The sequence below is a fragment of the Hyla sarda genome, chromosome 3, assembly GCF_029499605.1.
Source record: "Hyla sarda isolate aHylSar1 chromosome 3, aHylSar1.hap1, whole genome shotgun sequence".
In the NCBI taxonomy this organism is placed as follows: Eukaryota; Metazoa; Chordata; class Amphibia; order Anura; family Hylidae; genus Hyla; species Hyla sarda.
Window position 1 is genome coordinate 79,733,027 of NC_079191.1, and position 72,089 is coordinate 79,805,115.

A 72,089-nucleotide genomic window follows, 5' to 3' on the forward strand; every position below is an offset into this window, starting at 1 on the left:
TAAAATTTACTCTTTTTTATGGAAGCTGGAAATTTGCTTTTTTCTCCTCTCTGCTCATCTGGGATCCGGCTCAGTAATCAACCGTGCTTCCACTGAACTTTCTCCTGTATCTGTATCTACTACTGGAAGGGTGAGCTGACTCCATTTCTCTTTATTCATATATATGACCTCTTCCTGTGCCTGATGAATTTAGGCCTCTGCCAATCCTCTGTGCATGTCTTGGCACTTCTCTGCCTGATATACTTATACACTAGTTGAGTGCGTATATGTTACACTTATGAGAGGAGGACAATGTGCTCCACTACGCTTAAAACTGTATTAGACTACAGAAACAAGTGTGTAGCTTTGTCTGGCCATTCACAGTAACTAGGCCCTAATTAGTTTAACAGGAAAATATATAAAGGACACCATGTAGGTACACGTACAGTTTAAACTTATGAGAGGACTATGCGCTCCACTAAGGCTAAGGCTACAGAAACAAGTGGGTAGCTTTGTCTGGCCTTTCACAGTAACTAGGCCCAAATTAGTTTTTTAGGAGAAAAAAAAAATGTACACCACGTAGGTGTACGTACTGTTTACACTTATGAAAGCTAGACAATACGCTCCGCTTAAAACTGTATAAGGCTACAGAATCTCTCTCTCTCTCTCAGTGAAACGCTCTCTCTGAAATAAAACACTGATGTGACTGGCCGCAAGATAGCTGCCAATTACATAGGGCCAGTGATGCTGGCTGCTGATGGGCTGCATGTGATTTAGGGTCATCCCGCTTACAGGCATTCCCAGCGTTCCTTGTCCCATGTCCTCACATGTAGATCTGCCATTTTAGATGACCGGCCCCTGGAGCCTGGACCACACTAAATGGAGTTTAATGAAGCGATTCTTGGGATTGAATCGCACTGATATTTGCATTTGTTTCAAAGCAAATTTTTCTTGAAATGTGTAAAGAATTCGGATTCATCAGATTCGATTCTCTCATCCCTAGGATTTGCCACAAACCAAACTTTTCTGAAAAGTTCTGCAAGCCCGAAAACTTGACATGTGAAAAACTTGCTCAACTCTACCTACTGTATAGAGGCATTAGTATCCTATCTCATGATAATGAGATGACTTTCGATCCTGACTGTATACCCAATGCAAAAAAAGGGCTCAGGGTCACTGTGAAAACAAGAAAATTTGGGAATTAAAAAAAAAAATTGTTTCTAATACAGTGGGGGACATATTCAAAACGTGTGATTTTATGTCACTTTTTAACACGTTTTGCAGCAAATCACACTACATTTTGGAAGAAGTTTACAGCAAAAAAGCTAAAAATTACTCAATGCACTTGTTTTGCAAAAGGGGCCATGGTGTCGGATTCAGTCTACATCACACAACATTTTCAAAGGCTCGTACACGTGTTTACAAAAAAAAATCTGGCACACAGTTTACACTACCTTTGTTTACACTACCACTATGTTTTTTTTATTTTTTATCAATTCCTTCAATATTATGGATTGAATGTTTAAACTATATATATATATATATATATATATATATATATATATATATATATATATATATATATATATATATATATTCTGGAATAGGGTCTGAACATACCAGCTGGTGTAGCTTACTTTGAACTGAAGGCATGTTTCCCATTGCTGTTTTGCGGTACTGTCGCAGTACCATATGTATCTTTGCAGCAACTTACCAAAATTATGGTAAAAACTTTTCAACTCAATGCCAGAAAATTGTCATATAAACATGGCAGTATTGCAAATGAAAGGAGAAAAATGAATATGTGAACACAATCTTTTTTTTTTTTTTTTTTTTTTTGAAAGACAAAAATTTTGGGCTGGATTTATATATTTAGATTTTTTGGGGGCTTTTTTTAGTAGGCGTGCTCTCGTTATTATTGGCTTTGTATTCTGATGTTTTAAATGAATCTCCTTTGGTTGATTTTTTTGCATTCTTCTAGTTTGGTTTTTAGTTTAGATTTGTATTTGCAGTTTTTGTAGATGGTACACTGGTAGAAGTTGTTGCAGAGTTCCTTTTTTTCAATTGGTTAAAGCTTGAAACTGGTTTCAGATAAATTTTTAAGCATTTCTTGTCATAGAAGCAGGTACTGCTAATGCACTCTCTTCTATTACCACTTTAAGGCGGTGTTCACATGTGACATTTTATTAGCGGTACTGACGTGGTACGTCAAGTTTTAACAGCTTTTTTTTTCCAAAACTCTATGTAAAATTGTGCAGTTTTACAGCAATTATGCAAAGTGCATTAAAACATGCCATTTTTTGCCATGATTTCAGTAATTTTCTGTAAAAACATGGCAAAAATGCACACAGTACTGCCAGGGCCGGCTCCAATTATAGGCAAAATAGACAGTGCCCTCTTGCTGAGGATGACGTTCTGACTCTGCATGAGAGTTATTTCTCCAGGTCTTGACAGCCGCTAAACTGCCACTCTAGTAGAAAGGAGATTACATGAGAAGGGGGTTTGTTACAGTGTGTGACTCCAGAAATAGGGAGATTATATGAGGAGGAGGTTTATTACAGTGTGTTACCACAGTAGTAGAGTGGGACTCGTCAATGGAAGGAGTCAAGGGGGCGGTAAAAGTAGCTTTTGCCTAGGGTGGCAAAAATCCTTGCACCAGTCCTGAGTACTGCTAATAAAGTGCCACAAACACACCCAATAAACCTGAACAATAAACCTGCATGCTGTCTCTGTAAATTCAATAATAATGTTTCATAATCTCATAACATAAGATTTGCATTTTCTTGCCTAAAATTTTAAAGAAGTAATCCAGTATAAAATAAAACATATCCCCTATAGGATAGGGGAAAAGTGTCAGCTCATGTCACTTATTGACCACTGCACAAAGTGGTGGTCAACACACCCCCTCCATGCATCAATGGGAGAGCCGGACATACACAAATGCTGTATCTCCAGTCCTCCTATAGTGATGCATGGAGGGGGTTGTTGGCCACAGCTTCATGCAGTGGTCTGCACGGTGTCACTCATGCAGAGAGCTGGGGCGTCAGGCACGAGATCTGACTGCTGGGACCCCCTGAGATTTGACACTTACCCCCTATCCTGCAGATACGGACTATGGGATATTTATGAAAAGTGGAGGAGGTGCACAACTTTTTACTCCATTAATCCATGTGGTAAAAACTGTGTACCTGCACTAAATGTATTACCTGGTTCAGGGCATGTGATGAATCTGGTGCTGATCAAATTTCTCTGCCACTTTTTGTGCAAATTTTAACTCATGCGACAAATGTGCAACTTTTAATAATGCTGTCCACATCCAGTTTCTAAAGCATGTCAGGACTGGTGTAGATTTGCGCCTAAATTAGAGCAGTTGCTCCAAAATATGCAATATGAAAAGTCGCAAATCATAAATTCCTGACCATTGCATGATTTCAACTGAAATCACAACTTCCAATGTCGTGATAAAGACAAACTACAGCCAAAATTATGGAGTACAAGGTATTATAAATACCCCTCTATTTTTTTTATACTAAATAACTCCTTTAAATTGATGCAAAAATTTTAAATGTAGGTGTTAAATGGAAAAAAAATCAAAAGCAACACAAGGAAGCTCTGGAAATGTGTTGAAGGAAAAAAAAGTTTTTTTTAGTTTTTTTTTTAAAGTTTTTAAACATGTATCCCAGTGTGTTTGGCAATAAGTTGATGTAAACATTTACTGATGATAAGCTCCCATTATAAATACCGTCCTTACAAGTATAATGATCCCATTTATCCTATACTCTATTTACCAGGCACACAATACTATTCACAAATAAAGAAGTACACCCGCCAGATCAGATACGGAATGATCTCTGGACATCTGCGTCCTTTCTGCATCATTAAATATGTTTATCTCTCTCTCCACTGAGCTGTCATTTATAGAAAGGATTATTGCCTTTGGCTTTGTCACTTTTTCATCTCTCACTCCATTTCCTGCCCAGGACTCTCTTGGGATCTCTTCTCTTAGATGATGCTTCTGGGACTTTTTTCATTTTATAGATGGATTAATTTCTAAGTATCTAAGTTTTCCATGTTTTTTTCATCTCACTTTATATGAGTTACAAATATTTACTTGGCACATGTACAAGTTCACTCTTTTAGTCAATGTTTGGGGATCAGGAATAGTTGGTCTTGGAAGGTCCTAAAAGGCAATGCCAAATTAAAAAGCTCAACAAGGAAATGGTTAGGGGGTGATGTGTGATAGCCTGAGGGAGTATGGTATATGGGGTGTAGCTGTGTGGTGACTAAAGGGTGTCTGGTTAACCCTTTCTATTTGTGACGCCAGGGTGAGGGCTTCTCTGTAATGCTTGTCCTACCGCCACCCTTCCCAAGAGCGATAGGGAGTTTGCTGAAACAGTCAGAACTTTACTGAAGATTTTATGCAAGCTTCATAACCGGAAAAGTCTCTATACATGCAAAGTCTCTTAGAGATTGACAGGGGTTAAGATTAATAGTTGGTGCTGGTTGAGTCTGCGCCACCTCCTCGTCGGGAGTGGGCCGCAGCACTTTCGTATATACCTGGTGGGCAGGCCAAACCTCCGTGCTGGGAGTAGGCCTAGGTACAGTGGTTGGTGCCCACAGTTTAGGCCAAACCTCCTTGATAGGAGTAGGCCTGGGCACTTTGCAGGAAACAGACGGAAGTGGCTGCTGCTGTAGAAAATCCCCCTCAGACTGGTAGGTGGAGGCATCAGGAGCAGGCGTTTTCGGCCTCAGCTGGAAGGGGTCCGCCTCCCAATCAGTAGATGGAAAATACTTGAAAGAAAGCTGGGTTGGAGCTGCAGGTCTGGTGACTGTGGCAGCCCACTCTCCTCGCAGGCCCTGGACAGGTGTGTATTCCCCTATCTCACCCACCTCCAGGGAATGGAACTTTTTGTTGATGTATGGCCTCTGGACAGCTCGACGGTTTACGAGGATGGTATAGCCGGTGTGGCAATCAATGAGGGTAAGGTAACCTTTGACCTTGTCGAACTTGGCTACTGTTGCTCTGCGACGTTCCAAGGGCTTCTCCCCTTCTCGGGGATGATCCCACATGCGTATATAGAGTGCCTCCATTTCTTTGGTGTTTTCTTGGTAGCGGATCCTCTCCTCATGAGGTAGATGAACATGCTTGGGGGCATAAAGTTCTCTGTGTCGGGCCTTTAACTTTGCCATCACTTAAGCCAATTTGGCTTCCTGATGGGCCCTTTCTCTCTGTGCCTGAGGGACTGGTGGAAGGGACTTCCCATGCAGGGGTTGGAGAACACCATGCATATACTGGATTATTTCAGGTTCATCCCCAAAGGTCAATTTAGGCAATTTTGGCAAGCGCGGTCGTGCACTCGGCAAAGCAGACAGGGGTATTTCTGGCTCAGAGCTGGTGGAAGAAGAGAAGGCAGCTTCTGATGGTGTACTTACAGAAGACTCCTCCATCGGGATCTCAGCCCATGAATCCCATGTCCGGTGGTGAGGGGACAGTCTCACCGGTGAAGATGTTCCAGGTGTCCCAGCGATTTCCACTGGAGGGGTATCCGGCCAGTCATCATCATCGTAGGGCAGTGGGGGAAGATTGCAGGCCCCCTCTTCATCCAACGAAAACCGCTGCAGACGGTCGGCAAGCTCGTGGAACAGTTGGCCTGCGACCGCCACAACTTTCATTTCCTCCTGCGCCATCTTTGTGCTCACGCCACGTGGAACGCTGCTCTCCGCCATATCTGTACTCTCCATTTCTTCCTTGTGCAGACTGAAGAGGTCGCTGTGCAGGGCTCCTTTTATAATGGGCTTCTCCAAAATGGCTGCCGGCTGGAAGGACATCATTGGTGCAGCCCCGACTTCCGTTCCCCCTGGAAACAACATCGGTGAATTTAAGTTCCCTTTTGGCCGCGACACATTTACTTGGTAGCCATGCCCAGGGGCGGGTCGTGGTGTAGTGCGGGCTTTCTTCGCATGCTTTTCCGGCAGCAGGCTAACTCTTGCATCGCTGACCGGACCAGAGGATCGTAGCATACATTCACTTCTCACTTTACACATTTTTGCAAATACATTTTCTCCTCCCCCCCTTACTTTTCTCGTGTGCTCTCTGCATGCGGCACCATATACACGGTTCAGTACACTAAGATGGTGCTTTGTAACACATTAATAAAGTCTTTTACACAAGGGGAGTACACTTTGATTCGTGGCAACAGCTGAAGGCACACACCCGTATCCTATTCGTAGGACGCCAAAAAGCTATGTGATAGCCTGGGGGAGTAGGGTGTATGGAGTGTAGCTCTGCGGTGACTAAAGGGTGTTTGGTTAACCCTTTCTATTCGTGACGCCAGGGTGCGGGCTCCTCTGTAATGCTTGTCCTACCGCCACCCTTCCCAAGAGCGATATGGAGGTATAGAATAATGAAATGTCCACAACCGGAGAGTTTGCTGAAAACAGTTGGAACTTTACTGAAGATTTTATGCAAGCTTCATAACCGGAACAGTCTCTAAGTCCCTTAAGCGTTTTAGAGTCCGTAGACTGACATGCGCTGTTCCACTGGATTTAGGGGATTTAGTTTCGGTCCAGTAGTCATGCTAGCTTTAGCGGGGATTAGTTTAGAACTCACGGTTTAGTTTAGGCTGAGGCCGGTAGGTCTTCTGGCCTAGCATGTCTTTGAAAGTTGCGCAGATCCGTCCTGCTAGTCCGGCATCCATGAGAGCAGCAACCCAAGACAGCGATCATTGGCTACAGCTCCCTTATATGGGCAGGGGCTGGACTAGAGCTAATTGGTCCAATACTTCTTTCAATCACCTTTACATAGAGTTATGGGTAAACATGTGACCCAAGAACCTCCAAAAGGTCCTCCAACATACCATAGAGGAATTAACATAGTCACATGACCGAAGGTCCTGCGACGCTAACAAGGTAAGTATACTATACATTATGTTAAATATACACATTATTAACCCCTTAACGACGCAGGACGTAAATGTACGTCCTGGTGAGGTGGTACTTAAAGGGGTACTCCGCCCCTAGACATCTTATCCCCTATCCAAAGGATAAGGGATAAGATGTCAGATCGCCGCAGTCCCGCATCTGGGGAGCCCCGGGATCCCCGCTGCGGCACTGCGCTATCATTACAGCACAGAGCGAGTTTGCTCTGTGCGTAATGAAGGGCGATACAGGGGACGGAGCAGCGTGACGTCATGGCTCCGTCCCTCGTGATATCACGGCCCGTCCCCTTAATGAAGTCTATGGCAGGGGGCGTGACGACCGCCAGGCTCCCTCCCATAAACTTGTATTGAAAGGGGCAGGCCTTGATGTCATGAGGGGCAGAGCCGTGATGTAACGATGCTCCGGCCCCTGTATTGCCCGTCATTACGTGCAGAGCGATCTCGCTCTGTGCTGTAATGATAGCGCAGTGCTGCAGCGGGGATCCCGGGGCTCCCCAGCAGCGGGACCGCGGCGATCTGACATCTTATACCCTATCCTTTGGATAGGGGATAAGATGTCTAGGGGCGTAGTACCCCTTTAATGCACCAGGACGTACATTTACGTCCTAAGCATAACCGTGAGCATCGGAGCGATGCCCGGATCATGCGCAGCAGGTCTCGGCTGCTGATAGCAGCCAGGGACCCACCTGTAATGGCGGTAATCCGCGATCTCGCGGATGTCCGCAATTAACCCCTCAGATGTCATGATCAATACAGATCACTGCATCTGCAGCATCGCGGTCACTAAAATGGATGATCGGATCGCCGGCAGTGCTGCCGCGGCAATCTGATCATCCAGCACGGCAGACGGAGGTCCCCTCACCTGCCTTCGCTGCCTTCCCGGCTTCTTCTGCTCTGATCTGCCTTCCCGCAGACCAGAGCAGAAGATGACAGATAACACTGATCAGTGCTATGTCCTATACATAGCACTGAACAGTATTAGCAATCGAGTGATTAAAGTGTAAAAATAAATGTAAAAAAGTTTTTAAAAAATGTGAAAAACCCCCTCCCCCAATAAAAACGTAAATTGTCCCATTTTCCCTTTTTCACCCCCAAAAAGTGTTAAAAAAATATTTTACATACATATTTGGTATCGCCGCGTGCATAAATATCTGAACTATTAAAATAAAATGGTAATGATACCGAACGGTGAACGGCGTGAACGTAAAAATAAAAAAAAGTCTAAAATAGATGCTTTTTTATAACATTTTATTCCCCCAAAAATTTATAAAAAAAATGGAATAAAAGTTCTATATAAGCAAATATGGTTTCAATAAAAAGCACAGATCACGGCGCAAAAAATTAGCCCTCATACGGCCGCTTATACGGAAAATTGAAAAAGTTATAGGTCTTCTGAATAGGGGTATTTTAAATGTACTAATTTGGTTAAAAAGATTGAGATTTTTTTTTTAAGCGCAACAGTAATAGAAAAGTATGTTATCATGAGTATCATTTTAATCGTATTGACCCAAAGAATAAAGAACACATGTCATTTTTACCATTATTTTATTGTACGGCGTGAAAAACAAAACCTTGCTAAATTAAGGTTTTCTTTTTAATTTCCCAAACAGACCACTATATGGTGGGTTACTAAATTGATTCACCTATGGATCACCTTAGTGATCCAACCAAACCCTTTTTCCCATATACCCTTTAAAATGGTGCTTTATTATTGCTGGCACATCTACAGTGATTTAAAATCTCAGTGCATATCTGCTCCCAGTGGATTATTGTCACACAATAGAATGCCTCATGCACTGCAGTTGCTGGGCTAATGCTGGGTAGATATGTCACTGTATTAAAACACTAAACCTCGGCCCACCTCAACATGTTTTGCTGCTGCTGCAGCTTTGTCAAGAGGAAAACGGGGCACCGCTGTACAGTTCCCCACTTTAGATGCAGTACGGTTCCCCCACAGACATACAGCCTTTAGCCATATACAGTGTATGGCTGGAGGCTGTATGCCTGTTTATTGCCCCACTTCAGTGTTCCGACCACCACTCCACCGGTCCGGGTACCCTGAGGAATTAGGTCACGATCTACTGCTATGGCCTATGGGCCATAGCAGTAGGTCCCGGGGCCAAGGAGCGGATGTCGGGACACTGAAGATGACGTGATGCTGGTGACTTACCATGCGCGTACGTCCTCCTCACTGCTCCACTCCGCTTTTCTCCTATGGGCGCACGCATGGGACGTCAGTGATATCCCTGCATGCGCTACCTCCCGGCAGCCCCTGCGTTTTTAAAGAGAGGTAACCGCCGGGACATCCTTGTGTCCTGAAAAGATTTTTCGGGACACAGGGATGTCCCGAATGTGATGGGGGCCCCCTGCATGCACGGGCCCGGAGCAGGCGCTCCATAAGCATCAATGATGATCCGGCTATGCACAACTGTTTCTCTACACAGGTTTTGATCACTCTCCCCCATACTTTTCTTAAAGCAGAATTATTGGTGCTTAAACCTTTGGCACTTGGATAAAATGCTGGAACCGCAGGTGCCCTCTACCAAAGTCATGGTTGTTATGGGCAACTGCACCACTCTTCCTCTACACAGGTTTTGACAAATCTCCCACCATGTGAGAGCCCATGCAAGTGTCTGGCTTTAAGCAATGCAGAGCAGAGCTCTGTACACTGAGGACAAGCAGGGCTCTGTATACTAAGGATAAGCAGGACTCTCTACACTGAGGACAAGCAGGGCTCTGTACACTGAGGACAAGCAGGGCTCTGTACACTGAGGACAAGCAGGGCTCTGTACACTGAGGACAAGAAGGGCTTTGTACACTGAGGACAAGTGGGGCTCTGTACACTGAGGACAAGCAGGGCTCTGTACACTGAGGATAAGCAGCGCTCTGTGCACTGAGGACAAGCAGGGCTCTGTGCACTGAAGACAAGCAGGGTTCTGTACACTGAGGTCAAGCAGGGCTCTGTACACTGAGGATAAACAGGGCTCTGTACACTGAGGACAAGCAGGGCTTTGTACACTGAGGACAAGCAGGGCTCTGTACACTGAGGATAAAAAGGGCTCTGTACACTGAGGACAAGCAGGGCTTTGTACACTGAGGACAAGCAGGGCTTTTTACACTGAGAACAAGCAGGGCTCTGTACACCGAGGACAAGCAGGGCTCTGTATACTGAGGACAAACAGAGCTCTGTACACTGAGGACAAGTGGGGCTATGTGCACTGAGGACAAGCAGGGCTCTGTACACTGAGGATAAGCAGTGCTCTGTGCACTGAGGACAAGCACGGCTCTGTACACTGAGGACAAGCACGGCTCTGTACACTGAGGATAAACAGGGCTCTGTACACTGAGGACAAGAAGGGCTTTTTACACTGAGGACAAGCAGGGCTTTGTACACTGAGGACAAGCAGGGCTCTGTACACTGAGGACAAGCAGGGCTTTGTACACTGAGGACAAGCAGGGCTTTGTACACTGAGGACAAGCAGGGCTCTGTACACTGAGGACAAGCAGGGCTCTGTATACTGAGGATAGACAGGGCTCTGTACACTGAGGACAAGCAGGGCTTTGTACACTGAGGACAAGCAGGGCTTTGTACACTGAGGACAAGCAGGGCTCTGTACACTGAGGACAAGCAGGGCTCTGTATACTGAGGATAGACAGGGCTCTGTACACTGAGGACAAGCAGGGCTCTGTACACTGAGGACAAGCAGGGCTCTGTATACTGAGGACAGACAGAGCTCTGTACACTGAGGACAAGCGGGGCTCTGTACACTGAGGACAAGCGGGGCTCTGTACACTGAGGACAAGCAGGGCTCTGTACACTGAGGACAAGCAGGGCTCTGTACACTGAGGATAGACAGGGCTCTGTACACTGAGGACAAGCAGGGCTTTGTACACTGAGGACAAGCAGGGCTCTGTACACTGAGGACAAGCAGGGCTCTGTATACTGAGGATAGACAGGGCTCTGTGCACTGAGGACAAGCAGGGCTCTGTATACTGAGGACAGACAGAGCTCTGTACACTGAGGACAAGCAGGGCTCTGCACACTGAGGACAAGCAGGGCTCTGTATACTGAGGACAGACAGAGTTCTGTACACTGAAGACAAGCAGGGCTCTGTACACTGAGGATAGACAGGGCTCTGTACACTGAGGACAAGCAGTGCTCTGTACACTAAGGACAAGCAGGGCTCTGTATACTGAGGACAGACAGAGCTCTGTACACTGAGGACAAGCGGGGCTCTGTACACTGAGGACAAGCAGGGCTCTGCGCACTGAAGACAAGCAGGACTCTGTACACTGAGGACAAGCACGGCTCTGTACACTGAGGATAAACAGGGCTCTGTACACTGAGGACAAGCAGGGCTCTGTATACTGAGGACAAGCAGGGCTCTTTATACTGTAGACAAACAGAGCTCTGTACTCTGAAGACAAGCAGGGCTCTGTATGCTGAGGACAAGCAGGGCTCTGTGCAGTGAGGACAAGCAGGGCTCTGTGCACTGAGGACAAGCAGGGCTCTGTACACTGAGGACAAGCAGGGATCTGCACACTGAGGACAAGCAGGGCTCTGTGCACTGAGGTTCTGTGACATGCCACTGGGTCACACAGCAGGCTGATTGACAATCCAGCAGCCTGCAGAGATCCCTCCTTGTCCTAACCTTACTTCCTATAATTTATTTCTTCACAGAGATACATAGTCAGTAGCTGCAGGGACAGCATTTTCTTAGGCTGCATTCACATCTCGTTTTTTACATACGGGTGCCGGATCCGGCTGCGGGAGGGGAAAACCGGACCCTCCTGTACCCCAGCCGGATCAGCCCGTAAATCCATTTACTTTAATGAGCCGATCGGAGTCAAACGGTGACTCTGGTCAGTTCAGTTTTGACCCGTATCCAGTTTTGTGACCGGACCTAAAACCATAGCACACTGCGGTTTTAGGTCCGGTTGAGATGTGAATGCAGCCTTACCCAAAATACACACATTATTTATTTATTTTTTTTATGTACATTACAAATATACAGATAATAGTGTTAGCAGCATTATATACAAAGTTTTTGCAAACAACAGGTTCACTTTAAGTTATTTGAAGCTATAATAGGACACTATTCCTGTTAGAAAATAGAGATGAAAATGATTCAGATAAAAGATGGTATAGGTTGTTTTGGTAGACTGCCTGTTATGTTTCCTACCAGAGATGTGTATCCTCGAAGCCACAATAGGGATGTGAACCCTGATGACAATGACGTCTTTCTGCATAAGAGAATAGCCAGTCTCATTTCTCGAATACTTTACCTACTCAATCTAAGCAGAGATCAGCAGATTTCTTGTTTTCTTTGCCTTTAGCGTACACACCGCACTACTTCTCACTTTCCTATCATCCTGACAGCCTACTGTGAGAACTTCTCAGTTATTTTCTGAGTACACAGTTCTATTATGACATTTTAAAAATAAAGTATGCCTGCCCCTCTTTACAAGGTATCAAAACATCAACATTGTACAGAACGGTTTTCAAGAACTTTAAACCTACTTCTGACTATCACTGTAATGCATTATTATTAAGTGTATTTATAAACACGGTGGCGAGCTGTCCTTCTAAGCCTGCATTTCAATGTCTGTAAACCTTTCTGGTAAATATACCCTGCTGTGTTCTGGTCTATTAGAGAGGGCGCATTATAATTGTATTGAAATGTCTTTTTCTGGATATCTACTTGCAAAGGTATATACTTTATATAAATCCACACTACTCAGCCTATGATGTCGTGTAAGCAGTTTCCTCCAGGACCAATTTCACGCTAGGACATGAAAATGTTTGGGGCAGAGGACACAGAAGCAAGGACAGGAGCTAGGGTTGCCACCTGGCTGGTATTTTACTGGCACAGCTGGTATTTTGGCCACCCTGTTGGTATTTTTATATTTAAAATAAAATGCTGGCAATGCAATGGCCGGTATTTAGCCAACCAATTCTGCAACTCCCGGAAATCTGCACTATATACCATACCAGTGTTTCCCAACCAGAGCACCTCCAGCTGTTGCAAAACTACAACTCCCAGCATGCCCGGACAGCCGTTGGCTGTCCGGGCATGCTGGGAGTTGTAGTTTTGCAACAGCTGGAGGCACCCCTGGTTGGGAAACATTGACCTATACTATATACTCCTATATAGTCCAACATGCTGGGAGTTGTAGTTTTCGTTTGGGGCAGCTGCTGAGCCTCAGGCTGTATCAGGGCATGCTGGGAGTTGTAGTTAGTAACTAACTGCAACTCCCAAATTTAATAATAAAAAAAAAAAAGCGATCAAAAAGTCACATCAAAACAAAAATGGTACTGTTAAAAACTACCGATCGGGGAGCAAAAAATTAGCCCTGATACAGACTCATGGAAGGAGAAATAAAAGTTATAGGACAAAATTTCTGGCGCATATGTGTATCCTGTGATGATACGCATACATAATAAATTCTGCAAATTAGCATGGCCAATATGTTTTTTGCAAGAAAGGTGGCAACCCTAATAGGAGCCTAACTGCTTAACATCACCATACTCCTGACCATGGGGTACAAGATGTCCTTTTACATCCAGACCATTTTCTTAAATTTTGGGGATGAGCTGTTAAAGGGGTATTCCAGGTAAAAACTTTTTTATATATATCAACTGGCTCCAGAAAGTTAAACAGATTTGTAAATTACTTCTATTAAAAAAATCTTAATCCTTTCAGTACTTATGAGCTTCTGAAGTTAAGGTTGTTCTTTTCTGTCTAAGTGCTCTCTGATGACACGTGTCTCGGGAAACGCCCAGTTTAGAAGAGGTTAGCTATGGGGATTTGGTTCTAAACTGGGCATTTCCCGAGACACGTGTCATCAGAGACCACTTAGACAGAAAAGAACAACCTTAACTTCAGAAGCTCATAAGTACTGAAAGGATTTAGATTTTTTAATAGAAGTAATTTACAAATATGCTTAACTTTCTGGAGCCAGTTGATATATATAAAAAGTTTTTGCCTGGAATACCCCTTTAAGACCAGCAGCTATGACTCTGGGAGGGGGAACCTGAAGTTCCAGCATTTTGGACATCCAAGTGCCAAAGGTTAAAGCACAATAAATCAATAAATCAACTGGTGCCAGAAAGTTAAACAGATTTGTAAAGTAATTCTATTTAAAAATCTTAATCCTTCCAGTACTTATCAGCTGCTGTATACTACAGAGGGAGTTCTTTTATTTTTGAATTTCTTGTCTGTCTGACCACACTGCTCTCTGTTGACACCTCTGTCCATGTCAGGAACTGTCCAGAGCAGGAGCAAATCCCCATAGCAAACCTATCCTGCTCTGGACAGTTCCTGACATGGACAGAGGTGTCAGCAGAGAGCACATCCTCTGAACACAGCAGTTTCAGTGTGTGAAGTTGTCGGGTGTGTCTCCTTTGAGCTCCAGACTTCCACACAGAGAGAAGCAGCGTTTTTCACCTGCCTTTCCAGGGGTGTGGCAGGCCCCTGGGGAGAGCTTTCCTGCATGGAGCCAAGGGAGTCTCGGGCTTCTACCTCTCGTTCCCGGCTGGCGAGAGGGGGGAAGATAGCATCTACAGCCGGTTCCAAGGTCGGGGTGAGGCGTTCCAGCAGGGCCCGCAGAAATGCGGAGCCCGCTCCCCCGTCCAAACCCGAAGGACGCAAGGCTACAGCCAAGAACAGCGGACCTTCTGCTACCCCTGAACCCCAGCAATGGGGGGTACGGGGTCCAAGGGAGTCTCTGGAGATGTATGGGTCACGGATCCAATCCAAGATGGCGGAGTATGAAGAGTTGGGAAGAAAACTTAGGAGCCTGAGGGAAGACCTGAAGTTTTCACGCTACCAGGCTGACAATGCCTCTGCAGGTAAGAGGCAGAAGTTTACTGCTCAGGTGCGGGCTCTTAAGGCAAAGGTGGCTGAGGTGGAGGAGGCCAGAAGGAACATTGCTGAGGATGCAGGGTTCTTTAAGGAAAAACTTACTAACAATGAAAGATTTAAAAACCCGCATGCATGTGCAGACAGCCATGAGGACAGCAGTGAGGAGGAAGATGGAGAGGAGGAAGGTGATGGAGAGTCAGGTGAAGCTGTGGAGAGTGAGGGGGATGCTGCCCCTGGTGCATGTGACCCCCAGCCCCCCCAAGATAGCTACCCAGAGCCCTATCAAGTGGCGTTACCTTCCAGTGATGGGGAGATGGAGGATAGCTGTGAAGAGGACGCAGCTAGTGGGGGTTTGCTGAGAGCTATTGTGCAGCAGGAGTCACCTACCCGCTTTGAGGATTTTGCCTTTGGTGAAGATCTTGGCAAGAATGATGTAGTGAAAAAAAGGAAGAAGCAGAAAGTTCAGGAAACGGTATCTTTTGTTTTTCATTCATTCAAGCAGTCTGGGCCAGCTGTGAAGTTGGTTCAGGCTGCTGGGCCCCCCAAACTGCCAGACCCCGTTCCTGTCATGGACCGGGGCCAGCAAGGGGGGTACAGCATGGCGTCTGAAAAGGCTGTAGGCGCAATAGATGTGAAGCCCACCCATCCTGCCGGTAGGGAGGGGCAGGATGGGCTCATGGTGGGAAGTGGCGAGGCAAGCTATGCCGCCGCGTGCTCGGGGGGCGGTTCCCCGAGTGCTGTGGGCATTACCGGCGCTGCGGGGCACTCCCCTGTGAGGGGGGGGAGTGTCCAGGCGCCGTTGGCAGAGAATGGTGGGTCCAGGTGCTCAGGGGGCGGTCCTCCGAGTACTATATGTTCTGTGGGCGCTGCGGGGCACTCCTCTGTGAGGGAGGGGAGTGTCCGGGCGTCAGAGTCTGCTGCAGAGCCCGTGCGGACGGGCACAGCTGGCACGGTGGGGATTCCCTGCGTGTCAGAGAGTGTGGGCGGAGCTGGGGTGCGCCCAGGGGGGCAGCTCCAGACTCCAGAAGGGACATCGCCCATGGAGGAGGAGCCCTTGGCGTCAACCCCAGCAACAGCTAAGAAAGCAAAGAACATTATTAAACCAGCTATACTACAAGTCCCAGCCAGCCCAGAATCTGTTAGGCAGGTAATGAGTGGAGGATGTGAGAATGCTGAGTGTAGTAGTGTTGTGGATGAGAGGAGTGCATGTGGGAGTGTAAGTGGAGTGAATGATGGTGGGACTAGTAGTGGTAAGAGTGGAAAGTCGGGTATGAATGGGAATAAAGATGGGAGTAGTGGTGTGAGTGGCTGTACTGACGGTTCTGGGTCTGGTCTGGCTGCCCCCCCGGTAGTGGCTGCTTCTAGGAGCTATGCCAATGTCACTGCCGGGGGTTCAGGGGGGTCCCCATCTCTGTCCGGCTCTGGAGGCCACTTGCAACAGCGCCTCCTGGAGGCTTTACGCAGGGGCGACAGGTCGATCCAGGTAGAGGGAAGGGGTGAGGTCGACCTGTCTTTCTGGATAGAGAGGCACGGTTTGGGGGCTTTCCGAGAGCGGAATGGGGAGGTGGTCTGGTCCCTCCCGACAACCGGGCAGGACAGTAACCGTAGGAATGTGGTCCGTCTGATTTGGAGGGGCGAGGATGCGTGCCCACCTCGCTCTAAAGTGGTTGAGCTCCTCCTTCAGATGGAATTCAGGGCAAGTGACATCTTTGCCCTCATTCACCCCTACGGTTCATCCGAGTTTGATGTCAGTTTCGTACGGCCAGAGGGTCTCGAACTCTTCTGGTCAAACTACGAAGTGGCAAAGAACGAGCCCGGCTGGCGGGATTTTGCCGTCAAGGCGATTTCCCGTCAGAACTCTGTCAAGAAAGTTACCGTTTTGACCCGTAACGAGTCACTTTCTTGTTATGACATTATGACCTGGCTTGGTCGGTATGGGGATGTGACGGATATGCCCAAGAAAAACTTGGATGAGCACGGGATCTGGTCCGGGGCCTGGACGTTTTCCGTCAAACTCAAGCGTTCAGGGAGTACAGTTGCCCACATTCCGTCAGCCGCCTTCCTTGGACGCGATAGGATCCAGGTCTTCTACCAGGGGCAACCCAAGGTCTGTCACAGGTGTGGCAGCCCCACCCACTTTAGCGCAGCCTGTACTGTGCAGGTCTGCGCTTTGTGTGGTGGGGTGGGTCATCTGGCCGCATCCTGTAGGCAGATCCGGTGCCACCTGTGTGGTGTCCTCGGGCACCCTTTTAGCCGTTGTCCTAGCGCCTTCGCCCGTGCGGCGGCCGCTCCGGCTGAGGAGAGCTGCGAAGTTGCCTCGGCTGGGGAGGGTACGGGCAGGGATGGGGGCGCAACAGGGCTAGTGAGGAGGAAAAAGGGCCCCGCCAAACTAAGGCGGGAGGAAAATCGTAGAAGGAGTAGGGAGCTGGAGAGTGCCCAGGTGACGGGGGCAGCTTTAGCCCCTGCTCCTGAAGCTGGCCCTGTAACCGCTGAAGCCCTAGAAGAGAACGTGCTGGATGAGGAGATCAGGAGACTTCACAGAGAGAAAGGCAATATGGCCGACCCTTCCGATTCCTCCCACTATGAAAGTGTGGATGAGGAAAGTGGGGTGAGGCCCAAAAAGAAAGATAAGGGCAAAAGGAAAGGGAGAAAGAAGAGGTCAGAGCCCTCTGAAGTTCCTTGTACTACGGGCCAGGTCCAAAACGGAAGCCTGACTGCCCCCCCTCTGATTGACCTGTCAAACCGATACCTCGTCCTCGATACCATCTCCTCCCCCTCCTTGGAGGGGGAAGGTGAGGACGGGGTGCCTAGGGAGAAGGAGCCTCTGGGGGGAACTGGGCCCTGTCCTGTTGAGGCACCTTCCTCAGAGGGCAGGGCTAGACCGGAGCCGGACAGAGACGGGGACCATATGGATCAATCGGAGTGTAAAAAAAGATCCAAGAGTGGTCCTGCCCTATCGTCTTCTTCGGGGGATGAGGGGGCAAAAAAGAAGGGAAAGAGAAAGTAAAGGGTGTGGCCGTCTAATTTAATCACCCTGTATGGCGGCACTCACCCCATTGACGCTGGCATCTATTAACTGTGCCAGTATAAAGTCAGATACGGCTAGATTCGCAGCCTTTGATTTTCTCGGCCGTGTTGAAGCCGACATTTTCCTTTTACAGGAGACCAGGTTGTCAGATCTAGCCTCTCTGGTAAAAGCCAGAAGAGAGTGGAGGCGCGGTCCCTCCCACTGGTCTCTTGCGGCTGAGCCGTATAGTGGGGTGGCGGTCCTTTTTACCGCTCCTGTTGAATGCCGACGGGTTATTGAATTAGAAATGGGGAGGTGCCTGATCTTAGATGTCTTCATGAAGGGACAAGAGCTCCGGCTCATTAACATCTACGCCCCGCAAACTAAGCGGGGCCGTAAAGATCTCTTTATGAGGATTAAGCCCTTTCTTTTTACGAGTCGGCAAGTGATCTTTGGAGGGGACTTCAATAATGTCACGAGGTCCCAAGATAGGAGAGGCTCCAATGGTCCGCTGACTTGCGATAGTGTGGCACTGATTAGCATAGCTAGAGAAGCTCGCCTAGAGGACGCCCACATCCGGAGCCCCTCAGGCCACACGGGTTTCACCTATCATCAAGGTAGTCGCAGGTCTAGGATAGATAGGTTTTATTTAAAGGAGGAAGCTGTCTCTTCCGTAGTGTCCGTGGTTGAGGTGGAGTTCTCCGATCACTGTATGATTTTGTTTTCCCTGAATGTTTCAGAGACCCCCCGGATGGGAAAAGGTTATTGGAAGCTGAATTCGTCCCTCCTGGAGGAAGCGGAAGTAAGACAGTCCTTTGAGGATTTTCTTCAGAGCCAGGTACCTTTACTGGGCCTATGTAGTAGTAAGTCAGAGTGGTGGGAGATATTCAAGAAGCGGGTTGCGGGGTTCTTCCGCCAGCTCTCGAGCCTCAGGTCCCTGAACAGGTACCGCCTGTATCAGGGTCTGAGGAGGAAACTCGAGCTTCTCGTCTCGACTGGAGGTAGCCGAGAGGATATCTCCAGAGTGAAGTCCTTGCTGATGTGGTGTCAGTACGATAGGCACACATCTTTGGTTTTTGAGAGGGATTTCGGGAAGTACCGCTCGCCCGACCCTTACAGAAACTGTAAGATGTCAGTGAGTAGTAAAGTCATTTCAGGACTGATTGATAGTACAGGATCTCTGAATCGGTCCAGATCAGGGATCTTGGAGGTTGTCAGATCCTTCTACTCGCACCTCTTGGGAAGGAAGGATCTAGATCGAGACAGGATGTCGGTTTTCCTGACTGAAACCATTCCTGAGCCAGGGGTAGACCCCTCTCTTGATGTTTTGGCAGAAGAAATCAGGGAAGAGGAAGTGAGAATGGCGATCGAGGGGCTTGCCCCTAAGAAGTCGCCAGGTCCGGATGGCTTAACATCCGAGTGGTACAGGACCTTTAAGGAGTCTTTAGCTCCCCTCTTGACTGAGGTATTCAATGAGTGTCTCTCCTCGGGCACTCTGCCAAAGTCAATGAGGAGGTCAGCCCTGATTCTTCTGTCAAAGGGTAAAGATCCTAGCCGGATTGAGAATTGGAGACCCATAGCTCTTCTCAATACGGACAGGAAGCTTCTGGCTAAGATATTGTTTAATCGGCTGGTGAAGTTTGCACCCCGGCTCCTTTCGGGGGCTCAGCACTGCTCTTTTCCAGGCCGAAGCACCTTAAGTGCTGTCCTTAGTGTCAGGGAGGCAGTGGAGCGGAGTAGTGCAGGTCTCTGGAAGGGGTACTTGCTGTCCTTGGATCAGGCCAAAGCATTTGATCGGGTGAACCACGAGTACCTATGGTCCGTCCTCCTGAGATATGGCTTACCAACTACTTTTGTTAATTGGCTTAAGATCTTGTATGCAGGGGCAGAGAGTTTCCCGCTGGTGAACGGGTGGTCTGGCCGCTCTTTTGTGGTGGGTTCCGGAGTCCGTCAGGGTTGTCCTCTTAGCCCGCTTTTATACGTGTTCGCAATCGATCCCTTCGTCCGGAGGGTAGATTGTGGGCCGTTGGCGGGAGTCGGGATGAGTCTGGCGGAGCTGGATGTCGCCCAGAGAGTGGTGGCGTACGCTGACGATGTCACTATTTTCGTCTCCTCAAGAGAGGAGGTCGATGTGGTGATGTCGGAGGTGGACCGCTACTCGGAGGCATCCGGGTCTAAGATCAACCGGGATAAGTGTGAGAGTCTCTGGCTGGGAGGGGGAGACCCCACGTTTGATCTCCCGGACACCCTTCCAGGACCCCAAGAGTCAGCAAAAGTCTTAGGCATCACATTCGGCCAAGATGATTATCCCACCAAAAACTGGGATGGTAAGCTCCAGGATGCCGCTCAGAAGGTGGACCAGTGGAAGGGTTGGTCTATGACCCTCAGGGAAAGGGTACACCTGATGAAATCATACCTGCTCCCCTTGTTTATCTATCTGGGCAGTGTATGTATCTTGCCAGAGGCTTACTACACTAGGATCTACAGCCTGTTTTTCCAACTGTTATGGGGGAACAGGATGAACCTAGTCAAGAGGGAGGTTACGTACCGCACGAGGAGACTAGGGGGTTTATCTATGGTAAACCCTGTGGTGTTCTTTACGAACACCTTCTTGAAAGCTAACATCGCAAACCTCTGGTCAGAGAGGGCTTCTCCGTGGGTACTCTCCTGCAGGGAATGGTTTCGGCCTTTCTTCCAGGAATGGGAGAGAGGAGGGCGAGTGAAGGACCTCCGTACACCCCATGGATATCTTCCGGCTTACGCTACCCCGACTCTGAAGGCGATACGCCGGTGGGGTCTGGGAGTGTGGGAGATCAGGACCCAGTCAAGGCAGTTCCTTGACAAACGGGTTCTGTTGACCCACTTCCAGAAGCCTCTGGCGCTCAGGGACTGCCCAGGTCGGGATCTGAGGGTGGGGTTGTATCTTTTGAACATGAAAAGGATCCCCCAGAAGTTTTGGGACTTGGCCTGGCGCTGCTTTCAGGGGAAGCTATATGTAAGGGACAACCTGAAGTGTAGGAACTCTGATGACCGGGGATGTCCCCGAGAAGAGTGCGGGGACACGCTGGAAAGCATGGACCACTTCCTGCTTCATTGTCCCTTTAATATAGGGGTTTACAACCGGGTGGGCGCTTCCATCAACTGGAGTCAACTTGCCGGCCTTACCTATCCGGAGTGGGCTTATGGGGCATTCAGGTCCCTGGGTGGCCGAGACCGGGGCACTTTATTCTTAGTTAGTTTAGTGGTTAGGTACTACACATGGAATGCACGGTGCTTAGTATCGACCCAACAGAAAGTCCTCTCCGAGGTGGAGGTCTGTAGGAACATCACTGGTGACCTCGGGAAGATCAGGTCTTTGGAGTATGGCAGTCTTGGTACCAGTAGGGCTTCTCTCCTATGGAGAGGTTTTTCTTTTGATGTGCCCTAGGTACTAGGCCCTTAAGGTGAAGTACCTTATTTTGGCCAGGGATAGTGTATATATCTTAGGGTGAGTATAGGGTCAGTTTCATGAAGGGATAGTGATAGGGTTAGAGGTTGATAGGGAGAGGAATTTAAATTTAATTTTATCAGGATTGCCATCCTTCTTCCTGGTGGGGGGCTATGCATGTCACCTTAGCCTTTTGTTTTGTTTTCTATGGATGGATTGTAAAGGGCTTGCAGGCAACCAAACTTGGGCCTTGTGGTTTTGGTGTATTGTACTGTTAATATTGCTTTGTTGTAGACTATGTATATATTGTTTTGTATATATTGTTCTGTTTACATTAGGTGGGTAGGGGTGTATTTTAGGTTGGGTGGGGTTTCTTTTTTTGGGGGGGTGGTGGTGGTGGTGTGTACCCAGGACTGGACTGTTGCAGTGGGTACTATTTTGGGGGTCTGGTATGGGTCAGTTGTGGACAAAAACTGTGACCTATGGACTCTGACCCATGTCCAGAGGGGGTGGTGGGATAGTTTAGTATAGGTTGTTTTTCTGTGTTATAAATGTATTTATTTTTTTTATTTTTTTTTGGTATGTATATTCTGTATGGTTTTATGTATAGTGGGAATTTTTTTTTGTATTTTTATTTACATTTTTTATTTTTTTATTTTATTTTATTTTTATTATTATTTATATAATGTCATAATTATTTTGAGAGAAAGGCAGTCGGACCAGTTTTCAGTTACTATAGTATTATATTATTTTTGTTAAGGCAGCTAGCCATATTTTTGTTTTTAGGGGGGGGGGGGGGGAGTGTGGTTATGTTTCCTAGTTTGGATATTTTTAGTTTTTGATCCAAGCGAGGAAAACTTTCTTTATGTTCATTAGGTATGTGTGTGTGTGTGTGTGTGTTGGACTATAGTAGGTAATGATTTATTTATTCATTTATTTTTGGTTTATCTGGGCTGGCCGGTTAGGAAGGTTTAAGTTGTTATTTTGAGACGGATAGTTTGTTTTTATGTTCAGTTTTGTTAATTTTGTTACAGTGAAATGAACTTGTTTTGTGTTTTGTACTTTTATAATAAAAAAGAGTGTCAGCAAAGAGCCCCTTTAAGGTCACCTAGGAATGAGAAGATGTCAAATTTATGGCACATGTATAGCTATGGGTAAATAGAAGGAACCTGGTTGTAACTAACAGCATGTTTACAACCACAATACCCAAACTTATATTAATGCTTTTGTTTAATGAAAAGAAGGTCCAAAAGTATCCCTTTTTGGTGAAAGATGCCTGTCTATGTTTATATGCACACAATGATAGTAATTACTTTGTCCACATAGTACAAAAAGTATACCTTTTTGGGAGTAGCAAGATTTGTGCCTGAAAAGTAAATAAAGGAGTGGCTATTTTTACAAGCTGTCAAAAAATCATTCTATTTTGGAAAGTAACAACAGGACTGTCATCCTATGAAGTGTGCCAAAGTGACACACAACCCTTTATAAAGTCCTTTTTCACAACAATTAGTGTGCAACATTGACACACCTGAATTTGTATTTTTTTAACAGACTTTGCACAAAAGTGGCACAAACCCTCTATGCACTGCTTCAGATTTTGCACTAATGAACAGATGCAGAACACTCTCTCTGCAGAGCTGCTTTAACTGCAATGATTGTGTTTTTGTTCTCTACTTTGAAAAACAGTACCACTGCTATCTGTGTAGTACACTGATTACTGTCCCCTACAGAGATCTTCTCCTAAGGCTAGGATTCCAATTGTTTTTTTTGTTTTTTTTCCGAGCGTTTTTTTTTTTCACTGAAAAAAATGCCAGAAAAAGCGCCAGTGCAATTTCTGATGTTATTGCATTTGAGTTTAGGTTGAATTTTTGGCCCCTTTGGTGTTTTTTTCAAAATGTGTATGGTACCAACAAAAAAAAAAAGGATGCAGTAGGGATGGGAAAAAATTCTTTAAGGAATTATTTTTTTTTTTAAATTAACTTTTAAGAAAGTGTGTATGTGTGTTTCCCTTTTTTTCCTCATTTTTTTTTTTTTTTTTACATTTTTTAGTTAGTACTACTACTCCCAGCATGGAACTGACTAATAGACATATCGCCCCGGGTGTCAATCCTGATCCCTAATATAGCAGAGATGCAGAGCAGCTCTATACAGCGCTCGCATCTCTGCTCTGTACCCTGGCCGGCCAGTGATGTGAATAGAACATCACTCATTCATATTTTCTGCCCAGAGTGGGGATCGGATGGATGGTTGCAGCCAATCACCGCTCTCTGCAGGAAATATGAATGAGTGATGTTCTATTCACATCACTGGCCGGCTGGAGTATAGTGCAGAGATGCGGAGTGAAGGAGAAAGTTTCTCCGTAACTCTGCAATAGAAAGGACTATAACAGCGGATGTCAGGAGTAACACTTGCTCTGATCTTTCCTTAGCTGCAGGTACTACTACCATCATGGAGCACACTCTGCTCCATGTTGGAAGCTGTAGTACCTGCAGTTAACAAAAGATCACAGCGGATGTCTATTCACATCACTGGCTGGAGTATAGTGCTGAGATGTGGAGCGCTGTATAGAGCCGCTCCGCATCTCTGCTATATTATTGACGATCACATTGGGTGTCACGACTGACACCTGGGGCAATATGTCTATTAGTACAGGTACTACTACTCCCATCATGGAACAGTTTGTTCCATCCTAGGAGTAGTAGTACTGCCTAAAAAAAAAATAGAGAGAGAGAAAAAAAGGGTAACACACACACTTAAATAAAATTAATTAAAATTTTGTTATAAAAAATAAAAATTTTGTTAAATAAATTTTTTCCCCCATCACTACTGCATCCTTTTTTTTTTTTTTTTTGGTACCCAACAAATTTTGGGTACCAAAAAAACGCCAAAGGGGCCAGAAATGCAATTTCCACTCAAATGCAAAAACGGCAGAAAAAACACAAGAAAAAAAACACCAAACACCAGAAAATGCTGTGGCGTTTTTTCTGGTGTTTTCGGGAAACTTAGCCTATGTCTAAAATCTCTGTTAAAGCTATGTGCATAGGCTTTTAACCCCTTAAGGAACCTTGATGTACGCGTACGTCATGGCAACCTGGTACTTAAGGACCCATGACGTACGCGTACGTCATGGAGAATTCTGGCCCCTGCCGTGTGCGGGGCGGGAATTGGACCGGGATGCCTGCTGAAATCGTTCAGCAGGCATCCCATGCAAACGCCCAGGGGGGTCATCAGACCACCCCATGTCGGGGATCACGGCAAATCGCAAGTGAATTCACAATTGCAATTTGCGCGAATTCCGGGTCATTACGGGTCTATAGTGACCCGGTGACCCGGAATATAAGGGGGATCGCGGTTGTCTAAGACACCCATGATCCCCCTGAAGGGATAGGAGTGAGGTGGAAGGGGTGCATATCCCTGCTATTGGTGGTCTAGACGCGACCACCAATAGCAGATCGGGGGCGGGGGGGTTAACTTTCGTTTTCCCCGTCCTGCCCACCCACAATAGGCGGGGCAGGATGGGTAAACGACGGGGACCAACGCCGAAGTTCCACTTACCGATCCGGGCGGGCGGCGGAGGCTGCGGGCTACGGAGATTGGCCGGCGGCGATGACGTGCGGCTGGATCCGACGGAAGCCGGTGAGTACCTACAGCTATAGCATAGCAACATCTGGAGGGTACAGTTTGAGACCATTATACAGTGGTCTCTAACTGTAGCCCTCCAGATGTTGCAAAACTACAACTCCCAGCATGCCCAGACAACTGTTTGGGCATGCTGGAATATGTAGTTTTGCAACAGCTGGAGGGCTACAGTTTGAGACCACTATATAGTGGTCCCTAAACTGTAGCCCTCCAGATCTTGCAAAACTACAACTCCTAGCATGCCCAAACAACTGTTTGCTGTCAGGGCATGCTGGAATTTGTAGTTTTGCAACAGCTGGAGGACCACAGTTTGGAGATCACTTTGCTGTGTTCTCTAAAACTGTAGCCCTCCAGATGTTGCAAAACTGCAAATCCCAGCATGTCCAAACAGCAAACAGCTGTCTCAGCATGCTGGGAGTTGTAGTTGCGTACCTCCAGCTATAGCATAACTACATCTCCCAGCATGCCCTTCGGCGATCAGTACATGCTGGGAGTTGTAGTTTTTCAACAGCTGGAGGCACACTGGTTGGAAAATACTGAGTTAGGTAACAGAACCTAACTGAAGGTTTTCCAACCAGTGTGTCTCCAGCTGTTGCAAAAGTACAACTCCCAGCATGCACGGTCTGTCAGTACATGCTGGGAGTTGTAGTTTTGAAACAGCTGGAGGTTTGCTCCCCCCATGTGAACGTACAGGGTACATTCACATGGGCAGGTTTACAGTAAGTTTCCTGCTTCAAGTTTGGGCTGCGGCAAATTTTTCACCGCAGTGCAAACTCCTAGCGGGAAACTCACCGTAACACGCCAGTGCGAATGTACCCTAAAGACACTACACTACACTAACACATAATAAAGGGTAAAACCCTACATATACACCCCCTTACACTGCCCCCCCCCCCCACCAATAAAGATGAAAAATGTATTGTATGGCAGTGTTTCCAAAACGGAGCCTCCAGTTGTTGCAAAACAACAACTCCCAGCATTTCCGGACAGCCACTGACTGTCCTCGCATGCTGGGAATTTAGCAACAGCTGGAGGCACCCTGTTTGGGAATCGCTGGCGTAGAATACCCCTATGTCCACCCCTATGCAATCCCTAATTTAGTCCTCAAACGCGCATGGAGCTCTCTCACTTCAGAGCCCTGTCGTATTTCAAGGAAACAGTTTAGGGCCACATATGGGGTATCTCCGTACTCGGGAGAAATTGCACTACAAATTTTGGGGGGCTTTTTCTCCTTTTACCCCTTATGAAAAGGAAAAGTTGGGGTCTACACCAGCTTGTTAGTGTAAAAAAATAAAAAAATGTACACTAACATGCTGGTGTTGCCCCATACTTTTTATTTTCACAAGCGTTAAAAGGAAAAAAGACCCCCAAAATTTGTAACGCAATTTCTCCTCAGTACAGAAATACCCCATATGTGGGCGTAAAATGATCTGCGAGCGCACACAGGAGGCTCAGGAGTGAGAGTGCACTATGCAAATGCACTACATTTTGAGGCCTAAATTGGGGATTTGCACAGGGGTGGCCGATTTTACAGCGGTTCTGACATAAACGCAAAAAAATAAATACCCACATGTGACCCCATTTTGGAAACTACACCCTTCACATAATGTAATAAGGGGTACAGTGAGCATTTACGCCCCACAGGTGTCTGGCAGATTATTGGAACAGTGGTCCATGAAAATGAAAAATGTAATTTTTCATTTGCACAGCCCACTGTTCCAAAGATCTGTCAAACGCCAATGGGGTGTAAATACTCACTGCACCCCTTATTAAATTCTGTGAGGGGTGTAGATTCCAAAATAGGGTAATATGTGGGGGGGGGGTCCACTGTTCTGGCACCATGGGGGGGCTTTGTAAATGCACATAGCCCCTGACTTCCATTCCAAACATTTTTTTTCCCAAAAGCTCAATGGCGCTCCTTCTCTTCTGAGCATTGTAGTGCGTCAGCAGAGCACTTGACGTCCACACATGGGGTATTTCCATACTCAGAAGAGATGGGGTTTCAAATTTTGGGGGGCATTTTGTCCTATTACCCTTTGTAAAAATTTAAAATTTGAGGGAAAACTAGCATTTTAGTGAAAAAAAAAATCATTTACACATCCAACTTTCACGAAAAGTCGTCAAACACATGTGGGGTGTTAAGGCTCATTGGACCGCTTGTTACGTGCCTTGAGGGGTGTATTTTCCAAAATAGTATGCCATGTGTTTTTTTTTTTTTTTTTTTGCTATCCTGGAACCATAGTGGCTTCCTAAATGGGACATGCCCCCCAAAAACCATTTCAGCAAATTTTGCTTTTCAAAAGCCAAATGTGACTCCTTCTCTTCTGAGCATTGTAGTTTGCCCGCAAAGCATTTTACGTCCTAACATGGGGTATTTCTATACTCAGAAGAGATAGGGTTAAAAATTTTGGTGGTCATTTTGTCCTATTATCCCTTGTAAAAATGTAAAATTTGAGGGAAAACTAGCATTTTAGTGAAAAAAAAAAAATAATTTCACATCCAACACCTGTGGGGTGTTAAGGCTCACTGGACCCTTTGTTACATGCCTTGAGGGGTGTAGTTTCCAAAATAGTATGCCATGTGGGTTTTTTTTTTGCTGTTCTGGCACCATAGGGGCTTCCGAAATGTGACATGCCCCCCCAAAAACCATTTCAGAAAAACTCACTCTCCAAAATCCCGCTGTCGCTCCTTCGCTTCTGAGCCCTCTACTGCGCCCGCCGAACACTTGACATACACATATGAGGTATTTTCCTACTCGAGAGAAATTGGGTTACACATTTTAGGAAGATTTCTCTCCTTTTACCCCTTGTAAAAATTCAATAACTGGGTCTACAAGAACATGCCAGTGTAAAAAATGAAGATTTTGAATTTTCTCCTTTAATTTGCTGCTAACAAACAGGTTAACAAACCTTTTGAATGTCATTTTGAATACTTTGAGGGTGCAGTTTTTATAATGGGGTCATTTGTGGGGTATTTCTAATAAGAAGGCCCTTCAAATCCACTTCAAAACAGAACTGGTCCCTGAAAAATCTAGATTTTGAAAATTTTGTGAAAAATTGGAAAATTGCTGCTATACTTTGAAGCCCTCTGATGTCTTCCAAAAGTAAAAACATGTCAACTTTATGATGGAAACATAAAGTAGACATATTGTATATGAGAATCAATATATAATGTATTTGAAATTTTCATTTTCCTTATAAGCAGAGAGCTTCAAATTTAAAAAAATGCAAAATTTTAAATTTTTTCATCAAATGTTGGAATTTTTCACCAAGAAATGATGCAAGTATCGACAAAATTTTACCACTAACATAAAGTAGAATATGTCATGAAAAAACTATCTCGGAATCAGAATGAAAGGTAAAAGCATCCCAGAGTTATTAATGTTTAAAGTTACAGTGGTCAGATGTGCAATAAATGGCCGTGTCCTACAGTGAAAATTGGCTGGGTCCTTAAGGGGCTAAAGGAGCTCTGACATCACCCTATACAGCCGGCTGGGGCTGGCAGAGGTTTCAGACATGTAGCTGATGTTATATTAGCAGGTTTGGCCAAAACAAGCCATCCACGGTTCAAATTCATGCCAAACTGAACTTTCAGCAAAGTTCAAAATGAACCTGGGTTCGGCAAGTTTAGTTCTCTCATCTCGACTTCTGCTGGAGGATGACTCCTTGTGAGTCTATGATTTGCAATGTTCAGCATTATTTTCATGTTTAACCAGCAGTTATATGAGAAAGTAATAATTGTATCACGTATTAATTGTGGCAACCTTCTCTGTCATGAAAACTAATCCCAACACTGTTACTATTGCTACTAAAAAAGGAATTATCTTCGCATTTGCAGCCGCCTCCCCTTATTTTCAATGGGATTCTGATGCACTGAACACAGGAATTCCAGATTCTGGACTCCACCAGAAGTGTAAGCATGTTCATCCTTCTGACGAGATTCCATCCGAACCTGCAGGACCATCAATAGCAATGGTGCTTGTTCATATGGACATTAGCACCTGCTGCACATGGAAGCTTTGTCCGTCTCGACCCAGAATTTCTCTGCATGGAAATTCCCCCAGATTTACTAAAAAATGTAATATTAAAATATTTTTATATTATTTATACCCTTATCCTAGTTTCAGTGTTTTGGGCAGACTTCACAATTCTGTTCAGTTAGAGTTTCTCTAAGTAACATTAGTGGTGGAAGTTATAGGAATGGTACAGAACAGAAAGTACTGAAGGAGCATCTGGAGGATTATATCATGCTCTGAGGAGATTTAAAGTGTTGCTTTGCTATAAAGGAAAGTGTGGCATTGTCTGTATGACACAAGGATGAAACACTTAAATAAATCAGTCTTTCTTCTGGCTCAGAGTTGCTGCAAAGTTCAGTTTAACTTTCATGTTGTTTCAAAAGAGAAAGGATATCTGAATCAATAAAACATCTTAGGACAAAAAAAAAGGAATTTCTCCGATATACACAGATCAATAGAATAAGTAGAAGCTGCTAATAGCTGCCCCAGGCTCCCATACTGCCGCTCCAAGAACCCGGCCAGGGACGATAATTAATGAACCTCATTATTCGCTTTTCATTAATATTTTTTCCCATAGAAGTCTCTGAACTATTTCAAGTCATGTTTTACCACATCCAGGACTTTTTAGATTGAGCCTGTAAATCATTTTAACCCTTTGCACCCTCCAGCCATCGGGAAATGATGTAAGAGGGATAACTACCGTGGCTTAATAGCCATGGCAGGTTGATATTGAAATCATAGATCACTGCTGTTACCCCTTTACAAGTGGTTTCTAGTTGGTTCTTGTAATAAAACCTGCAGGCACACAGTATTCGGAGGCAATACATAACTATGAAAATAGTAATATCACCATGCAAAAACAATATATATTATCACCTGGAGGGCTAGTAAAATTTACCATCTGGAATAGGGGCTAGCAAATGTAAAAGAAAGTTAGATTGGCTTTAAATGTAGCAAAAAACTGTGACGTTGATAAAAATTGCTAATTTTTAACACAAATTTTCTATTGTCAGGTAAAAGACCATCCTCATCGGAGATGCAGGCAGGAAATCAAAATGAAAAGTTGTGTCTTCATAGTGAGACCACAGATGATCTGTCTGATCTGAATGGTTCCAGAAAATTTACAGGAAGATTGGTGGTCCTTTGACCAGCGTCATTGATCATTTGTGACCAGTTTAAAAGGCTGTAAAGGCCAATATGTGCTAAAATGTGTGTGACTACATCCGGAAAACAATCATTCACCAGATGTTCATTCTCTATGCCATTGTTCGACCATAAAGCAACCTGAAATGCTCCCTTTTGACTGTGGGTTACTTAAAACTCAGCCACGTAAAGGCTGCTTTGATAACTATGTAATGGGTTTGGGGATTTTTTTATTTTTATTTTGGTGACTATTATTTAATATATATTGTGGGAGATTAGCATGGTAGAGCAAGACAAATAATGGCAAAACAGCAGTCAGAGACACAAACATATAGTTCAAACAGGGCTTTTACTGGCTTTATTTTTCAACACAAAATAAAATATAGCCTTTGCCTTTAGATAAAAAAAATTCTGCTTGTCAAAGCACTCCCTAACACAATATTCCCTAACTATACAGATGACTTGCTACCAGTCACTGATAAAAAATCATAGTCATCCAAGTCAAACTCCAATCAAAGCATTACCTATGGGTTTGTGCTGTATGCAAAGAAAAACAATAATGATAGCTCTGTTAAATGATGGACACAAATAGAGTCTGACGGACCCCTAGTAATAAGGTCAGCTAAGTGGCCATCATGTCGTTCAGCAATTAACCGGACAAAATAATGTTGAAGGCTCCACCAATTTTGTCCAGGTTTTTTACCTATGAAGGTTCCTAATGTAATGAACCACCAATGTAGAAGTGAACAGGACATTACATGAATTGGATGTTATATTCTATAGATTTCATTTGTTTGTACATCCTAATTGCATCTAATAATATATCACTAATGCTTTCAGTGGATTTTGTCTCGGTGCTAGAAACCAATGGACAAACATTATAATCCACCTCCCATTGTTGCTTTCAAAGACATAACCATGCAAAAAGGAAATAATACAGAAGATGCCTGAGATTTTATTTATAATATCTGCTTTTCTTTTAATACCCATTCACTGTACAAATGAGCACCATATGGAAAACCATATGTCAGTTGTGTCACATACAATAGTACCAATTGCACCGATTTGTTTTTCAAAACTGTCAATGCAGGTGTAAGAGGTAAGGAAACTGAGCAGCATTTATATATCTTTGTTCTCGACCTTAATGAATTTCATTATTGAAATTATTCAATAGTACAGAATATATAGATTTACTGTTGATGACTGCCGTATAATTCTTATACTATCTGTGGAATTTTACTTTATAAAAAGTTAATAAAAGAAAATATTTAATGCTTTGAAGACTTAAAAAATGTACCCTAAGGAAGAAAATGTAATATAAAAAAAAAAGGGGGGGGGGCTAGTGTCACTGTTGAAGCCACTGTTAGGCTGCAGTGGTCAAATAGATAAATGTTTTGTCATTGGTCAAGGAATATAACCAAATTCTAGTGGTGACTACCAAATCATCGGCACTAGAGCAGCAGGAGGTTTAAGGTCCAGCATTTAACATTACGCTACTGATCTTTGACAACTTTTCAAGCATTTCATAGATGGCTAACTACTCTTCAATGTCAGCTTAAATAAGTACACAGACTGGAGGAGAAGACAGAAGAGAAGCAACACTGCAGACTTCAGGAGCCAGGTGAGTATTTTTTATTTTTTTTTACTCTTGTACTTTACCTAAAGTGGGCCGCCGCTACTACTAACTAAAGGGGGCCGCTACTTCTACTACCTAAAGGTGACCACTGCTGGTACAACCTAAAGCGGATTTATACCTAATAGGGGCTTTTGCTATAACTACCTAAAGGGACTGATGCTACTACTAATACCTAAAGTGGGACTGCAAAATCCCTATATAGACCAATATATGGAGGGGTCAATTAATATTTTCCCATAGATTCCTGTTTAGGAATCCAAAAATATCCCTATGTTCCCATATATAAAATTTTTGTGATCCCACAAGCTTTATTGGAAAAAGTGCTCAAAATCAAATTGGAAAAACACTCTCTTAAAATTACATACAGCTCGGGCCAGTTTTGTAGATTAGGACTTATGGTTTCAGGGAGTTATACTCCTCTATTGTTGTTTTGTATAATGCACCTAAGAAAGCATGCCTGCAGGAACATGCTCTCTCATTAACTGGCCTCCGCTTGTGCTGTTTAAAATCTCCCTGCTCTGCCCCCCTCGACATGTTTCGCTACAACGTAGCTTTATCAAGAGGCAGCGGGCAAGTGGGACTGCACCTACAATATGCGGGGGCTGCAACTACATACAGGAGGCTACTATCTACAGGGGATCCACCCACATAGAGTAACCCCTACTTATAGTGGACATCAATAGACATCAGGATAAGGATATGAACACAACCAATACTACACAACAGGAAGGTTCTCGCTTTTGCTTTTCATTTAAATATAGCCCAATGGCTGAGATTATAAAAGAATCTATAAAAAAAAGAATTGGTTTTTGATACAGAACGACACTGATCTTAAAGATTATGCTGCTAGCAATCCACTGATAACGTAAAAAAAATGTAAAAACATTATTAAGATGTGTTGGTGCAGAGTAAGCTTAAAGTAGATACTCAGAAGGAAACTTGGTTAAGTAAACCTTTGAGCCCAGGGAATCACAAGATAAAAATGTAAATTTAGGAATTGAGACTGTATTTCAGGGACAACATGTGTTGTAAAAGTAAATATGTAGTCTATGCCATAATCTGTAAGTGCAAATGGTTTCATGTAGGGGGTACTACAAGGGCCCTTAATGTGAAATTTAGGGAGCATGCCAACTCTATAAAAACAGAAAAAACCTCCCCAAGATTAATTGCCCGTATCAAGGAAGAACACAATGGGGATATAAAAGCTATATCTTTCTTGGGGTTAGAAAAAGTAGAGTTCAGAAGAGGAATAGATAGAAAAATAGTGCTATTGCAAAGAGAAGGCAAATGGATTATTAAACAAGAGCATAAGGTAGTTTAAGTCTGAATGACCAATTAGACATGAGTGTGTTTGTATAGGTTTAGCTTGCATATAAAAACTCTGACTGATTTACATGGAGTATTAATATAAATGCTGCTTTTTAAGGGTTTACCTGATATGTTTGTCTTTAACTGTTAATACACTTTGCTTTGGTGAACGCCTACCTCAGTGACGTACCTGGTCAGCAGGTATTTTACTTGGCCAAAATCATAGAGGAGGCGTGGTCTGGAGAAGCGCCGGGAGCAGAGCAAAATAGCTATCACCATCATGGCTCACGTTACCTACTGGTCCAGCGTACTGGCTGTTTGAGATCATTGCCTGTCTTCTCCGCTATTGATGTAAAGCACTGAATAAAAATCCTGGTGGAAGGAGACTTACATGAATGCCCCCTTCTTTCTTCATTTTTCCTACTTATAGTGGGCTGCTACTGCCTAGAGAGTAACTTCAAGGGGACCTACCTACTTGGGATGACTGTATCATAGGGGAAACAATGGGAAGAAACCTGTCTACCTACTGAAGGGACCTAACTACCTAATGTGGGGGATCTACCTACTCTTTCCCCAACACACTTATCTACCCACTAATTATTAGGGGTTGTTCAGGGGCCTCTTGATCAAGTTATGCCTAAGGCCTCAAAAAGTCTAAAGCCGCCTCTGTCGGGAACTCTTAACCTGTTGGGGATGGAGGACGTACAGGTACTCCCTCGCGTCCAGGCACGTAAGGACGGAGGGCGTACCTGTACCCCCTCTGTATTTCCAATCATCGCCACTCGCCAGGCAGTGATCGGAACGGGATGCCTGCTGAAATCATTCAGCAGGCATCCCGTGACATCGCCCAGGGGGGGGTCCTGAGACCCCCCATAGTGGCGACCGCTGTGATTGTATGGTAAGAATGACAGCTTTTCTGGGCTGATCGGGTCTCTGGTGACCCGATTGCCTGGAAAATAGGGATGATTGGAGCTGTCAGAGACAGCCCTGATCATCCTAAAGGGGGGTCAAAAGTCAAGATCCTCCACCATGCCCACCAATAGCAGTCCGGGAAGAGCGGGGGTAACGGAGGATGCAGCGTCACTTACAGCCGGCAGCAGCTACAGGATGTCGGGGCAACAATTGGTTGGCCAGGGGCAGGGACAATCAGCGTGGGCAGGCCACAGTATGCAGATTGCTGGTAAGTGATCTTCAACTGTGGCCTTTAACAAGTTGGAAAACTACAACTCACTGTGCAATGGTCTCCAAACTGTGGTCCTCCTGATGTTGCAAAACTACAACTCTCAGCATGCCCAGACAGACCAGGCATGCTGGGAGTTGTAGTTCTGTAACATCTGGCCCTTCAGATGTTGCAGAACTACAACTCCCAACATGCCTAGACAGCCTTGGCATACTGGGAGTAGTAGTTTTGCAACATCTGGAAAGGCACAGTTTGGAGACCACTATACTGTGATCTCCAAACTGTAGACCTTCAGATGTTGCAAAACAACAATTTCCAACATGCCCAAACTGTCAGGCATGCTGGGCGTTGCAACATCTGGCTCTTCAGATGTTGCCGAACTACAATTCCCAGCATGCTTGGACAGACTGGGCATGGTTAAAATTGTAGTTTTGCAACATCTGGAGGTCCACAGTTTGGAGACCACTATAAAGAGGTCTACAAACTGTTCTCCCCCAGTTGGTGCATAACTAAAACTCCTAGCATGCCCTTTGGCTGTCAGTGCATGCTGGGAGTTGTAGTTTTGCAATAGGTGTAGGCACACTTGTTGGGAAACACTGAGTTAGAGTCTGTTTCCTAATTCGGTGTTTCCCCAGCATTGTGCCTCCAGCTGTGGCAAAACTACAACTCCCAACATTCATGTTCTGTGAGTGCAGGCTAGGAGTTTTAGTTTTGCCACAGCTGGAGGTGTGCGCTCCCCTCCCCCCATGTAAATGTACAGGGTACATTCACACGGGTGGGGGTTTATAGTGAGTTTCCGGGTGCAAGTTTGAGCTGCAGCAAACTTACCGCTGCTGCTCAAGCTCCCAGCGGGAAACTCGCTGTAAACCCCTGTCCGTCTGAATGCACCTACATGCACTTACATGAAATAAAGAGTAAAACACTACATACACACACCCTAACACTGCCCCCCCTCCCCCCAATAAAAATGAAAAACTAATTGTGTGAAACTGTTTGCTAAACTGAGCTTCCAGCTGTTGAAAAACAAAAAATTCTCAGTATTGCCGGACAGCCATTGACTGTCCAGGCCTGCTGTGAGTTTTGCAACAGCTGGAGGAACCCTCCTGGTGCAGGAGGCAAGCGCCATGCTTGCATCTGGGTCTGCTCCCATGCAAATCCCCAATTTGGGCCTCAAATGGGCATGGTGCTCTCTCACTCCTGAGCCCTGTCTTATTTCAAGGCAACTGTTTAGTGCCACATATGGGATATTTCTGTACACAGGAGAAATTGCGTTAAAAAATTTGGGGGGGCTTTTTCTCATTTTATCACTTATGAAAAGGAAAAGTTGGGGATACACCAGCATGTTAGTGTAAAAAATATTTAATTTTTAATCTAACATGCTGGTTTTGCCCCCCATAATTTTCATTTTCACAACAGGTAAAAGGAGAAAATAACCCCCAAAATTTGTAATGCAATTTCTCCTGAGTACATAAATATCCCACATGTGGATGTAAAATGTTCTGCGGACGCACAATAAGGCTCAGGAGTGAGAGCGCCATGTACATTTGAGGCCTAAATTGGTTATTTGCATAGAGGTGGCTGATTTTACAGCGGTGGAAACAATACCCCTCAAGGAATGTAACAAGGGGTATAGGGGCCTTAACACCCTACAGGTGTTTGACAAATTTTCATTAAAGTTGAACGTGAAAATGAAAAATTAGATTTTTTTCACTGAAATGCTGGTGTTACCCCAAATTTTTCATTTTCACAAGGGATAATAGATGAAAAAGTCACCCAAAATTTGTAACACCATTTCTTCTTAGTAAGAAAATACTCCATATATGGATTTAAAGTGCTCTGTGGGTGCACTATAGGGTTCAGAAGAGAAGGAGAAAATTTGTTTTTTGGAGAGAGAATTTGGCTGGAATTGAAGGCCATGTGAATTTACAAAGAGCCCATGCTGCCAGAACAATGCCACCCCCCCCCACACTTGTGACCCTATTTTGGAAACTACACCCCACAAGGAATGTTATAAGGGGTGCAGTTTACACCCCACAGGTGTCTGACGGATTTTTTGAACAGTTGCCTGTAAAAATGAAAAAATAGATTTTTCATTTCCACAGCCCACTGCTCCAAATATCTGTCAAATGCCAGTGGGGTGTAAATGCTCACTGCACCCCTTTTTACATTCCGTGAGGGGTGTAGTTTCCGAGAAGGGGGTCACATGTGGGAGTTCCACTGTTCTGGCACCATGGGGGCTGTATAAACGTGCATGGCCCCCGACTTCCATTCCAAACAAATTCTCTCTCCAAAAGCCCAATGGCTCTCCTTCTCTTCTGAGACCTATAGTGCACCAGCAGGGCACTTTATGACCACATATGGAATATTTCCTTACTTGGGAGCAATTGGGCTTCAAATTTTTGGGGCCCTTTTCTCTTATTACCCCAGCATTTTAGTGTTAAAAATTGAATTTTTCATTTTTATGCCCCACTGTTCTAAAAACTTGTGAGATGTAAGTACTCACTCTAACCCTTGTTATATGTTATATTCCTTTGGGGGGGGGGGGGGTTGTTTCCAAAATGGTGTCACATGTGGGGGATTTCTGCTGTTCTGACAAAATGAGAGTTTTGTAAACGCACATGGCCCCCGACTTCAGTTCCAGCCAAATTCTCTCTCCAAAAGCCCAAAGGTGCTCCTTCTGTTCTAAGCCCACTAGTGGGCCAGCAAAGCACTTTATGACCACATATGGGGTATTTCCTTACTTTGGAGAAATGGAGTTTTCAATTTTGGGGGGCATTTTCTTTTATTACCCTATGTGAAAAAATAAAAATTGGGGCAACACCAGTATTTTAGTGTTAAAATAAAAATTTTCATGTTCAAGTCCAACTTTAACGAAAAGTCATCAATCACCTGTGAGGTGTTAAGGCTCACTGTACCCCTTGTTACATTCCTTGAGGGGAGTAGTTTCCCAAATAGTATGTCATAGGGGTGTTTTTTTTTTTTTTTTGCTGTTCTGGCACCTGGTGGTTTCCTAAATGCAAATGAAAAAATAAAGTGATCCTTCTCTCCTGAGCCATGTTGTGCTCTTCCAGAGCACTTTATATGCACAAATGATTATGAGTTTTCTCCTCTACATTGCTGCTATTCCTGTGAAACACCTAAAGGGTTAACAAACTTTCTGAATGTCATTTTGAATACTTCCAGGGGTGCTGTTTTAATAACGGGGTCCAATGTTGGGGATTTCTTACAGAAAGGCCTCTCAAATCCACTTCAAACTGAACTGGGCCATGAAAATTTCAGATTTTAAATTTTTCATGACAATTTGGAAACTTGCTGCTTTACTTTGAAACCTTTTGATGTCTTCAAAAAGTAAAAACATGTCAACTTTATGATGCCAACATAAAGTAGACATATTGTTTATGTGAATCAATATATAATTTATTTGAAATGTCCATTTTCCTTACAAGCAGAGAGTTTCAAAGTTAGAAAAAATACTAAATTTTACAATTTTTCATGAAATTTTGGAATTTTTCACCAAGAAATTATGCAAGTATCGACAAAAAAGTTACCACTAACATAAAGTACAATATGTCACGAAAAAACATTCTCAGAATCAAATTCATAAGTAAAAGCATCTCAGAGTTATTAATGCTTAAAGTGACAGAGATCATATTTGCAAAAAATGCTCCAATCCTTAGGGTCAAAATGGGCTCCATCCCCAAGAGGTTAAAGGGGTACTCCGGTGGAAAACTTTTAATTTTTTTTTATCAACTGATGCCAGAAAGTTAAACAGATTTGTAAATCAATGCAATAGAGAGGCGCCAATGTCTGGCACTGCTAGGGCAATATATTTGGATGCAGGATGTAATGGGCAACTTGTATGAGAACTGTATAGAGGTGCAGGGTTGTGCTCTGGTTTAAAGAATGCAGCAAATAATCCAAACTTCTCAATCGAAGGATAATGAAGAAAAACCGGCACTCACCCTTCTTCTCTTTAATTTTCTTTCTTTATTGCAAAATACTCACAGGTAAAAACGTAGATAGGGGAGAGGGATCAACAAGGGGGGAGTACACAAACAGGCGACAGATTCTGTTTCACTCGGCTGGCGAGCTTCCTCTGGCCATGCAAGTCTGGAGACTGAACTGGTTCTTATACAGGTGAGAGGTGGACCAGGACTGATCCAACCCGCCCACCTGCTCTGATGTGATAGGTGTGAACTCAATGGCTCACACCATTGGCTGTAAATCGCCATTTTGTTAATCATATCAGAAGAACACAGTACATACATATAAATACAACATATTAAATAGGTATTTAACCCCTTCAGGACCAAGCCCATTTTGGCCTTAAGGACCAGAGCGTTTTTTGCACATCTGACCACTGTCACTTTAAACATTAATAACTCTGGGATGCTTTTAGTTATCATTCTGATTCCGAGATTGTTTTTTCGTGACATATTCTACTTTAACATGGTGGTAAATTTTTGTGGTAACTTGCATCCTTTCCTTGTGAAAAATCCTAAAATTTGATGAAAAATTTGAAAATTTTGCATTTTTCTAACTTTGAAGCTCTCTGCTTGTAAGGAAAATGTATATTATAAATAAAAAAAATTTATATTCACATATACAATATGTCTACTTTATGTCTGCATCATAAAAGTGACAAGTTTTTACTTTTGGAAGACACCAGAGGGCTTCAAAGTTCAGCAGCAATTTTCCAATTTTTCACAAAATTTTCAAACTCACTATTTTTCAGGCACCAGTTCAGGTTTGAAGTGGATTTGAAGGGTCTTCTTATTAGAAATACCCCACAAAAGACCCCATTATAAAAACTGCACCCCCCAAAGTATTCAAAATGACATTCAGTCATCATTTTAACCCTTTAGGTGTTTCACAGGAATAGAAGCAAAGTGAAGGAGAAAATTCACAATCTTCATTTTTTACACTCGCATGTTCTTGTAGACCCAATTTTTGAATTTTTACAAGGGGTAAAAGGAGAAAATGTATACTTATATTTGTAGCCTGATTTCTCCCGAGTAAGCACATACCTCATATGTCTATGTAAAGTGTTCGGCGGGCGCAGTAGAGGGCTCAGAAGGGAAAGAGCGATAAGGGGATTTTGGAGAGTACGTTTTTCTGAAATGGTTTGGGCATGTTGCATTTAGGAAGCCCTTATGGTGCCAGAACAGCAAAAAACCCTCACATGGCATACCATTTTGGAAACTAGACCCCTTGAGTAACATAACAAGGAATAAAGTGAGCCCTTAATACCCCACAGGTGTTTCACGACTTTTGCATATGTAAAAAAAAAATTATTTTTTTCACTAAAATGTGTGTTTCCCCCCAAATTTCACATTTTTCCAAGGGTTAATAGCAGGAAATACCCCCCAATATTTGTAACCCCTTCTCTTCTGAGTATGGAGGTACCCCATAAGTTGACCTGAAGTGCACTATGGGCGAACTACAATGCTCAGAAGAGAAGGAGTCATATTTGGCTTTTTGAGAGCAAATTTTGCTCGGGGGGCATGTCACATTTAGGAAGCCCCTATGGTGCCAGAACAGCAAAAAAAAACACATGGCATACCATTTTGGAAACTAGACCCCTTGAGGAATGTAATAAGGAATAAAGTGAGCCTTATTACCCCACAGGTGTTTCACGACTTTTGCATATATAAAAAAAAATAAAAAAATTTCCACTAAAATGTGTGTTTCCCCCCTAATTTCACCTTTTTGCAAGGGTTAATAGCAGAAAATACCCCCCAAAATTTGTAACCCCATCTCTTCTGAGTTTGGAGGTACCCCATAAGTTGACCTGAAGTGCACTATGGGCGAACTACAATGCTCAGAAGAGAAGGAGTCATATTTGGCTTTTTGAGAGCAAATTTTGCTCGGGGAGCATGTCGCATTTAGGAAGCCCCTAAGGTGCCAGAACAGCAAAAAAAAAACACACATGGCATACCATTTTGGAAACTAGACCCCTTGAGGAACGTAACAAGGGGTACAGTGAGCATTTGCCCCCCACTGGTGTCTAACAGATCTTTGGAACAGTGGGCTGTACAAGCTTTCATTTTCATGGACCACTGTTCCAAAGATCCGTCAGACACCTGTGGGGGGTAAATTCTCACTGCACCCCTCATTACATTCCGTGAGGGGTGTCGTTTCCGAAATGGGGTCACATGTGGGGTTTTGTTTTTTTTGCGTTTGTCAAAACCGCTGTAACAATCAGCCACCCCTGTGCAAATCACCTCAAATGTACATGGTGCGCTCTCCCTTCTGGGCCTTGTTGTGCGCCCCCAGAGCACTTTGCGCTCACATATGGGGTATCTCTGTAGTCGGGAGGAATTGCGTTACAAATTTTGGGGGGCTTTTTTCCCTTTTACCTCTTGTGAAAATGTAAAGTATAGGGCAACATCAGCATGTTAGTGTAAAAAATAAAAAAATTTTACACTAACATTCTGGTGTAGACCCCAACATTTCCTTTTCATGAAGGGTTAAAGAAGAAAAAGCCCCCCAAACCTTGTAACGCAATTTCTCCCGAGTACAGCGATACCCCATATGTGACCCTAAACTGTTGCCCTGAAATACGACAGGGCTCCAAAGTGAGAGCGCCATGTGCATTTGAGGCCTAAATTAGGGATTTGCATAGGGGTGGACATAGGGGTATTCTACGCCAGTGATTCCCAAACAGGGTGCCTCCAGCTGTTGCAAAACTCCCAGCATGCCTGGACAGTCAACGGCTGTCCGACAATACTGGGAGTTGTTGTTTTTCAACAGCTGGAGGCTCTGCTTTGGAAACAGTGGTGTACCGGACGTTCTTATTGGGGGAGGGGGGCTGTGTAGGGGTATGTGTATATGTAGTGTTTTTAACTTTTTATTTTATTTTGTGTTCGTGTAGTGTAGTGTTTTTAGGGTACAGTCACATGGGCGGGGGATTACAGCGAGTTTCCCAGCGCAAAATTTACTGCATCTCAAGATGCGAGAAACCCACTGTAAAAGCCTCGCCCATGTGAATGTACCCTGTACATTCACGGGGGTGGCGGGGCGGGGGGGCTTGGGGGGGTTGCATCAGCTGTTGCAAAACCACAACTCCCAGCATGCATGGTCTGTTAGTGCATGCTGGGAGTCGTAGTTTTGCAACAGCTGGAGGCACACACGTTAGGAAACACTGAGTTAGAAACAGACAATGTTTCCCAACCAGTGTGTCTCCAGTTGTTGCAAAACTACAACTCCCAGCATGCCCAGACAGCTGAAGGGCATGCTGGGAGTTGTAGTTCGGCAACATCTGAAGGGCCAGATGTTGCTGAACTAAAACTCCCAGCATGCCTGGACAGTCAGTGCATACTGGGAGTTGTAGTTTTGCAACAGCTGGAAGAGCACAGATTGGAGACCATTATACAATGGTCTGCAAACTGGGGCCCTCCAGATGTTGCAAAACTACAACTCCCAGCATGCATGGTCTTTTAGTGCATGCTGGGAGTTATAGTTTTGCAACAGCTGGAGGCACACAGGTTAGGAAACACTGAGTTAGAAACAATGTTTCCCAACCAGTGTGTCTCCAGCTGTTGCAAAACTACAACTCCCAGCATGCCCAGACAGCTGAAGGGCATGCTGGGAGTTGTAGTTCAGCAACATCTGAAGGGCCAGATGTTGCTTAACTAAAACTCCCAGCATGCCTGGACAGTCAGTGCATGCTGGGAGTTGTAGTTTTGCAACAGCTGGAAGAGCACAGATTGGAGACCATTATACAATGGTCTCCAAACTGGGGCCCTCCAGATGTTGCAAAACTACAACTCCCAGCATGCCCAGACAGCCAAAGGCTGTCTAGGCATGCTGGGAGTTGTAGTTTTCAGACTCCTAGAAGCAGCAGTGAAGATCTTCACTGCTGCCTCTGAGGACTATATACTTACCTGCCGGTCCCGTCGCTGCTCGTCCACGTGGCCGGTCCTGCCGCTGCTCCAGGTAAGTCCGCCGGTCCCCACGTGTTCCCCCCGTGTGCCGCAGGTCCCCGCGAGCCCCTGCAGCCTTCGTCCCCCGTTCTGCCCGACTTCCAGGGGCGGGCAGTGCGGGGGATCTGAACTTTCACCCCAGATCACTGTGATTGGTCCACAGGGACCAATCACAGTGATCGCTGACCAGGACCATCAATGGATGGTCCTGGGGGTGAAGCAGAAGTTGTCCCCTGCTGGAAACAGCGGGACTTCTGCCAGTTAACCCGTGCGATGCTGCGCATCGCCGGGTTAACTGAATGTCATTTATAAACGCCGGGATGCGCGAACGCACTGCACAACCCGGCGTTTATATATGACATTCTGCGGGAAGGGGTTAAAAACAAAGGGCATAATCCACTCATCTCGTTCAGACCCAACGGGCCCGCTGCGGCAGCACGTATGATCCAATGGGTTTCTCGGTGTAATAAAAATGTATCTAAATTTCTACCGGACTTAGGTCTAATTCTCTCTATACCAGAAAAAGTTAAGTGATCTGTCTGCCCCCCGTGGAATTCGACCACATGGGAAATCAGGCGAGGCGCTCCTTTTAAAGTACGAAGCGAATAGAAATGTTCTGTTATTCACGCATTTAATTGCCTGATTGTTTTCCCCATATAGAAGAATCCGCAGGGGCAGAAGATCACATATACTACATACTTTGTCCGGCACGTAATGATATCTGTGATGGTATGTGTAACTGCACCAAGACGCATTATTTATTTTATATTTTTGCAGTTCAAATCTGCCAGACCCCTATTAAATAAGTATTTAAAAACAAGGGGCATAATCCACTTTTTCGTTCAGACCCAATGGGCCCACTGCGGCAGCACGTATGATCCAATGGGTTTCTCGTTGTAATAAAAATGTATCTAAATTTCTACCGGACTTAGGTCTAATTCTCTCTATACCAGAAAAAGTTAAGTGATCTGGAAGGATTAAGAACTGGAAGGATTAAGAATTTTTCTGAGAAGTAATTTACAAATCCCCGATGAAGAGAGCCGAATATAGCTTTCGAAACACGTTGGATGGAAGTTTGGACCTCTGCTGCATCCGTAGCTAGTTCCATAGTGACGTCACAAACCGGAACTTACCACCATCGAAAGAGCGGGGAACTAAGGTGATTACAGTTGAGATGTCGCCGGTCGGGGCGTTTCTCCCGAAAAACCTCACCAGGACATTTATCGATCTGGACACCGGACCTCTGCTGCTCAATATCCATCTTTAGAAAACCCTTCAGGAAAGTTTGTGGATTTCAATATACTACCAGCCATCAAGCCTCTAATAACTAGTGACATCTCCACTTCTCCATTACAATCAGATCATCCAGGTATGATAATAATAGCTCTATTGATTCAAGTACAATAATTCTCTACCAAAATCCCTGTATGCGCAGACAGTTTACTTTTATCTTATTACCTATCTTTATCTCTGTGTGGAATACGGGAGCCACACTAACTGTATTGCAGCTTGGGCACACCACTCTATCTTTCCTACTGCAACGCGCTTTTTCACTCTAATATATTATAAAATGTACAAATCTGTTTAACTTTCTGGCACCAGTTGATTTAAAAAAAAAATGTATAATAATAATTCCACCGGAGTACCCCTTTAAATTACTACTAGGGCAAAACATAAGATATAAATGGGACTACGTATGTTTCAATTTCTGAATATCACTGAATACTATCAGAATATACAATTTCCATATACTAGAAATATATCATGTGGCCATAGGACAAATCTGTCTGGAAATAATATTCTCCTATAACACCTTCATTTTTATATCTACAGAAAGAGAATTACTGAAATAAAAATTCCACAAACGGTATTAGACATGAAAAGTAGTAATCTTCAGGACAGATAAATTCCAGGCATTTGCATTGGTGACGGAAACATAGTTATATGCAGATCAGATGGACAAATCACTGGAACAAAGAAAAACGTAATATCTCCTAATTTATTGAATTACCACTTATCAGGCAGAAGGTGGCAAAGGTTAATGAATCTTTTTGTTGAATATAATTTGTTCTAAAATTAACATAATAAAAAGTTGGTATTCCTGATATGGCTAAATATTAATGTCTTGATTTGACAAATTATTAGGTTTCTATCTAAATAATTCACTTCGGGAGAGATAAATAGCAGTGTTGCTACAAAAATTAGCATGTTCTGAATCTTTATATTCATCTTTGATGACAATATTGTTCCTGAACCGGCAGTGGTGACCTGTGCCTCCATCTTCAAACATATGATTTTTGTGCAGAAAATACATTATTTGCATGATAACAGTTTTAGTTAATACACAATGTTCAATGTGACAATAGGAGCATTTACCTGCACCTTTAAAGGTTGAAAACACTGTAGATCCTCCCTCGTATACAGAGATATCAGGCGCTTACTGTATGATGACTATGGTCTCCAGAATGTTAATACATTTTTGGATTTTTTTTATTACCCAAGAACAATCAGGCTGGTAGTGGGTAGATGACTTACCAGCCATGGGCGTTAGTGAGTTTCTGTTTTCCTATTTTGCAAAAAATAAATAAAAAATATGTCCGCAAAAATTATTACGTCCCCAAAAAAAGGCTAAAAAGTAAGCATAAAATGTGCTTTTGTAGAGCTTGTTATTGTGCTTATTTTTACTCTGTGAATGCAGCCGTATATAGTATCATTCATTACAAAAGAAAATCCCAAAGACTCCTAAAGAGGATCTGTCAACTCATATTGACACAAACTTAAAGGGGTTTTCCAGGATTTTTTTTTTATTTGACTATGCTACAAGTAAAGTTAGTGTAGTTCATAATATAGTGTCTGTACCTGTGTGTGACTGTTGTCTCACAATTCTTCTGTGATTTTCACTCCAATATTTATTTTTAACAGCATACAAAATGACTGTTGTCTCAGATTTTTCCCAGCTTGCAATGCGGCCGAGACCTGACTCACTAGTCAGCTGATGACAGGGAGCCTGTCTGCTTCAATGGGTGGAGCGATCGCTTGGTGAGAGAAAGATCAGTCAGCAACCACAGGTCTTCCGAATGGATGCAGCTGATTTATGTTTCAATGGATGGGGTGGCTGATGTGTGGGAGGGAGGAAAATAGAATCATGGGATTTGTGGTCAAAAAAAGAAAACTGAAACAGGAAATATCCATTCACAAAAAGCTAACCACAGTGTTATAGTAATCTCACAACATAGCCATTTAGCCCCAAGACAAGCGCAGATCCTTCCTAAGCATGTCCATTACTGTCTGCCAGGTACGTACTAAAATCACCTTATGGTGGATAACCCCTTCAAGGGCTTATGTGCCCAGGAGAAGGGGCCAAGTTGGTTAAGTGTCGTGGCAAAACTTACCACCTAGGTTATCTTCTCCTTCTTTCCCTGGTTGATTGACATACAGAGCTTTGCTAACATTCCTGTCTCAAAATCTTCTGCATGCGCTGTACTTACCAACAGGCATGCACACATGGGATATGGGATTTGGAGAAAGGGTTTAAAAAAACAAGCAACTTCTTCTTTAGAGTTGTTTCTGGTATTGCAGCTCAGTTTTATTAAAGGGGTACTCTGGTGGAAAACATTATTATTATTATTTTTTTTTTTATGAACTGGTGCCAGAAAGTTAAAAAGTTTTGAAAATTAAGTTTTGAAAAACGCCGTTTTGGAAATTTTGGGGGCTTCCGTTTCTAAGTAGTACATTTTTCGGTAAAAATGACACCTTATCTTTATTCTGTAGGTCCATACGATTAAAATGATTCCCTACTTATATAGGTTTGATTTTGTCGTACTTCTGGAAAAAAAAATCATAACTACATGCAGGAAAATTAATACGTTTAAAATTGTCATCTTCTGACTATAACTTTTTTATTTTTCCGTGTATGGGGCGGTATGAGGGCTCATTTTTTGCGCCGTGATCTGAAGTTTTCAACGGTACAATTTTTTGCATTGATAGGACTTATTGATAGGACTTAAATTATATAAAAAGTGACCAAAATGCACTATTTTGGACTATGGAATTTTTTTGCGCGTACGCCATTGACCGAGTGGTTTAATTAACAACATATTTTTATAATTTGGACATTTACACACGCGGTGATACCATATATGTTTGTTTTTATTTTTATTTACACTCAGTTTTTTTTTAATGGGAAACAGGGGGTGATTCAAACTTTTAATAGGGGAGGGGTTAAATTATATTCATTCCCTTTTTTTTCACTTTCTTTTTGCAGTGTTATAGCTCCCATAGGGACCTATAACACTGCACACACTGATCTTTATCATTGATCACTGGTTTCTCATAGGAAACCAGTGATCGATGATTCTGCCGCTTGACTGCTCATGCCTGGATCTCAGGCACTGAGCAGTCATTCGGCAATCGGACAGCGAGGAGGCAGGTAGGGGCCCTCCCGCTGTCCTGTAAGCTGTTCGGGATGCCACAATTTCTCCGCGGCTATCCCAAACAGCCCACTGAGTTACCCGGCAGCTTTTACTTTCACTTTTCGCCGCGCGGCTAAAGGGTTAATAGCGCGCGGCGCCGCAATCGGCGCTATGCGCTATTAGCGGCGGGTCCCGGCTTCACTATGACACCGGGCCCGCCGTGATATGATGCGGGGTTACCGTGTAACCCCGCGTTATATCACGAGAGCAGGACCAAAGACGTACCTGTACGTCCTTGGTCCTTAAGGGGTTAAAAATCTTAATACTTCCAGTACTTCTTAGCTGATGTAAGCTCCACAGGAAGTTTTATAGTTCTTTTCAGTCTGACCAAAGTGCTCTCTGCTGACAACTCTGTCCATGTCAGGAACTGTCCAGAGCAGGAAAGGTTTGATATGGGGATTTGTCCCTGCTCTGGAAATTTACTGACATGGACAGATGTGTCTGCAGAGAGCACTGCGGTCAGACTGAAGAGAACTATGCAACTTCAAAATGGAAATTCAAAAAGAAAATAATTTCCTGTGTAGTATACAGCAGATGATAAATACTGGAAAGATCAAGATTTTTAAATAGAAGTCATTTACAAATCTGTTTAACTTCCTGGCACCAGTTGATTTAAAAAAAAAAAAAAATATTCCACTGGAGTACCCCTTTAGAGTGAATGATGCGTAATGGCAATACTACAGAAAACATTTTGGAGTGCTGTTTTTTGGAAGGAATCAGCCAAGGGTTCTTAACCCTATGCAGCCATTGTAAAAAGGTTGCTAAGAAAAGAGTAACTTCAGCTGCCGCTGCAAAGTGAGAAAGAGGCAACTTTCCCATACATATGACATTTATGACATTTATTTCTGCTCATGTACAGAAATGACCAAAGAGAATCTGACGAAGTTGAATTTGTTCCAAATTTCATGAAAAATTTGATTTGGACCGAATCCGAACTTCGATTCAGTTCAAAATAACGAATTTCTTCATTAGCGAGACCCCTGCGACTGTCCTGTATAATGTATAGATGCGGGTCAGGAGTGACACCCACTGTGATCTGTGCTCAACTGCAGGTACTACTGCTCCCAACATGGAGCACACTCTGCTCCATGCTGGGAGCTGTAGTACCTGCATTAATAGACAGATCACAGCGAGTGTCACTTCAGACACCCGATGCGATCGTCCTGTATAATGTACAGATGTGGGCGGGTGGCCGCTTTTCTTTGGTCCCACTGTAGTATGAGTATATGCCGTATATATACCTATTATTCATATTTCCTGCAGAAAGAGCTGTGAGTGGCTGGAACCATCTGGCCAATCACAGCTCTCTGCGGGAAATATGAATAAGTAATGTGAATTAACAGAAAAATGTGTTGCACATGCTCCAAGTTAAAAGAAAAAAACAAAAAAACATGGGTATAGAATACAAATCATCAATAGCATGTGCCAAACCAAACAAGCAAAACACAAGATTTAATGGGAATTAAGCAACAAAATAGAACTAAAAAAAACTAAATGGATTTAGACCATCTAATACAGGAGTAATACAGGACATTAAGCACTCCGCGGGCATTCTGGGTAGGGGAATATGCAAAGCAGCTCATTACATCACCTTTTTAGGTAATGTTCCATGGTATCATCTTAGCTCCTGTTAAGGAATATAAAAAGCTGATCGGGATTTTATGCTAAGCCAGACTACTCCCCAAAAGGGAAGTTTCTACCCATCTGCAGACAGCTGTTTCGTGTTTTATTTTTATTTTTATTGAAAGCCGAGGTACGTGCTCTCAAATCACCCAAGTGCAATTAAAAAGTGCAAGTGTTCACACAAAAAAACGTGCACGAGGATGCGGTCTATCGCAAGCCCTTCTCCGAAAGGAGAGAGGCCCCCCCAACAAACCAAACCCTTCGCCTCCGGGCCAAAAGGCACCTGGGAGGTTCCAGGTATGATGTCCCCTTTCGCCGAAGCTACTCAGGGACCGAAAGTGTTCCCGGCAAACAACTAGGCGTTAACCAGGTTGTCACCAAGGAACCAATAAGGCATCCTGCCAAAACAGGATGCCACAGGGTATAGCAGGGAGGTGAGGAACCTAATGGCCACACACACCTCCCCTAGACCGGCAGGAGGGACACCCAGAAGGGCTACCGCACCCTACCAAATCCTAGTGAACAAACGAACACAAAAAGTAGACATAGTGACCAAAAAAAAAAAAATAAGTGGATGTGTGCAGTGTGTAATACTGCCCGGACATCCAACCAGATCTATAAAAATTCCCCGATCCTAGCCGGAAGGCTGGGATACTAAGGGTGAGTGCCCAGCATAGTGAGAGAAAAAGTGCATGCTATGTGCTTTCATTCAAGTGAGGTTGCCAATCCCAAGTGAATTCTGGCATCCTGGGGGTCACCACTCCCAGGGCACTTGTGCACCTCGGCCTTCACTCTACCCAGACCTTAAGGCCAGATCCAGCAGGGAACAGGTCTCATCGGGGATGATTGCTGTGCTATACAGCCATCCCTGGTCCACCTGTCCTACTGTTTGGTCTTCCACACCGCCAACTAACAGGAAAGGTACTACACCTGATCTTAGCCAAAAGACCGAGAAGCTGTTTTTGCCACTCATCAGTACAAAGCAGGGTGATCTGGCTTGGCTGTGGTAAGAGGCCTGAGAGCAGCTAAAGGGGCTGAGTATTTCGTTCAGGGCGAGGCCACCACTCCTGGTGTAACGGAGCTTCAGAAGGCCATTAAGCACTCTGTGGGCATTCTGGGTAGGGGAATATGCAAAGCAGCTCATTACATCACCTTTTCAGGTAATGTTCCCTGGTATCAGCTTAGCTCCTGTTAAGGAATATAAAAAGCTGATCAGGATTTTATGCCAAGCCAGACTACTCCCCAAAAGGGAAGTTTCTACCCATCTGCAAACAGCTGTTTCGTGTTTTTTGCCACTCGTCAGTACAGAGCAGGGTGATCTGGCTTGGCTGGGGTAAGAGGCCTGAGAGCAGCTAAAGGGGCTGATACCAGGGAACATTACCTGAAAAGGTGATGAAATGAGCTGCTTTGCATATTCCCCTACCCAGAATGCCCACGGAGTGCTTAATGGCCTTCTGAAGCTCCGTTACACCAGGAGTGGTGGCCTCGCCCTGAGGTAAATACTCAGCCCATATATATATATATATATATATATATATATATATATATATATATATATATATATATATATATATATATACAATTTAAGGTATATTCTAAAAATCCTTGTGTAGAACTGTAAAATAATGAAAAAATAAATAAAATAGTTTTAGCACTCCCCACCAAGTTAAGCTGTGACTTTGCCTAAATCACTCACTTTTGGTAGTTGTTACACATCCTCTTGGCTGTCGGTTATTCTGGGAGCCAAACTCACACTTTTTCAGGAGTGATTTTGGAAGTACTCCGAGTAATTTCTGCTTTTTGTCGGGAACACGACCATTTTTTGGTTAACCACACCCATTTTCTTGTAATAAAAAAACACTCTGAGTGTTTTCAAAAGTGTAGGTTGTGCGGTGTAAAATTTGAGCACAGAATTAGTTGCAAGGATCATGCGACAAAAATTTTGGCGCATAAACCAAGAAAAAAAGTCAGTTGGACTTTAGTAAATCAGGGCCTATGAGTATTCATCCGTTATTAAACATCCAATTTCTATATTGTATAATTAAAAAGTTGATGTATAATAACGGATGAAATAACAGGTGCTAACGGCTGAATAATGCCCATCAAAATAACAGGCATATTCATCTGTTAAGACCTGTTATAACATCCGTCATGTACCATTATTTTATGGTTGTTTTAATACCTCTGCACTACTACTACTCCCATCATGGAACATACTTGTTTCCATGATAGGAGTAGTAGTTCCCCATCTGTGGGATTCTGTTGGTGGCTGGGGAGGCTACATTAGTGTTTGCACTACTACCCCCATCATGGAACAGACTCTTTTCCATGATAGGGGTTGTAGTATATGGGCTGAGGGATTGATCGCACCGGGTCTCACTTCTGAGACCCGATGCGATCAGAAGTTGTTAAACAGGGGAGCGGGTGGCATGTTCCACTCCCCTGCAATGTATGGTGTATTTTTACTTTCACTTTTAAATTCTCCGCCGGAAGCCCTGAATCGCCACCATTCAGGGCACTCAACTGGGTTTTTTACCTACTAATTTGACCCCCAAATGTATGCCCGAATGCATATTTATAATAATTCATTGGCCCAGTGTGCTTATCCTTATTTCCATGTGGGCTTCATTCATTCACCGCCGCTGCCCAACATGTCCATTTGGTGAACAAGCAGGGAGGTGGCAAGTGGAAACGTGCATTGAGGGGGCATGGCTGCATCGCCAGTCATCTGGCACAGAGTGAAGTTCGCTCCTTTTCTGCCGTGTATCAGAGCCGAGTCAGTGTTGGCTCTCTGCTCTATGGGTTCTGCTGTACACGCTATTCAATGTCGGCTCTGCTATCAGACTCTGTAGAACATATTTGCCCACATTTATCATTGTCTTTAGACAGTTTTTTGTGTCTAGAAAAGGGGCAAAAAAGGCACAAGCAGGGTTTTTTGCGCCTTTTTTTGCCCCTTTTCGTTTACACATTTCTGCTGATTTTGAGTTGCAATCCACTGATTTTGGAAATAGACATGATATGGAAGGGATTTATCATTGCGCCTTTTTGTAAAAAGGAGCAAAAAAAAGGAGCAAAGCCACTGAAAAGTCTCTAAAACTACACCAGCCCAGACATGGTTTAGCTTTTTGGTGTATGCGTATACAGAAATTTCAGAAAATGTGGCCCAGTGTGCTTATCCTTATTTCCCCTGTAACCGGCGGCGGTGAATGAATGAATGAATGAAGCCGACATGTACCGCATGTGGGCTTCATTCATTCACCGCCGCTGCCCAACATGTCCATTCGGTGAACAAGCAGGCAGGTGGCAAGTGGAAACGTCACGCCCCCTCCCATAGGCCTGCATTGAGGGGGCATGGCTGCATCGACGGTCATCTGGCACAGAGTGAAGTTCGCTCCTTTTCTGCCGTGTATCAGAGCCGAGTCAGTGTCGGCTCTCTGCTCTATGGGTTCTGCTGTACACGCTATTCAATGTCGGCACTGCTATACAGACTCTGTAGAACATATGGCCCACATTTATCATTGTCTTTAGACTGTTTTTTGTGTCTAAAAAAGGGTCAAAAAAGGGGCAAAAAAGGCGCAAGCAGGGGTTTTTTTGCCCCTTTTTGTTTACACATTTCTGCTGATTTTGAGTTGCAATCCACTGATTTTGGCAATAGACATGATATAAAAGGGATTTATCATTGCACCTTTTTGTAAAAAGGAGCAAAAAAAAGGCGCAAAGCCACTGAAAAGTCTCTAAAACTACACCAGCCCAGACATGGTGTAGCTTTTTGGTGTATGTGTAGACAGAAATTTCAGAAAATGTGGACCTGCACAAAATTTATCAAAGCTCTTTTACCTTTTAATAAATTTGGTGCTCCTACACATTATCGGCACACAAAAAAAAAGGTGTAAAAAAATGCTTCACTTGCACTGCAATGATAAATGTGGGCCATAGTGTCTGTAGTATACACGTGCAAGTTTCACAGTTTCGACTCTGCTATACATGCTGTGCAGCGTCGGCTCTGTATGCGGCAGGAAGTTGTGTCTGAGGGAGAATTGTCTGAGGCATGACAGCGTTTCGGATGAGGAAGTTGTTGCTGAAGGATGACAGCAATTGGTGTGAGGGAGGAGGCAGGACGCCGTTTCACCTGATGGAGGACAGAGTTGCGACTGATGGCAATTGGTCCGAGGGAGGAGGTGGACGCCATTACACCTGACGAAGGATGGAGTTGCTGTTGACAACTGACGGCGAGGGAAGAGGTGCGATACCGTTTCACCTGACGGAGGACGATGTCCTAAAATAGAAACCGTAGGCTAGGGTCCAGGTGGATCGCATGTCATACAGGGGGATCACACATCTTACTATGCAGTGCCGAGTCCTGTTTCTTGCACAGAAGCATTAAACTTTGCACATCCTAACTTCTCAGTGCAACTTTGCAATTACAAATGTATGTGTCTACGTTTCACCCAGATTGTGATGGATTTTAAATCCTTTTCAATACAAGATATTGTTATTTAAATGAAAATTGTGACCTTATACACTATAATTTAGTATTAAAGGAAAGATAAAAGCGGACACATCTATTATCCCAAGATTGTGTATGCCTACAAGCGCATATATCTAAACTTGCCAACAATAGAAAAACAGATTTTTTAGCATATAGTTGAACAGCCTAGTCTTCTGTTTTTCCAAACAGTTGAGGAATAGTTATCTTCCCATATACTGGGCAAACGAATGCCAAATAGAGTTTTTGCACATGTCTAGCTGTTGAAAGTCTATGGACCGATCAAACACAAATGTCAGAAGTTCCCATCATGTAAGCAGAACATGGACTCTAAATGTACTGTGAACCTAACCGCATATTGCTGTCACATGAACACTTCATTTTTTTCTGTATAAATTCAAAAGTTCATGGAACTCCTTTATTATTCACTCTACATGGAATAAATGTTTTATTTATATAGAGAAGTATTTGAGAGGTTTTCCTGACATTACCTAACTTATATTCGCTAACTTTTGCTGTCAGTGAAATCTGATCTACACCTTCTTACATTACTTTACTAAGTGCATTAATGTATTTCAAAGTTTTTAAGACATCAATCTTCACTTCAAAAATAGAATAATTACCTCTTGAAATCATATCCTTTAATAACCGGGCTTGTTTTACTGAGTGATTGTTTTACCTACTTCTACCCTAACTTTATAGACCAGTATTTTATTTACTTGTAACTCAAGGTTATACATTTAAAAACTGTCCTTAGAATTAAACATAGAACTGGAAAACTGGCAAGAATCCCAGCATTTATATCCACTTCAGTTTTTGTATTCCGAATTGCTGTGTACGGCTTGTCACCTTATACCAATTGATGCAAACGAATGACAATTTATTTCATTAGGCACCTACTGCACTTCTGATAATATGCTTTGTAGACTGACACTCAATTGTTGACTCAACTTGATTGGTACTTTTAATCTCAAAGTCATTTGGTTATGTTGGGAGACGTGACTGATAATTGTCATTACCTCCGTCACCCAGCCAATAACTTAATAGGGAAGGACGCCTGTGCCCCCTCTCTGCAGGCGACAGTGATAAATGCACTATATAAGCTATTGTCCACTGTATAGTTTCCATGTACAGTGTAATATTGTATGCAAAATATCACTCTTGATGGCGGATAATATTTCTTCTTGGACAAAAAAGCGTGTTTTCATATGCAGCGTAACCGGACTGAAACTCAATACTGAGATAAAAAATAGTGGCATATATTCTTCTTGAATATCTCTGTGGGGATGGCAGTATATAAAACATTCTGCTATTATAGCAGAAACCTCCAACCCTATTAAATATTTTGGACAAAATGAATAGAAATAATAAATATCTTTCCCACCTACTTGTCAGCTGGTGGTTTCCGATATTGAAACACTTTCTGCTGACTTATCCTAAAATGTACAGGATATAGGAAAAGAAAAAACTATGACTCAGAATAAGTGGAGTGCTAGCTCTGCTATCCAAAAGGCTTCTGTTAGAAAATAAATCCAGCTACATTTAACCTTGGTAAAACAATACCTGCTATTATACGTCATATGCTGGGAATATAAGATCTAGATGAAAGTATATTTGGACTATTACACTGCCAAATAATATTTTACATAACGATGTTGTCAAAATATCGAAGGTACATAAGGAGTAATTTCACTCAGGCAGATTTACTGCAAGGGGCAATAGGTGTTGACCCACTGCGCTACCAAACCAGTTTGGCTTTGGGCTATGCTCAGGAGCAGACTCCTAATTCCATCCAGGTCTTCACCCTCTCTACAGGATACATCTAGTTACATAGTTACATGACTCTTAAAGTTGAAAAAAAGAGTCCATTCAGTTCAAGCTATAACCTTATTTTGTCCCTACTGTATTGATCCAGAAGACGGGTGATGCCAAATGCCCCATAGAGAGATGGGCAAATTTTTCAAAAATTTGATTTGGACGAGTAAAAATGGCTATTTCCGGGCTACAGAGAGCCTCAATAGGGGTGTAGAATACTTTGCCTTGCCTTTCCAGACTTCCTTGCCCCATGTCCTCACACATGTAGCCGACATTTTAGCCCCCCCCCCCGACCCACACAAAATTTAGTGAATGAAGCGATTTGATACCATGAAGCGCAAGGAAATTCGGATTTGTTCAGAATCAAATTTTTCATGAAATTTGCAACTAATTTGACTCCGTCAGCTTCGATTCGTCCATCTCTGGCCCCCTACCAAGAGAAAAAAAAATCCTTCTTGACTACAAATATGGCATCAGAATAAATCCCTGGATCAACGTTCTATCCCCATAAATCTAATATCCATAACCTGTAATGTTATTACTCTCCAGAAACACATTCTGGCCTCTTTTGAACTTTTCTATTGTGTTCACCATGACCACTTCGTTAGGCACAGAGTTCCACAGTCTCACTGCTCTTACAGTAAAGAACCGCCATCTGTGCTGGTGTAGAAACCATCTTTCCTCCAGCCATAGAGGATGTCCCCTTGTAAGAGCTACTGGGTATAAATAGGTCATAAGAGAGACCTCTGTACTACCCCATGATATACTTACAAATAGTTATTAGGTTGCCCCTAAGCTGTCTTTTTTCTAAACTAAATAACCCTAATTCTGATAATCTTGATAATCGTTCTGGGTACTGTAGTCCTCCCTTTCCCTGTATTACACTGGTTGCCTGTCTTTTAACCTTTTCCAGCTCCACTATATCTTTCTTGTACACTGGTGCCCAGTACTGTACACAGTATTCTATGGTGGTCTGACTAGTGATTTGTACAGTCGTACAATTTTTTACTTGTCGTGGGCATCTATGCCCCTTTTGATGCACTATTTGATTTTATTTGTCTTAAAAGCAGCTGCTCAACACTGGTCACTACAGGTAAATTTACTGTTAACTAAAACTACTAAGTCCTTTTCCATGTCAGTCGTCCCCAGTGAATACATATTCCCAGCCTTGATTTTTCTTCCCCATGTGCATAATCTTACATTTGTCAGTGTTGAACCTCATCTGCAACTTTCCAGTTCAAGCCTCCAACCTATCCAGATCCATTTGTAACAGTGCAATGTCCTCTATTGTATTACCCACTTTACAGAGCTTAGTATGACCTGCAAAGATTGATACGTTACTATATAACCCCTCTACAAGGTCATGAATAAATAAATTAAAAAGAGTAGGGCCAAAAACTGACCCCTAGTAACAGTCACCCAATCAGAAATGCACCATTAATAACTACCCTCTGTTTCCTGTCACTGAGCAGGCTACATACCCAGTTACACACATTCTCCCCCTGCCCAAGCATTCTCATTTCATGCACCAACCTTGGCACCTTATCAAATACTTAAGAAAAATTAAGATAAATGACATCCAGCAATTCCCCCTGGTCCAGTCCGGAGCTCACCTCCTCATAAAAGCTGATCAGGTTAGTCTTTATTTACTTTTATTGAGATACTCCAAAATAGCATCTCATGGAAATCCCTCAAACAGTTTACATACAATAGAGTTTAAACTAACAGCCCTATAATTACCTGGGTCACTTTTTGCAGAAGCTAGAATTTAGCTGCTAAAAAATGGAACCAGGTCAAAGTGGTCCCAGTGTGGGTAGAGGCTGGCCCAGTGGACCAAATGGTACCAGTGCATGAAACCAGAAATTGGTCAAGCAAGTAGGTGTAGTCAACAGTTCAAGTCAAGCACTGGAGAGAAGGGACTGTACACAATAATCAGACAGAAGCAGTAACAGCCAAGAAGGTCGAGGCAAGTAGCATAGGTCCATGATCAACAATCTAGTCCAGCAACAGGAAAAGCTTAAAAGTTCTACCACCACCAACAGTTTGAACAGTAAAATGTCCCTACTGTACAAATTGATGTACTATTTACTTAGTAGGTCCATCAAGTTCAACCAAGCAGGGAAGAAGATGGATGAACAGAAGGGGTTCGGGTGGATAATGGAGGGGATGTTGGATGGTCGTGGGGATGTGGGCAACTATACACACAAATTTTATATTTCTAAATACGCATCCATGTTATTTTGTTCTAAGAATGTATCTAAATTTGTTAAAACCTCAACAGTTTTTGCTGTGACTAGTTCCGCTAGGTGGACTGATCCACAGATTCACAGTTCTTTTGGTAAAGAAGGCTTATTGCCTCTAGAGACTAAGCGGGAGTACCCCTTTATCTTTTAAGCGAGGTTTACCTGGAACAGCTTTTTACTATATTTTTTTTGTATAAGCTATTTCTATACTTAAATAAATTGACCAAATCTCATTGTATTTCAAACATAATGAATGCATATTGGGAGTTGATCATAAATAAGAACTTTAATTAAATTTTCTTATACCTATTTGACATTGACCACTTCTTGCCACAGACTCACAGATTCTTACATACATGTATGTTCTTGGTGTTTCATCAAGATTGTATTCCAATATTATTTTGTATGGGTAATGGATTTCTTACCATATTTATTATAGTATAATGCATGTTTATGTTTTAACCCCTTAAGGACCAAGCACGTTTGAGTACGTCCCTGCACCCTGGGTCTTAAGGACCAGGCATGTACTCATACGTCCGTGGGAATTTCGGTCCCCGCTGGGCGGGGATCGGACCGGGGTGACTGCTGATATCGATCAGCAGTCACTCCGCGCAAATGCCCAGGGGGGTCATCAGACCCCCCCATGTCGGCGATCGGAGCAAATCGCAAGTGAATTCACTCTTGCGATTTGCGCGATTTCGGGTCATTATGGGTCTATGGTGACCCAATGACCCGGAATATAAGGGGGATCGCGGGTGTCTAAGACACCCACAATCCCCCTGAAGAGATAGGAGGGAGGTGGCAGGGGTGCCACCCCTCCTATCCCTGGTATTGGTGGTCTAGACACGACCACCAATAGCAGATCGGGGGCGGGGGGGGGGGGGTTAACTTTGGTTTTCCACGTCCGGCCCTCCCACAATAGGCGGGACAGAACGGGGAAATGACAGAGGACCGACGCCGGAGTCCACTTACCGATCTACAGAGGTTGCAGGGGACGATCGGTGTCGGAGATCGGAGGGCGGCGATGTCGTGCAGCAGGCTCCCTGGATCCGACGGAAGCCAGTAAGTTGCCTAGCAACATCTGGAGGGCTGCAGTTCGAGACCACTATATAGTGGTCTCTATACTGTAGTACTCCAGATGTTGCAAAACTACAACTCCCAGCTTGCCCAGAAAGCTGTTTGCTGTCAGGGCATGCTGGGATTTGTAGTTTTGCAGCATCTGGAGGGCCACAGTTTGCAGTGGTCTCTATACTGTAGCTCTCCAGATGTTGCAAAACTGCAAATCCCAGCATGCACAGACAGCAAACAGCTGTCTCAGCATGCTAGGAATTGTAGTTGTGATCCCTCCAGCTGTTGCATAACTACATCTTCTAGCATGCCCTTCGGTGATCAGTACATGCTGGGAGTTGTAGTTTTGCAACAGCTGGAGGCTCACTGGTTGGAAAATATTGAGTTAGATAACTGAACCTAACTGAAGGTTTTCCAACAAGTGTGCCTACAGCTGTTGCAAAACTACAACTTCCAGCCTGCATGGTCTGTCAGTACATGCTAGGAGTTGTAGTTTTGAAACAGCTGGAGGTTTGCCCCCCCCATGTGAACATACAGGGTACATTCACACGGGCAGGCTTACAGTAAGTTTTCTGCTTCAGGTATGAGCTGCGGCAAATTTTTTGCCGCAGCGCAAACTCCTAGCAGGGAACTCACTGTAAACCTCCGACAGTGTGAATGTACCCTAAAAACACTACACTACACTAAAACAAAATAAAGGGTAAAACACTACATATACACCCCCTTACACTGTCCCCCCAATAAAAATTGAAAACGTATTGTACGGCAGTGTTTCCAAAACGGAGCCTCCAGCTGTGGCAAAACAACAACTCCCAGCATTTCTGGACAGCCACTGACTGTCCAGGCATGCTGGGAGTTTAGCAACAGCTGGAGGCACCCTGTATGGGAATCACTGGCATAGAATACCCCTATGTCCACCACTATGCAATCCCTAATTTAGTCCTCAAATGTGCATGGCGCTCTCTCACTGTCGTATTTCAAGGAAACAGTTTAGGGCCACATATCTTCGTACTCGAGAGAAATTACACTACAAATTTTGGGGGGCTTTTTCTCCTTTTACCCCTTATGAAAAGGAAAATTTAGGGTCTACAACAGCCTGTTAGAGTAAAAAAAAAAAATTTTACACTAACATACTGGTGTTGCCCCATACTTTTTATTTTCACAAGAGGTAAAAGGAAAAAAAGACCCCCACAATTTGTAACGCAATTTCTCCTGAGTACGGAAATACCCCAGATGTGGGCGCAAAATGCTCTGCGGGCGCACAACAAGGCTCAGGAGTGAGAGCGCACTATGTACATTTGAAGCCTAAATTGGTGATTTGCACAGGGGTGGCTAATTTTACAGCGGTTCTGACATAAACGCAAAAAAATAAATACCGACCCCATTTTGGAAATTACACCCCTCACGGAATGTAACAAGGGGTATAGTGAGCCTTAACACCCCACATGTGTTTGACAAATTTTTGTTAAAGTTGGATGGGAAAATGAAAAAAATAATTTTTTTCACTAAAATGCTGGTGTTACCCTAATTTTTTACATTTTCACAAGGGAAAATAGGAAAAAATCCCCCCAAAATTTGTAACCCCATTTCTTCTGAGTAAGAAAATACCCCAAATGTGGATGTAAAGTGCTCGACAGGTGAACTACAATGCTCAGAAGAGAGGGAGTGCCATTTAGATTTTGAAGAGAAAATGTGTCCGGAATTGAAGGCCACGAGTGTTTACAAAGCCCCCATAGTGCCAGAACAATGGACCCCCCAACATGTGACCCCATTTTGGAAACTACACCCCTCAAGTAATGTAATAAGGGGTACATTGAGCATTTACACCCCACAGGTGCCTGACAGATTTTTGGAACAGTGGTCCGTGAAATTGAAAAATTAATTTTTTTATTTGCTCAGCCCACTGTTCCAAAGATCTGTCAAATGCCAGTGGGGTGTAAATACTCACTGCACCCCTTATTATATTCTGTGAGGGGTGTAGTTTCCAAAATGATATGCCATGTGGGGGGGGGGGGTTGCTGTTCTGGCACCATAGGGGCTTCCTAAATGCGACATGCCCCCTGACCAAAATTTGCTCTCAAAAAGCCAAATATGACTCCTTCTCTTCTGAGCATTGTAGTTCACCCGTAGTGCACTTCAGGTCAACTTATGGGGTACCTCCATACTCAGAAGAGATGGGGTTACAAATTTTGGGGGTTATTTCTGCTATTAACCCTTGAAAAAATGTGAAATTTGGGGGGGAAACACACATTTTAGTGAATTTTTTTTTTTTTTTTTTACATATGCAAAAGTCGTGAAACACCTGTGGGGTATTAAGGCTCACTTAATTCCTTGTTACGTTCCTCAAGGGGTCTAGTTTCAAAAATGGTATACTATGTTTTTTTTTTTGCTGTTATGGCACCATAGGGGCTTCCTAAATGCAACATGCCCCCCAAAAACCATTTCAGAAAAACGTACTCTCCAAAATCCCCTTGTCGCTCCTTCGCTTCTGAGCCCTCTACTGCGCCTGCCGAACACTTTACATAGACATATGGGGTATGTGCTTACTCGAGAGAAATTGGGCTACAAATACAAGTATACATTTTCTCCTTTTATCCCTTGTAAAAATTAAAAAATTGGGTGTACAAGAACATGCAAGTGTAAATACAGTTCCCAGGTCAATCAATAGACAGCATAGGAGTGGGTTTCAGAGACTGATATAAAACCCTCTGCACTGCAGCAGCCATCTTGGAGAAAAAACTGAGCAGAGAGCAGTGCACAGAGGAATTAACCAGGGAACTACTCAGCCCAGAAAGCCTTCACAAATACAATACAAAGTAAGTTAAGCATTGTGCAGTGGGCTGACCTCAGTGACCTGTCATTAATCTTAGCAGAGTGACTGCAGAATGAGCCCATAAAAACTATTAAACTTAAAGGGGTTATTAACCCCTTCCCGATCCATGACATACATGTAGGTCATGGGTCAGCTCCCATTCTACAACGCAGGGCCACGCCTTGGCCCCACGTCATAGCGGGTCGGGCCCGCCACCTAGCAACTGCCGGGACCCGTGGCTAATAGCGTGCGGCAGTGATCACGGTGCAGCACGCTATTAACACTTTAGACGCAGCGTTCAAAGTTGATCGCCGCGTCTAAAGTGAAAGTAAACTAATGCCGGTTAGCTCAGGGAGCTGTTCGGGACTGCCGTGGCGAAATCGCGGCATCCCGAACAGCTTACAGGACAGCCAGAGGATCCCTACCCACCTCCTCGCTGTCCGATCGCCGGATGACTGCTCAGTGCCTGAGATCTCGGCATGAGCAGTCAAGCGGCAGAATCATTAATCACTGGTTTCCTATTAGAAACCAGTGATCAATGTAAGAGATCAGTGTGTGCAGCATTATAGGTCCCTATGGGAGCTATAACACTGCAAAAAAAAAAAGTGAAAAAAGTGAATAAAGATCATTTAACCCCTTCCCTAATAAAAGTTAGAATCACCCCCCTTTTCCCATTTAAAAAAAACCCAGTGTAAATAAAAATAAACATATGTCATATCGCCGCGTGCGGAAATGTCCGATCTATAAAAATTAATTAATTAATTTAATTAGTTAATTAAACCGCATGGTCAATGGTGTACGCGACAAAAAAATTCCAAAGTCCAAAATAGCATATTTTTGGTCACTTTTTATATCATGAAAAAATGAATAAAAAGCAATCAAAAAGTCTGATCATTACAAATATGGTACCGCTAAAAACTTCAGATCACAACGCAAAGAAATAGCCCTCATACCGCCCCATACGCAGTAAAATAAAAAAGTTATAGGGGTCAGAAAATGAGAATTTTAAACGTATACATTTTCCTGCAAGTAGTTATGATTTTTTTTCCAGAAGTATGACAAAATCAAACCTATATAAGTAGGGTATCATTTTAACCGTATGGACCTACAGAATAAAGATAAGGTGTATATTTTACCGAAAAATGTACTGTGTAGAAATGGAAGCCCCCAAAAGTTACAAAATGGCGTTTTTTCCTCAATTTTGTCTCACGATTTTTTTTTACGTTTCGCTGTAGATTTTTGGGTAAAATGACTGATGTCATTACAAAGTAGAATTTTTGGCGCAAAAAATAAGCAATAATATGAATTTTTAGGTGCAAAATTGAAAGAGTTATGATTTTTTAAAGGTAAGGAGGAAAAAGCGAAAGTGCAAAAACGGAAAAATCCTGGGTCATGAAGGGGTTAAAAAACAATTCCCCCAGTTTCAAGGATACCTTAAATATGCCCACTTGCATCCATTCTGACAATTTCTGCAATCTCCTTTAGCTCCAGTGTGCTTTTCTGCACATTGTTATTTCTTTTGGCTGTACGCCACCGGGAGACTACAATTCCCGCAGTTAATGTGGCCCTGTACTGACTCTCGGTCAGTGGTGTAAATGTCCCTTACAGCTGACCGAACCAGTGCTTCTCGCCGCACAACTCCTTCTTCCTAGCCTCTCATAAAGCTGCTCTGAACCGCTGAGCTGTGGAGGAGCAGAAGGGGCGGTGGCATGAGAAGGAGCCAGCCCAGGATATCAACATTGATCTGGGGATGCTGCAGCAGGGACTGTGTGGGGAGAGGCGGGTGCACTGGGAGGGAGACTGGATCCATCTCCATCTAAGCTCTGCTTCTCTTTTTCAGAAAACCAGTGGAGGGGGCCCTGCTTCCTAGCTCCTGAAAAAGTCTGGGCTCCTCACTGAATATGGCCAAGCAGATGCTGGCAGCCGGAGTCCCAGGCGGCTGTGAAGTTATAGCAGCAGAGACCTCCCGCAACCATCGAATGCTCGGCCATTTTCAGTGAGAATCTTGGGCTCTCTTATAGGCCAGGATGCAGGTACGAGAGCTGCAGCGTCTGGTCTCCCTCACACTTCATCCACATCTCCATGAACAGTCCTGGCTCGTTAGTTAGAACAAAGTTAGGTGAGGCATGCAGTAATGATGTGCTAGGGGGTTGGGCTTATCAGGAGACGCAGCGTCAAGCCAAGGCCCCTGCAAGCACTCAAACCATCTCAGGAGGGTGGGGGCTGCTCAGTGGCAGCAGGCCCCCCGCGATCAGACATCTTATCCCCTAACCTTTTGAAAGGGGATAAAATGTCTAAAGCCGTAATACTCCTTTAACAATAATTTTAAATAACCGGTTTTAAAATCAAAGCAAGCTAAGCAAAGCATTGTACAGTGGGTGACCTCAGATAGTGAGTAGATGACAGCGATGCTGCTGAAAACAAATCCTTCCAGAGGAGGGGCACAGTCTGGTGGTGCTACACCTATCTCTTTACAGTATTCTACCTTGTTTCTTTTATAACTTACCAGATGCAGAAAACCAAACATACCCAGAGTCTGAGTTTAGGGATTATGGATCTATGTAAGCACATGGAGAGGCATCACAAGACCTGGCTACAAGTATTACTAGTTCACCAAATGCCTGCTGCCTGGTAGCAACAGTTAACATTACTTCACCACTGTCTGCTTTCCTCTGGCTACAACAAGGACTATTGCACCATCCCTGCTGTCCGCTAGATACTACCACCACGAGTCCACCACACTTGCTGCTGCTACTTCCAGCCAGGTCTATACATACACAACCCCTGTCTCCAATAAAAGGGACAATCTTTTTAAACTTTTCATACAAAATCTATTTTTTTTTTCTTCACCATTTTGGGACACCAATCCTGTTGCTACTCCCGAAAGGTAGAATTTTTGGAACCCTTGAATAAGCCATTGCATCTTCCGATACCTCTGTGTTCATTTTAACACCGGCAGGCACCTGCAAACAGAGATACCGTATGCACCTTTATTTTAGTTTTAAAAAGCATACAGAACTGCCAGTGCAGTGTGTTTTTAAACAAGCTGTAAGTTACCATGGGTTACCATATGTTGTCAGAACTTTGACATTAACTCAGCCTTAAAAGCACTTTAAAACTACTTGAATGTCTTCCTAGCAGTGGCTTAGCAGTGTTATACAGGTCTTTAGAGCCCTTAGGCAGTGTTATACATGTGTTTTGAAACTTATTGCATTGCCAGTTTGCATAGAACCTATTCGCCATGAACTGAACTCTTGTTCAACTCCAATGAGGACGTGTACTGTATAGGCATTTTCATATATTTAGTGATAGAAGCTTCTGTACACTTTATATAGTGACTAGAGATGAGCACTCCGAACCTGTAGAACCCAAGTTTGGTCAAAACATTCTGCTTGAACTTGAACTTTGGGCTGTTTAGTTCTGCAGAACCTGCTAAAATAACAACAGTCACATGGCACAAAGGAGAAGGATGAAGGATCACATGACCTCAGGGAATCCCATAATGCCTTTCAATAGCTCTCCCAGTCAATCAGAAGGCAGTATAGGAGTGATGTCATGGCCACTGTAAAATCCCATGTACATAGCTTCAGCAGGGATTTTAGAGATAGCAGGTGTTACGCCGAGCGCTCCGGGTCCCCCCTCCTCCCCGGAGCGCTCGCAGCATCCTCTCATTCGCAGCGCCCCGGTCAGACCTGCTGACCGGGTGCGCTGCAATATCACTCCCAGCCGGGATGCGAGTCGCCACGCAGGAGGCGCCCGCTCGCGATGCGCATCCCGGCTCACGTACCTGACCCGTTCCCCGTCTGTCTTGTCCCGGCGCGCGCGGCCCCGCTCCTTAGGGCGCGCGCGCCGGGTCTCTGCAATTTAAAGGGCCACTGCGCCACTGATTGGCGCAGCAGGCCTAATCAGTGTGTTCACCTGTGCACTCCCTACTTATACCTCACTTCCCCTGCACTCCCTCGCCGGATCTTGTTGCCATTGAAAGCGTTTCCTTGTGTGTTCCTAGCCTGTGTTCCAAACCTCCTGCCGTTGCCCCTGACTACGATCCTTGCTGCCTGCCCTGACCTTCTGCTATGTCCGACCTTGCTCTTGTCTACTCCCTTGTACCGCGCTTATCTTCAGCAGTCAGAGAGGTTGAGCCGTTGCTGGTGGATACGACCTGGTTGCTACCGCCGCTGCAAGACCATCCCGCTTTGCGGCGGGCTCTGGTGAATACCAGTAGCAACTTAGAACCGGTCCACCAACACGGTCCACACCAATCCCTCTCTGGCACAGAGGATCCACCTCCAGCCAGCCGAATCGTGACAGTAGAACCGGCCATGGATCCCGCTGAAGTCCCACTGCCAGTTGTCGCCGACCTCACCACGGTGGTCGCCCAGCAGTCGCAACAGATAGCGCAACAAGGCCACCAGCTGTCTCAACTGACCGTGATGCTACAGCAGCTATTACCACAGCTCCAGCAATCTTCTCCTCCGCCAGCTCCTGCACCTCCTCCGCAGCGAGTGGCCGCTTCCAGCCTTCAATTATCCTTGCCGGATAAATTTGATGGGGACTCTAAGTTTTGCCGTGGCTTTCTTTCGCAATGTTCCCTGCACTTGGAGATGATGTCGGACCAGTTTCCTACTGAAAGGTCTAAGGTGGCTTTCGTAGTCAGCCTTCTGTCTGGGAAAGCTCTGTCATGGGCCACACTGCTCTGGGACCGCAATGACCCTGTCACTGCCTCTGTACACTCCTTCTTCACGAAGATTCGTAGTGTCTTTGAGGAACCTGCCCGAGCCTCTTCTGCTGAGACTGCCCTGCTGAACCTGGTCCAGGGTAATTCTTCTGTTGGCGAGTACGCCATCCAATTCCGTACTCTTGCCTCCGAATTATCCTGGAATAACGAGGCCCTCTGTGCAACCTTTAAAAAAGGCCTATCAAGTAACATTAAAGATGTGCTGGCCGCACGAGAAATTCCTGCTAACCTGCATGAACTTATTCATCTTGCCACCCGCATTGACATGCGTTTTTCCGAAAGGCGTCAGGAGCTCCGCCAGGATATGGACTTTGTTCGCACGAGGCGGTTTCTCTCCCCGGCTCCTCTCTCCTCTGGTCCTCTGCAATCCGTTCCTGTGCCTCCCGCCGTGGAGGCTATGCAAGTTGACCGGTCTCGCTTGACACCTCAAGAGAGGACACGACGCCGCATGGAGAATCTTTGCCTGTACTGTGCCGGTACCGAACATTTCTTGAAGGATTGTCCTATCCGTCCTCCCCGCCTGGAAAGACGTACGCTGACTCTGCACAAAGGTGAGACAGTTCTTGATGTGAACTCTGCTTCTCCACGCCTTAATGTGCCTGTGCGGATATCTTCTTCTACCTTCTCCTTCTCTGCTATGGCCTTCTTGGATTCCGGATCTGCAGGAAATTTTATTTTGGCCTCTCTCATCAACAGGTTGAACATCCCGGTGACCAGTCTCGCCAGACCCCTCTACATCAATTCTTTTAACAATGAATGATTGGACTGTACCATGCGTTACAGCACGGAACCTCTCCTAATGTGCATCGGACCCCATCACGAAAAAATTGAATTTTTGGTCCTCTCCAACTGCACTTCAGAAATTCTTCTTGGATTACCGTGGCTTCAACGCCATTCCCCAACCCTTGATTGATCCACAGGAGAAATCAAGAACTGGGGTACTTCTTGTCACAAGGACTGTCTTAAACCGGTTCCCAGTACTCACAGTCGTGACCCTGTGGTTCCCCCGGTATCTGGTCTTCCTAAGGCTTATCTGGACTATGCTGATGTTTTTTGCAAAAAGCAAGCAGAGACTTTACCTCCTCACAGGCCTTATGACTGTCCTATTGACCTCCTCCCGGGTACTACTCCACCCCGGGGCAGAATCCATCCTCTGTCTACTCCAGAGACTCAAGTCATGTCGGAGTACATCCAGGAGAATTTAAAAAAGGGGTTTATCCGCAAGTCCTCCTCTCCTGCCGGAGCTGGATTTTTTTTTGTGTCCAAAAAAGATGGCTCCCTACGCCCTTGCATTGATTACCGCGGACTTAATGAAATCACGGTAAAAAAACGCTACCCCCTTACCTCTTATCTCGGAACTCTTTCATCGCCCACATCTTTACCAAACTGGACTTAAGAGGTGCTTATAATCTCATCCGCATCAGGGAGGGGGACGAATGGAAGACTGCATTTAACACCAGAGATGGACACTTTGAGTATCTGGTCATGCCCTTTGGCCTGTGCAACGCCCCTGCCGTCTTCCAAGACTTTGTTAATGAAATTTTTTGTGATCTCCTATATACCTGTGTTGTGGTTTATCTGGACGATATTCTGATTTTTTCTGCCAACTTAGAAGAACACCGCCAGCATGTCCGCATGGTTCTTCAGAGACTTCGGGACAATCAACTTTATGCCAAAATGGAGAAATGTCTCTTTGAATGTCAATCTCTTCCTTTCCTAGGATACTTGGTCTCTGGCCAGGGACTACAAATGGACCCAGATAAACTATCTGCCGTGTTAGATTGGCCACGCCCCTCCGTACTCCGTGCTATCCAAAGTTTTTTGGGGTTCGCCAATTATTACAGACAATTCATTCCACACTTCTCCACTATTGTGGCCCCTATCGTGGCTTTAACCAAGAAAAATGCCAATCCCAAGTCCTGGTCTCCCCAAGCGGAAGTCGCATTTAAACATCTCAAGTCTGCCTTTTCTTCTGCTCCCGTGCTCTCCAGACCTGACCCATCTAAACCCTTTCTATTGGAGGTAGATGCCTCCTCTGTGGGAGCTGGAGCTGTCCTTCTACAAAAAAATTATTCCGGGCATGCTGTTACTTGTGGGTTTTTTTCTAGGACCTTCTCTCGGGCGGAGAAAAACTACTCCATTGGTGATCGAGAACTACTGGCCATTAAATTGACGCTTGAGGAATGGAGGCACCTGCTGGAGGGATCAAAATATCCAGTTATTATATACACTGATCACAAGAATCTCTCCTATCTCCAGTCTGCCCAACGACTGAACCCTCGCCAGGCTAGGTGGTCGTTGTTCTTTGCCCGTTTTAACTTTGAAATCCATTTTTGCCCTGCTGACAAGAACATTAGGGCCGATGCCCTCTCTCGGTCTTCTGATGCCTCTGAAGTAGAGGTCTCTCCGCAACACATCATTCCTCCGGACTGTCTGATCTCCACTTCCCCAGCTTCCATAGGCAAACTCCTCCAGGGAAGACCTTCGTTTCTCCACGTCAGTGTCTCGGGATTCTCAAATGGGGACACTCCTCCCACCTCGCAGGCCATGCGGGCATCAAAAAATCCTTGCAACTCATCTCTCGATTTTATTGGTGGCCGACTCTGGAGACTGATGTTGTTGATTTCGTGCGGGCCTGTACTGTCTGTGCCCGGGATAAGACTCCTCGCCAGAAGCCTGCTGGTCTTCTTCATCCTCTGCCTGTTCCTGAACAGCCTTGGTCACAGATTGGTATGGACTTTATTACGAACTTGCCCTCATCCCGTGGCAACACAGTTGTTTGGGTGGTCGTTGATCGATTTTCCAAGATGGCACATTTTATTCCTCTTCCTGGTCTTCCTTCAGCGCCTCAGTTGGCAAAGCAATTTTTTGTACACATTTTTCGCCTTCACGGTTTGCCCACGCAGATCGTCTCGGATAGAGGCGTCCAATTCGTGTCTAAATTCTGGAGGGCCCTCTGTAAACAGCTCAAGATCAAATTAAACTTCTCTTCTTCTTATCATCCCCAATCCAATGGGCAAGTAGAAAGAATTAATCAGGTCCTGGGTGACTATTTACGGCATTTTGTTTCCTCCAGCCAGGATGACTGGGCAGATCTTCTACCATGGGCCGAATTCTCATACAACTCATTTTTCGTGGTGTACGGCCGTCACCCTCTTCCTCCCCTCCCTACTTCCTTGCCCTCTGGTCTGCCCACTGTGGATGAGGTGACTCGTGATCTTTCCACCATATGGAAAGAAACCCAAAATTCTCTCTTACAAGCTTCATCCCGGATGAATAAATTTGCGGATAAAAAAAGAAGAACTCCCCCCATTTTTGCTCCCGGAGACAAGGTATGGCTCTCCGCTAAGTATGTCCGCTTTCGCGTCCCCAGTTACAAACTGGGACCACGCTATCTTGGTCCTTTCAAAATCTTGTGCCAGATTAACCCTGTCTCTTACAAACTCCTTCTTCCTCCTTCTCTCCGTATTCCCAATGCCTTCCATGTCTCTCTCCTTAAACCACTCATCCTTAACCGCTTCTCTCCCAAAGTTGTTTCTCCCACTCCTGTTTCCGGTTCGTCTGACGTCTTCTCTGTGAAGGAGATTCTGGCCTCCAAGATTGTCAGAGGTAAAAGATTTTTTTTGGTGGATTGGGAAAACTGTGGCCCAGAGGAGAGATCCTGGGAACCTGAGGACAACATCCTAGACAAAAGTCTTATCCTCAGGTTCTCACTCTCCAAGAAGAGGGGGAGACCCAAGGGGGGGTACTGTTACGCTGAGCGCTCCGGGTCCCCGCTCCTCCCCGGATCGCTCGCAGCATCCTCTCATTCGCAGCGCCCCGGTCAGACCTGCTGACCGGGTGCGCTGCAATATCACTCCCAGCCGGGATGCGATTTGCGACGCAGGAGGCGCCCGCTCGCGATGCGCTTCCCGGCTCACGTACCTGACCCGTTCCCCGTCTGTCTTGTCCCGGCGCGCGCGGCCCCACTCCTTAGGGCGCGCGCGCGCCGGGTCTCTGCAATTTAAAGGGCCACTGCGCCACTGATTGGTGCAGCAGGCCTAATCAGTGTGTTCACCTGTGCACTCCCTACTTATACCTCACTTCCCCTGCACTCCCTCGCCGGATCTTGTTGCCATTGTGCCAGTGAAAGCGTTTCCTTGTGTGTTCCTAGCCTGTGTTCCAGACCTCCTGCCGTTGCCCCTGACTACGATCCTTGCTGCCTGCCCTGACCTTCTGCTACGTCCGACCTTGCTCTTGTCTACTCCCTTGTACCGCGCTTATCTTCAGCAGTCAGAGAGGTTGAGCCGTTGCTGGTGGATACAACCTGGTTGCTACCGCTGCTGCAAGACCATCCCGCTTTGCGGCGGGCTCTGGTGAATACCAGTAGCAACTTAGAACGGGTCCACCAACACGGTCCACGCCAATCCCTCTCTGGCACAGAGGATCCACCTCCAGCCAGCCGAATCGTGACAGCAGGTGTCAGATGAAGATCTCTGTGAGGGACACTAAGCAGTGAACAACACAGATAGAAGTAAGACAACACATATACAGTAATTGTAGTAAAAAGGCACTGCAGAGAGTATTCTGCATCTGTTCTGTCAAGTGCAAAATCTGTTTTAATTGGAAGATGTGTGTCAGTTTTTTATTGTTTTTCACTAATTGTGAAAAAGCAGCATAAGTTTTGTGTCACTTTTGTGTATAGCTTGTAAAAACTCTGCTACTTGCTTTTCCATGCTCAAAACCTTTTGCTACTCCCAAAAAGGAATAACTGAAAAAAGCCATTGCTTCCTTAGATACTTCCATGTACATATAAACACCAGCAGGCTGTCTTTAAAAATAAAAAAATGTGGGCATTTATGTTAAAAAGCAGAAAAAAAAAACACTAGTGCAGTGTGTCTTTATTCAACCTGTTTGTATCACCAAGTACCATTTATTTACCCATAGCCATACGGTATACATTGTTCGAACTTTAAAATTAACTTTGCTTTAAAAACAGCTCCGAAGTACAAAGGTACAGTCCTAAGTGACCTAACAGTGTTATAAAGGCTTTTAGACAGTGTTATACACATGTTTTTGGGCTATTGGTAAAGTACAGGTTTCGACAAAACCAGTTCAGTCAGAACAAGAACTTTTAGTAGAGTTCAGTGAATCGGCAGAACTGAACTTTTGAAAAGGTCGCTCATCTCTAATAGTGACTAACGGTGACCCTTGAATATGTAAAGTATGAAGGAAATAATATACTGGATTAATTCCCACTTTTGATACAGAGTTTACAAGAAGCCAACCACTTGCGTAATTGTGACTTTACTTTTTTTTGTATGTATCATGTTTATTATAAAAAAAACATTACAACATAGAATTTTTTTTTTCTATTTCTTGATTGGGCCAAGATCCTTCTCCCAAATTTTTCTACTATTGCATTTTATATTTTTCTTATCTCTTTCCTTGTCATAAATTTATAAAAGTACAGTATGATAATTTCCTCTGTGTACCAATTATCCACCATAAGGTGATTTAAGTACGTACCTGGAAGACAGTAATGGACATGGTTAGGAAGGATCTGGGCTTGTCTTGGGGCTAAATGGCTATGTCATGAGATTACCATAACACTGTGGCTAGCTTTTTGTGAACTGGTATTTCCTGCTTGACTTTTCTTTTTTTCACTACAAATCCCATAATTCCATTTTCCTCCCTCCCACACATCAGCCACCCCACTTAGAAAACCGTCACACACAGGTACAGGCACTATATTATGAACTACACTAACTTTACAGTTACAGCCCCTGTAGCATAGTCAAATAAAAAAAATTCCTGGAATAGCCCTTTAATTAAAATTTCTTTATTGATGGATCTACTATATGCATCGTGCAATTTCCAATATCTAAATTTATCTACCCGTCTTAGACCAATTTTTTTTTGTAAAACATTAAAATGTTGTAGTGTTCCTTGTTCAAAAATTAGTTCAACCCTGTTTACCCATTTTAATACCCAAAATGTTATGTCTTTGATTTGAAAGAATTCTTCGATGTGTATATTGTTCCATAACTGTGTGATTGGGGTACTACCCCTTAAATCTACCAGTTTTTTTAACTGTTCCCATGCCTTTTCCAAACATGTGTAGTTACTTAAGTTTTTGTTTAATTTCTGTGAAAAATAACTCAATAATGTTCCAACAACTCAAGAATGTTGCCTTTCTTTTGTCCAGTCATTCTGTTCATTACTATCCTAAGATTGTTAGCCCCTGACAAAAAATATTAACAAGTTGCGCTGCCAAATAGTAGTCTCTGAAGTTTGATATCGATAAACCTCCTTCATTTTTAAATTTACATAGATTGTTTCTTATTTGCACATTTTATCCCCCAGATCAGTTTGCTCATTATTTTATCTATCCTCCTAAACCACTATCATTAATTTAAAACGGTGTTGCACATTCAAATAATATACAATTGTTGGTAGTATAACCAGTTTTATTAGGGCAATACGATCTGCCATTCTTAAAGGTAGTCATTGCCAAATTGCACTCCTTATTAGCAGCTTATTGATAGCTTTAATGAAATGTAGTCACTTACTTGGGATGATATTTTGACCCCCAGATATTCAAAGTGATAATTTTTCTTTAATATATCTTGTTCACCTAACCTTTCAGGTCTTCGTCTAGTGGGAAAAGACAAGACTTTTCCAATTTATATTTAAGCCAGAAAAAGCCCCAAATTTTCCTATATTTTATATGATATTGTTGACTTCCTGGGAGGAAATTGTCTATTGATGATGATTTGAATGTACCTGTGAAG